Source organism: Argopecten irradians, chromosome 2, assembly GCF_041381155.1.
Source record: "Argopecten irradians isolate NY chromosome 2, Ai_NY, whole genome shotgun sequence".
Classification (NCBI taxonomy): domain Eukaryota; kingdom Metazoa; phylum Mollusca; class Bivalvia; order Pectinida; family Pectinidae; genus Argopecten; species Argopecten irradians.
Genome location: NC_091135.1, coordinates 69,519,636 through 69,591,724, shown reverse-complemented (window position 1 = coordinate 69,591,724; position 72,089 = coordinate 69,519,636). Strand labels below are relative to the sequence as shown.

Here is a 72,089-nt window from a genome sequence, read left to right as displayed (position 1 = left end):
TAGAAAGGATTTAAAAAGACATACTATTGAAAATAAATATGTATTTAACCTAGTCAAACATTTAAGTACTACTGTGAAGAAGTAAATCTGCTGAGTAAAATTTTGTATAATGCAACTTCTGTGAGAAAATCATAATGTTGTCCATTCTCCACTGTACTCATGTAGTGTCCTATAGGTATACAGATATATTAGTATTAGTATATTATTAAATTATATGTGCAAATGAGTTGGTAAAGCGTTCATGTAATACAATAATAGAATTTGAATGTAAGTAATTCATGTGAAATCAAGTACTCTAATGTTAAGTCCTACAGGAGTTCCGGGAATCAATTGAAATATTTGAACACCTCGATCTATTATAGAAGTATTAACCATGTAATGATTTCAACATGTTATACGACTTTGTTTTAAACACTGCCACGTGCTGCGATTTTATATTGCTAGCCAATAGAAACAAATTGATTGATTGCATTATGCATTATGCATTATATTATGTTTATAATCAATATCTTCAGAGTGAAGTAACATTAACCAAACGGCCACAGCATCACATCGACTTGGTGTTACAAGATTAAATGGTAAATCTGGTGGAGATATGCTAATTGTTACCTGGTAGTACTAAAATATACCTCTACCCTCTCCGAAAACAAACAACTGACTTGTCTTTGATTGTGACATTAACGTTTTTGAAAGGTTGTACATGATGCGATAAGGGGTAAGGTATTTTGGGTTGCACAACCATCATATCTCATTTATCCAACAAGTGTGATAAGGGTAAAAGTGTGCTCTGAATGTACACATGTTTTGTGTGTGTGTAGTCACGTCCGGATCAGACGTGTCAGGTCATAGAAGGATCAAATCACCCACGGAATTAACACATTCATAAATGCGTTGCGCTTGTTTTTCATGATAATAGCGCAATTTAGGCAGAAAAACATGCGTTATTAGTCAGAATCCAAGCGGACGGAAATATATTTATCATAAAGAATATAGCAGTACATCTTAAATGGTGTTTGGTGTACTTTGATTAAGTTATTTGATCAAACATATAATGATATGCATTAATACATTCACGATTCCATCGTTATTAACATGATAAAGGTCAAAAGTTCAGACAAAATTGATGAAATGGTAATTTTTATTTATGGACAGCTGTTACCATAGCATTAACTTGACTATCTTGACTATATTTTTAGTACCAATCCAATCACTTTTCTATATATTGATTTGTAACTAACCAGACATTTGAGTGTGTCTAATGTAATAAAATATTAGAAAGGATTTAAAAAGACATACTATTGAAAATAAATATGTATTTAACCTAGTCAAACATTTAAGTACTACTGTGAAGAAGTAAATCTGCTGAGTAAAATTTTGTATAATGCAACTTCTGTGAGAAAATCATAATGTTGTCCATTCTCCACTGTACTCATGTAGTGTCCTATAGGTATACAGATATATTAGTATTAGTATATTATTAAATTATATGTGCAAATGAGTTGGTAAAGCGTTCATGTAATACAATAATAGAATTTGAATGTAAGTAATTCATGTGAAATCAAGTACTCTAATGTTAAGTCCTACAGGAGTTCCGGGAATCAATTGAAATATTTGAACACCTCGATCTATTATAGAAGTATTAACCATGTAATGATTTCAACATGTTATACGACTTTGTTTTAAACACTGCCACGTGCTGCGATTTTATATTGCTAGCCAATAGAAACAAATTGATTGCAATTGCATTATGCATTATATTATGTTTATAATCAATATCTTCAGAGTGAAGTAACATTAACCAAACGGCCACAGCATCACATCGACTTGGTGTTACAAGATTAAATGGTAAATCTGGTGGAGATATGCTAATTGTTACCTGGTAGTACTAAAATATACCTCTACCCTCTCCGAAAACAAACAACTGACTTGTCTTTGATTGTGACATTAACGTTTTTGAAAGGTTGTACATGATGCGATAAGGGGTAAGGTATTTTGGGTTGCACAACCATCATATCTCATTTATCCAACAAGTGTGATAAGGGTAAAAGTGTGCTCTGAATGTACACATGTTTTGTGTGTGTGTAGTCACGTCCGGATCAGACGTGTCAGGTCATAGAAGGATCAAATCACCCACGGAATTAACACATTCATAAATGCGTTGCGCTTGTTTTTCATGATAATAGCGCAATTTAGGCAGAAAAACATGCGTTATTAGTCAGAATCCAAGCGGACGGAAATATATTTATCATAAAGAATATAGCAGTACATCTTAAATGGTGTTTGGTGCTTTTGATTAAGTTATTTGATCAAACATATAATGATATGCATTAATACATTCACGATTCCATCGTTATTAACATGATAAAGGTCAAAAGTTCAGACAAAATTGATGAAATGGTAATTTTTATTTATGGACAGCTGTTACCATAGCATTATAATTTGATCCATGAATAAATTATACCATTATTGTCATTAAGTAATTTTTTTCTTGTTTTATCAAACGCAGAGCGAGTTATCGGTACATCTACAATCTCCTGTACATTGAATTTGAACATTTTGTGCTTTGTATATAATAATTCTTATATATGTATATGCCAGCTTATTTTATATGCCTGGGCATACATTAGCTTCATTTCAAATATTCCGTTATACCTATATGTGTGACTGTCGCACTACATTTTCGACGTATGTGAGGATTTTTTCTTTTTATTTCATTTGATCAGTGTACATGTATATTCTATACTAAGTCTCCTAATTCAATCTAGTACGATGTGTATACTATCACCTCCATCCAACCACATCGCACTAGTTATCGAAACTTCACACATAAATATCCAAAGGTTGTGAAAGAGTATCATTACATTAACAAACTTTTGAACCCGACGAAAATAAGTAGAAAAGAATAAGAAAATATTACTGTTCAAATTCACCTTTGAAATTGGATGCTCGAATTTACTTCGATGGCCTTTAAAAGCTCCTATTAATTGATATCAGTACATAGCTAGGTGACTAACGCCTTTATATGCATAGTGCATTATACATATATAGCTAGCTACATATTCTACCTTCTCTCACTATTATTCTATTATGGCCCTCTCCAGAGGGAACTGTTCTCCTATAGTGTTGTCAGGCGTGGAAAGTCCATGAGTCAAAGACGAGGAGACTATACCTCGCCAGACAACACTATAGGAGAACTGTTCCCGAGGGAAAAGGCAATAATAGATTTAGTACGTCAGATGACATTCATTATGACGTCATATATTTGGTCGCGTGCTCATTCCCGCGGGAATATACTTTGCTATATTTCCCGTAGTCAGGTTTAATCTCCCGTAGTAAAGAAGGACAGGGAACTATCACAAAATAAACCATGGCTGTTATCCAATCGCATTCCTAGTAATTATCATGTGATGTACTAAATACCTCTTATACATTTACCTTCTATAAGATTACTAAATAACTAATATAGATTTTATCTTCTATCCGATTACTAAATAATCAATATACATTTCACCTTTTATCCGATTACTAGATAACTAAAATACATTTTACCTTTTATAAGATTACTAAATAACTAATATACATTTTACCTTCTGTAAGATTACTAGATAAATAATATACATTTTACCTTTTATAAGATTACTAAATAACTAATATACATTTTACCTTCTATGAGATTACTAAATAACTAATATACATTTCACCTTCTATAAGATTATAAATAACTAATATACATTTTACCTTCTGTAAGATTACTAAATAATTAATACACATTTTACCTTCTATAAGATTATTAAATAATTAATATACATTTTACCTTCTATAAGACCACTAAATGACTAATATACATTTTAACCTCTATAAGATTACTAAATCAGTAATATACATTTGACCTTTTATCAGATTACTAAATAACTGATATACATTTTGCTTTTTATAGTTTATTTTCCCTAAGGCAAACGTTGAAACACACTCAATGGTTATGGCCAGTACAAAATCCAGCTAAGTTCAATGCATCACGAAAATAATAAATGCATAATTCTCATTCGCCCAACGGCCAGGGATTCATATAATTATATTGTTTTCGGGGTTTTTTAAACTTGGAATTGGGAAGGGAAAGCAATAAGAAATTGAACTGAAATCATTAGGATATCACTAACTGAACCTTTTCGATTTGTCTTGACTATCTTGACTATATTTTTAGTACCAATCCAATCACTTTTCTATATATTGATTTGTAACTAACCAGACATTTGAGTGTGTCTAATGTACTAAAATATTAGATAGGATTTATAAAGACATACTATTGAAAATAAATATGTATTTAACCTAGTCAAACATTTAAGTACTACTGTGAAGAAGTAAATCTGCTGAGTAAAATTTTGTATAATGCAACTTCTGTGAGAAAATCATAATGTTGTCCATTCTCCACTGCACTCATGTAGTGTCCTATAGGTATACAGATATATTAGTATATAATTCAATTATAACTAATATACTTTTACCTTCTGTAAGATTACTAAATAACTAATATGCATTTTACCTTCTATAAGATTATTAAATAATTAATATACATTTTACCTTCTATAAGACTACTAAATAATTGATATACATTTTACATTTTATCAGATTACTAAATAATTGATATACATTTCATCTTCTATAAGATTACTAAATAACTAATATACATTTTAACTTCTATAAGATTACTAAATCAGTAATATGCATTTGACCTTTTATCAGATTACTAAATAACTTATTTTCCCTAAGGCAAACGTTGAAACACACTCAATGGTTATGGCCAGTACAAAAAGGTCAGGTTCGGGTTAGAATGTTGGTTGGAAACTTTCAATTTGATATACACCGATTACAGTGGCTGATAATGAAATGACCAGAGATCGTTTACACTAATCTCGATCAGGAGCGTCTGCACCTTCGCTAGCCCAGGGTATTCAGTACGATACTCTGCTTGAAAACTAAATACCCTTGGTAAGCGAAGTTGGCGCGTCTGATAATGAGCTAACTCTGTTAAAGTGAATGATGGCGAATAGGGGAGGGTTTGGCTATGACAAAACACCAGGTTAAATGTTTCAAAGACGAGCATAGTTCAAGCAATGTATTGTCTATAGGAAATATGACAATGAGGAAAAGACCTCTTTCACGAACAACGGATATTTGCCCACGAACCAATTTTATTCAAACTAAAAGTTTTATGTAGCAGCAGTAATGCAAACCCTTGAAATATATTTAAAAAGATTCAAAAGGTCTCAGGGGCCTGTACTATGGCCAAATTAAAGTATCCCTGTAGAGGTATATGACAGGCCTAGGGTTCCCTTTTTGATTCAAAACGGTTTCAAAATCATGTTCAGTGGCGTAGGAAGATGAAACGTAATGGGGGGCAAAGGTCCTTAATATTTTGTAACACCCCCCGCCCCGCACCTACAGGAGGAGATTAATTCAACACACAACTAAATATACTTTATATACTTTTTTTTCATATATCATTAAATTCAATCCTTGTACACATTTATAGACAGTGGGGTCGCTAAAAGGAAATTAACGAATACGCAAATTGGCCAAATTAGCGTGTGAGCGCCGAAGGCACGAGATTTTGATGTTTTAGGGGTCTGAGGGTGACCCCGGGAAAAAAATATTGTAATTTAGAATGGCTGAGATGAGTTTTACAATGTATTTTGATGATTTTGCGAGCGCCAGAAAGCGCGAGATTTTGGTGTTTGAGGGGTTCGGTGGTTCTCCCCCGGAAAAATTTTACGATTTAGAATAGCTAAGATGAGTTTTACGATGCATTTGGATAAATTTGCGAGCGCCCAAAGGCGCGAGAATTTGTTGTTAGGGGGGTCTGGGGGTCTCCCCCGGGAAAAAAATACGATTTAGAATTGCTGAGATGAGTTTTACGATGTATTTTAATGATTATAAAGCGTTCTTAATATGGTAATTTTTCGATTTAAAGCTACCTGCATTTAGAAATGATAATTGTAAGAACATTATGCAACCCTACTCGATCTGAATATACCGGCCTCACACCATCGGCACATTGTTGTGTAACATAAAAAACTGAATTAATTGTCTCACTAAGACATATAAACAAATTGATCTTTTAAGATAATTTTTTTTAAATAGTACATAGAATCCCTTGATGGACATTTTAAGTCTAGTTCGTGTGTATTTAATTTTTACTATTTAAGGTTTGACATTATGTGCTTGAACGTTTTAGGAAATGTGTCGCGCAGCGGAAAATTTTCTAGAATGAATTACGAAAAATGTGTAGGAAGACCCTTTTTTCTTTCAAATAAGCATTTTTAGAAAATATCAGTCAGCGAAAATGGGTGGGGGGGCAAAAAGACATGTTTGCCCCCCCCCCCGTCCTGGGAAACGGGGGGGGCAATTGCCCCCCCCCCCCCCCCCCCCCCCCTTCCTCTACGCCCCTGATGTTTATGTCCTCAAACTGTATTATTTTCTCATGACCGAAAATAGCACCCAAAATGTCGATTTTTTTCTGTCTTAAAATGTAGCCCAAATATTATATGTTACATTTTGCTTACATATTTGTGATCATGATATGTTATTATTTATTATCTTGAGAAAATAATACTGTTTGAGGACATAAAACATGATTTTGATACCGTTTTGGATCAAAAAGGCAACCCTGTCATACTCCTCTACTGGGCAACTTTAATTTAGCCATAACACAGGCCACCCTGCGACATTTTGAAACCTTTCAATGCATTTCAAGGGTTTGCATTAATGCTACTACATAAATCATTCAGTTTTTATAAAATTTGTCAGTGGACAAATTTCCATTGTTCGTTAAAAAGGTCCTTTTCAAGTCAGTCCTCGAGAATATATCTCTAAACGCATTCTGGTCTGTGGGTAGTCTGTCAAAGTTTTATGTCAGGGCCATTAATACTTGGGACAGAAATAAAATTGTCATCACCTGTGTCGAAATAATCATTATTATGATGGGGTCCGTCAATTGCAAACTGTAAGAGTGATGTTCTTGTATTTGAATTCTTATGTGAAATTCTCACCACCATTTATATATAGGAGCACTTCATCCAAAGGATAGCTCGGGTGTGCAAAGGCGTGAGCGATGAATTGACCGACTGTGTACTTTACACGTGTATTGTATATATACATGATTGTTTGATGGGCAGGTAGTAGTAAAGTAATTTATTAGGGTTAATGTTATTTTGATTTACACATGAAAGATACCAGAGGCAAACCTTAAGAGTTCCATGATGGTAAGTGGCATTTTGTCAACCAAGACCAGTTCTTGTTTTTGGTAAATAGCTCTGGTCTATAATGAGGAAAAACGGTATAAAGCTAGTATATTAATAATCCGAAATAAAAGGCCAAAATAAATTCAAAGTAAAATAAAAATCATTTCTATGGAATAAATATTCAGCCACTATAGGGCCTTCTTCAGTCCGAAATAACACTAACACAACGTGTTCGTCTACATGTTTGTTTAGCTCTGGTCTAAATGGAGTGTTTTAGAACATTTGATAATCAGTAATATTATAAGAGACATCAAAACGCACCTTTAATCTCGTTTATATATTGTGTGGTTGAATCGCCATTGTATGGTCCCAGACATTCATATCCATGTTCCTAATTCATAGGTGTCATTAGATGTAGGTTAGAAAGTGTAACAGTATAACCACCAGCCAGGAGTCGAATTATGTAGGTGTTGGGGTGTCGCTCATGTTTAGAAGGCCATTCATCTGACCTTTTTTAACATCCTATGTTGGTTACAATTACAACGACTCACTATGTCTATTCAGTGCAACTGATTTCTGAATGTATTTAGGAATCATATTATGACAACAGAAATACACATTTTAGTGTTCAGGCTAAACTCACCGCTCGTTCAGTCCACGACAGGACCACAGTATGTTCGATACATAAAGAGTTTAGATCTTTAGAATTACAGCGGCCCTCACAGATCTACAGCATCCGGTCGGGAGGTACAATGTGATTGTGTTGTGTCCGACTGACTTTTATCGTTTAAAGCTTGAGCAGGAATTTATTGACCAGCCCTCAATGTCAACATGACCTCCAAAGTGTGTTACTAATAATATGCAATGTCAGATTTCAAATTGATCTCTTTATATACATAATTGGTACACTGTGTATTGGTACAGTACTTACCAATTATTAACAATCTATATCTATATAACTACATGTACCACGTAATGGTATTGGCTATAGATTTTTTTTCTTTTAATTAATTTTATCCAATTTTAGATATAATCACCTTGTCCGGTATATCGTTGTCCTTGAAGATTTTGAACTTTAAGAATTTGATATTGACAGACCCTCTGTCTGCCTTTTTGTATACTCGCAATAACAAGTTATATATGACTAAATCGCATCAATAGGAAGTGAATTACGATCAGTGAAGTGCCATTTAAATTCCGTGTCAAAGTACATAACAGGACCAAGAAGCACTATTCACTCCATTTCCAATTAAAGTGGTATAAACACAAAGCCAAATTACCTGGAGGTCTATGGATTTCAGATATAAATGATGGCCATGATTTATGTAATTCTTTCTGGCGGTTTTCTAGAGGTCTGTTATACGTTTTCTGTGTATTTTGATTCTTAATTAAACTATACTTTATTTTCATGATTTTTGTGAAATGTTTGTGAAAATTCTTTGACATGTTTGTGTATGGCAATCCTTTAGTATTTTCATGAAATTACTGCAGCAATTAAATCAACAAAGCATTGCAGAATTCACATAAAGGCGTAAACTGGTATGTAAAAGTTGCATGTCATAAATAGGTAAATAGATAACTGTGAGAGTGGTGCTTCTCCACATATATAACATATGATGGTGTCGTTTGTCAATAAGAGGACAAACAGACGAGTGTCTCTGTCAATAAACCCCCATTTAGTCTAAAATGGAAACGTAAACACAATAAGTTGAAAAGACAGCAGGTACGATTTATATGACTTTCTATGGCATAACCGCCGAGTGATTTTACATCATAATGATTATTTTGGAAACTTGGTTCAAGGTAACCGCAAACATGTATTAAGGTAAACTGACTCTCGTCTTAATAGATGTACAGAGCTAAGGTTGCTTGTTAATCAATATGTGGAATTCAATAATTACTTACATAATATATACTAATAATAATAAAAATACTGTTAGAGGTATCTTCATGACTCCAACTGTTCCGAAATCAGAATGATTTTTTAGTGTTCCAGCAAAATTAATGTATTTTATTTTTCTTACTTTTTGAGAAAATCAACTTTTTATGTCCCTGTTCCCCCGATGCAAAAATTCACTTGGAAGGTCTTTATCACTACGGTGTTGATTCCGGTTGAAAACAAGCGTTCTGACGCCCTTCGAATTTGCGAATTCAAACTCAACAAAAGTAGCGGAACAATATCAATAAACCAGATATTTTCAGCACTAATATCGAGATTAATCAGGCATTGAACTCGATACCAGGTAATAAGAATTTCCTGTAACAGTTGCGATATGAAAATATTGCGATGTGAGTAAATAAATGATTAATTTCTTTATTCTGATTACCATTTCTTAATTTGACGGTTTGATCCCGAACATTCCAATGACGTCACTTTTTAGTGCTCTATGAGCCCGGGTGATTCGACCTTGCAAGCTGGCGTTTTGAAGGATTGAAAAAGTATTCATTTGTGGTATTATGGTGGCAATTTGCACTCATATACAGCTTAACATAGTTTAAAATAATAGTGTTACTTTATCTTGAAACATTTCATTATTCAAACGTCACTTGACAAAAAGAAACAGTAGGCCTACGTAGGCTACAATGTAAATCTTACAGCGTTTGTGGATACAATGCTTTGTTAAGTAGGTGAAATTCATGAAATATTGCACAAAAAACATCATTAACATGCTTCTGAAACATATAATTAATGATTTGAATTGAATATGTTTGACATTGTGTGTAAAAAATCTATTTTGGTCTTTCGCCGTCGAAAACCGATGAAACCGCGGTACCACTGGGTTGCGAGTAGCTATCGTGATTTTTTCGTGTTTTTTTTCCCTTATTCATTATAAAAGCGATCTTTGAAGATTTCATACTATCTCTAGTCCAAAAGGTTTCGGCAATAGCATTCTTTTTTTAGATATATATTTGAGTTGAATGCATCAAATCGGATCTGTTCCCAACATCGACTGTGCATTGTATAACGTTATAGGCCATGGGCTAGGAGGGTCCCACATGCACCCCCCCTCCAAACCTCCGAACCAATATTTTTCTGAACCCTTATGACCCACTGATCACAAATCAAAATGTTAACATTGCTTAAGTTGGGATGAACTTCCGGTTATGACGTCATCAAGATGGCGGCCATCTCGAATTTGACTAAAAATTGAAAAATAGTCATAACATTGACATTTTTCAACCGAAGTAGACAAATGAGGTATCAAAATGACCACAATTGATCAACAAATACATATCAGGACCAAAAAATCCAATATATGTAGTGAATTCTACGCAGGAAATGAAAAAATCTTATATTAAGCTCAAAAATGGTGATTTTTTAGCAAATTTTTTCATATTTGGCTTGACGCAGCAAAAATGTTTCCCAACAGCAAACTATTATTTCTAATAAGTTTTTTTACCACTTATCAATCAGTTTTAGCAACAAAAACAATAAAAACCAATGTTAACATCGTATAAATTCCGGTTATGACGTCATCAATATGGCCACCATCTCGAATTTCACTGAAAAATGCAAAATAGTCATAACACTGATATTTTTCAACTGAAGTAGACAAATGAGGTATCAAAATGACCACAATAGAAAAACAAATACATATCAGTGCCAAATTATCAATATATGTATTTTGTTATTAGGAAACATTTTACTGCGTCAAGCCAAGTATGAAAAATTTGCTGAAAAATCACCATTTTTGAGCTTAAAATCTTATTTTTTTTTTAATTTCTTGCGTACAAATCACTACATATATTGATTATTTGGCACTGATATGTATTTGTTTTTCTATTGTGGTCATTTTGATACCTCATTTGTCTACTTCAGTCGAAAAATGTCAATGTTATGACTATTTTTCATTTTTCAGTGAAATTCGAGATGGTGGCCATTTTGATGACGTCATAACCGGATTTTATACGATGTTAACATTGGTTTTTGTTATTTTTGTTGCTAAAACTGATTGATAAGTGGTCAAAAAACTTATTAGAAATAATAGTTTGCTGTTGGGAAACATTTTTGCTGCGTCAAGCCAAATATGAAAAAATTTGCTGAAAAATCACCATTTTTGAACTTAATATAAGATTTTTTCATTTCCTGCGTAGAAATCACTACATATATTGGATTTTTTGTGGTCCTGATATGTATTTGTTGATCAATTGTGGTCATTTTGATACCTCATTTGTCTACTTCGGTTGAAAAATGTCAATGTTATGACAATTTTTCAATTTTTAGTCAAATTCGAGATGGCCACCATCTTGATGACGTCATAACCGGAAGTTCATCCCAACTTTTGCGATGTTAACATTTTGATTTGTGATCAGTGGGTCATAAGGGTTCAGAAAAATATTGGTTCGGAGGTTTGGGGGGGGGGGGGGTGCATGTGGGACCCTCCTAGCCCATGGCCTTTAGGCCTACCTGTACCTGCAGTTATCGTGATTTTTCATGCAACTTTGTAGAATTTAACGATGCATACGCAGTAGAAAGATATAATCTAAAAAAAGATTGTATTGTACAATTTCTTATTGCATATAACTTTGATATTCCATGGTATAAAATAAAAACGTAACACGAGCCTGTGCTTCGTCTAGGCGAAATCTAACTCATTCCTCTCAGGGGGTGTCTTCACCGACGTTCGAGCATATCAGAAAAAAAAATCAATAAAATAACAAAGATTATCGTATACTAGGTATATTAAAGAACAACAAAAACTTTGTAATTTGTGATCAATGTGTTATTATCATTTTTTCACTTTTCTTCATGCTGAAACAACAGCTACATGCACATTACATTTACAAATTTTTATTTTTCCTATTAGGAAATACTCAATCATACATCATCAAAAAAAATAACAATGTTATCTGCTTCTTATAAAAAAACCACGGTTTATAAAAAGCAGAAATCTGGCTTAGCGTTAACGTGCAGATCTTCTGATCTTTCGATTCTCACCACCGGCGGCAATTTTTTTTCGTTTTTTTAATATATCATGAAAACATGCCTATTCAAACTATTCACAATATCTGGCGAGGGCTACATGTACATGTAGCTCTATTACTACAGAGTAAATCATTATATATCTGAGGATTTACATCGGATATATACACGGTCAGTATCTTACAGTAGCTAGGCCAAGTACGTGTCCTTGAATAGGCCTGTTTGTTTTATTTTGGTGTTGACACGGAAAGACGAGATGACTCCTGTCTCCTGGACATTGAAACAAATCATTTATTTCATCTAGGCAAATAATAACTTGAAAATTCCATATACCGCCTGCAAGGAGACGTCCTAGGCCTATCGCTACCCACAATACACTCGATCATGGTCTTATACATATGTATTATGTAACTTTTCATCGATAATTTGATCCGGTGTAACGTTGAAAATGGACCTCCGTTGAAAATTGACCTCGGGTCAGTTTTCAACGTTGAAAACGGAGCCCGAATGCCGTTGAAAATTGAACATGCCGTTGAAAATTGACAGTGTCTAGGGTCAATTCTCAACGGCAGTTCTGTTGAAAAATTGACCGTTGAAAAATGACCTTGGCAAACTATCAACGGATGGTCTGTTGAAAAATGACCCTAGTACATTCACATATATATCTGTTGCACAAACATAATTCTCGAATTCTGTTATCGCCATTGTATTAAATTACGTAATCTCCTCGATTTGAATTGAAATTTGGTATCGTTATCATCGTAACAAATACCCCATTTAAATATTTTAGGTGCTTGTATGTTTATTATGAAGAATACGGCACTACAAAACTTTCATTTTTTCTACAGCCATTTTGTTCGTCCGTGTAGATAATGTTAATTTAATTGTTCTCAAACTGAGGAATTGTTATATAACACTGAGGTAACGTAATAAATAACAAGAGCTGTTGGAGAACAGCAAAGCTCGCCTATTCAGAAGAATTTGATGTTCAAGTATTTACTATTTAAACATGGAAATATGACAAATTAACAGACTCAAAAACTCCCTAAAGGGCCCCAAATTGGTTGTATTATCACGTTCAGCATCCATACACATTAGGAAAATAAAATCAGAAACATTTATGATGACTAAGCTTAAACAATAGACAAAATAGAAACTTGCTCAAAAACTTTAATATGGAAATATGACAAATTAACAGACTCAAAAATCCCCTAAAGGGCCCCAAATTGGTTGTATTATCACGTTCAGCATCCATACACATTAGGAAAATAAAATCATAAACATTTATGATGACTTAAGCTTAAACAATAGACAAAATAGAAACTTGCTCAAAAATTTTAACATGGAAATTGGACGCTAACGCTGACGCCGACGCCGACGCCGGGGTAACAACATTAGCTCTCCCTATTCTTCGAATAGGCGAGCTAAAAAGGAATTGTTGTTATCAACTGCATGCAAAGTTTGTACTGTGTGGTGTTCACTTCCGAGTACCAGTGGATAGTGTTACAAAACTATAATTATGGGATATTATTAATTTGTTTCTTAATGATTTTTATAATAACATTTTCGACGATTTAACGTTTGTCAGATATTCAGTGATTATTAATATTTATTTATTCCCTGCAATACAAGAATACATGTATTACATATCTGCGTATGTATCAGTTATGTTGTGGTATGCGTATGGTTGTGATGTGTTGTTGTTGTTTTGTGGTTGTGTGTTTTTGTGTTGTGTGTTGCTTGTTGTGTGGTGTTTTTGTTTTTTGTTTTTTTTTGGTGTTGTTTTGTTGTTGTGTTTTTATGTTGTGTGGTGTTGTGTGTTGTGTTGTGTATTTATGTGTGGTTATGTCATGTTATTGTGTTGTGTGTCATTGGTATGTTGTTGTGTTGTGTGTTGTTGTGTGCTGTGTGGCTGTGTTTTGTGTTATGTTGTGTTGTTGTGTGTTGTGTTGTTGTTCCGTGTTTGTGTAATGTGTTGTTACGTGATGTTTTTGTGATGTGTTGTTGCGTTATGTTGTGTGATATTGTGTTGTTGTCGGGTGTTGTGTTGTTAGGTGGTGTTGTATTGTTGTTGTGTTGTGGTGTGGTTTTGTTGTGTGTTGTTATGTTGTGTTGTTATGTGATGTTTTGTTGTGTGATTTTGTGTTGTGTTACGTTGTGTGATGTTGTCGTGTGTTGTGTCGTTGTATGTTATTGTGTTGTTTTTGGGAGGCGTTCTATTGTTGTTGCGTGGATGTGTGTTGTGTGTTGTGTTATGTGTTGTTGTGTGATGTTCTGTTGTTATATTGTGTTGTGTTGTGAGGTGTGTTGTGTTTCTGTGGTGTCGTGTGTTGTTGTTAGGTGGTGTTGTATTGTTGTTGCGTGTTTGTGTGATGTGTTTATTTGTGTTATGCTGTGCGATGTGCTGTTGTGTTGTGTGATGTTGTGTTGTGTAATGTTGTTGAGTGTTGTTGTGTTGTTGTTGGATGCTGTTGTATTGTTGTTGCGTGGTTGTGTGTTGTTGTGTTGTGTGATGTTTTGTTGTGATGCTGTGTCGCATTGTTTTGTTATGTTGTCTTGTGTTGTGTGGTTTGTGATGTTGTGTTTAGTGTGATGCGTTGTTGTGTTGGGTGATGTTATTTTGTGTTATGTTGTGTTGTGTGATGTTATGTTATTTTGTTGTGTTTTGTTGTGTTGTGTGATGTGTTGTTATGTGGTGTTGTGCGGTGTAGTGTTGTTGTGTTGTTGGTGTGTTGGTGTGTTGCTGTGCTGTGTGATGCTGTGTGGTTTCGTGGTGCTGTGGTGTCGTGTTGTGTTATTGTGTAAAAACGAGTTCTTTTGGGGTCACTTTTCAACGGGGTCAATTTTCAACAGGTCGGTGTAAAAAGTCCGCTTGAAGTTCAGTTTTCAACGGGGGTCCATTTTCAACGTTACACCGGATATATCTGTCTTCGACAGTTATATTTAGAATGTACAAGATAAAAACAACCCACCTCAACTGCTATTCCGGGACCGTGAAATGTAATATTGGTCACCTCAGCCCAAGCACAGGGGCACGCAAATTATTTATCATGTAAAATAATTCCTATGTACGTCATGTCCACATGACTGAAAATTGCGAAAAATGAATTATATATTATGTAAATATCGGTTAGCTTGTAATAATAATAATACACAGAATAAGGTAAATCAACTAATATAAAAATGAATGCATTAGCACATTTACGAAGGCTACTGCGACTTCAGGATTTTAAGACTTGTAACCGAATACTTATCAATAATTCTACATGTATAGGACATAACTAGACATCATAGCAAGGTCTACAACTTATCAATATCTCAAAATATTGAAAACCCTGCAATCACAAAAACTTCAATTACGACGAATGAGTTAGAAACACATGCAACTGACAAATATCATTTTCAGAAAATAGCCTAGCTACAGTGCATATGTGCATACACTATTCGATACAAATACAAAACGAAATAAAAGATATTACAGTTACTAAAATGTTCATCGTTTTGTATATTTTATTGGGTCATAGGTTTTGGTTTAAGACGGGAAACTGTTACCTGGCAGATCATATACAAAATGCTATCGATTAGAAGGATGCTCTGGCGGTTATTTTAATTACATTCAAACTCCAGGTGTGACCATCAGGTTAGTACTGTACGGGTTTAGAGTCACCTGTGACACTCGGAAACAGTCAGATGTGAATAAATTAGCCATGGTCGTACAACAAATGTAAATTTTGACTGAGGAATGTGTTGTCACCTAATAAAACACTAAAACATCCTGCCTTTATAAATGATGTGAACATAGCTGATACATCGACCGGATCACTATCACGCAACAAACACCACTCGACGTTAACGTATCACACAGATTAATAAAAATGATTTCTGGGATGATGTAGATTAGACAGAAGGGAGAAACAGGTCAGGCCATGTTTTGTTGTATGGGTCTATTAGATAAGAATGTTTATGAGTAGATATGTAGGTTTAAGGACACGACGAAGTGATTGACCGAGCTAGGGGATGGGTCAGTCTTTTGTTTGTGGCAATTGTTTATTTACGTAATTGACAGTTCAGGACAATGTATGATAATACCTGTCTGGCACAAACAAATACACCATGCAGGGTTATCAAAACTAGTGTTGTCATAATGCATATATGTGTTCTAAAATAAACCATGAGGAAATCATACTTAGTACATAATGTAAGCATGGTATTAAAATGATCGACTTTAATGCCTTGATCAAAAGCATTTTGATTTCATGTTGCAATATTTTAAATAGCTTATATGTGTACATGATTAAGACATTGATTACTTCGATAGTGCATTTTACATTATTATCTAGAGAGAAGGCCGCCCAAAAACTATGCATATAATTAGAATATTTATGTTATTTTTCATTAACATATATGGGCAAGACAATGTGAAGTATGATGATTGTTACTCCTATTAACAGGCAGGTCCATAGCAACATTGCCATGAGGCCAGAACCTGACACTGCACCGCGGACATTCCTAAACTGTATCATTAAGGCTAAGATATACCCATCATTGAATTCTTGGTTATACCTAAAATTCATTCGATATGATATATATACACAAATATTTCATTTTCCAACATCATAGTGTAACGAAATGGACTCCTTCTTCTACTGAGAAAGCCATTCAACGGAATGAAATTCAATGCAAATTATGGTATCTATGCAAACTTTGTAAAGCAATTACACTAAACCATTTTAACGGGTTTTTTTATGTAAGCCTGAAAGGTTATTGTTACATAATATTCCTTAGTCCGGGCAATGATTGTAGGAAGATTAAAGATGGGTTTGATTTTCTTAGTACGTTAAATATATATGTGTAATCACATTGATTCGCCAATCGTTATAATTTCTTAAAAACCCATGCATTAAATTACGCTTTCAAATATTTGAATCTGCCAGCCGACCAAACACAGCTCACTGTCTATAATGGGGAAATATGAATGGCCGCTACACACATGCAAGGTCACAGTGGAAAAGTACCAGCACACGGCGGGAGGGACTGAAGCGCCTTCCGGCCTCCCATTACTGACTAAGAATAGGTCACTTGCCACACAGCACGTGCGCTACATACAGGTAGGTTGCTCTTATTTCTTTCTTTTGGTGCTTATTCATCATTAGATTAAAATGAACATCTTTAACTATACCTTAGAGTTTTACTGTAATTAGATATTATCAATTTGTTTAATATCAGGAGTTTCTTGTTTCTTTATCAGCATTAAGAATATAGTTAACGGTTATTGAGTTTGACAAGTGAACCATCTTGAACCATTCAATTAAAGGCACACACTCTCTCCATCTTCGAAATTTACACGTGAATAGACAAAAGCGAGTGAGCTCGTTGCATTAAAATATATTGTAGTAAAACTAAATAAAAGCATAGAAACAAATAACCGAAACCTTTACATTGAATGCAATATTCTTCGTAGTTTTTATATTATGTTTAGTAATAACTTATAGGACATTTAAGTGATTTGCTGTAATATCATAAAGATAATTCTGGAAGTTCATTTTTTGTTCCCAATTTTATATGTATAATGCAAGTGTATGTCAATAGCTATTAACAAATATTTCCTCTTCATGTATTAACTTATTGATGTTCACTTTTAATCTGATTTAGATATTTTAGAAACAAAACAATTAAGGTGTTACAAGTTATGCTTGTTATACTAATGAGAGTTAAAAGTACAATAAGGGGCGGTATTCATGTCTGGTAAATTGGCATTAATGCATAGAGCAATATTAATCCAGCAAAATACCATATTAAATGTTATCTTATAAATTATTGTAAATTACAGAATCTATATTACTTACCGAATGAATTATAATTAGCTTAACATATGCAGCACGGCTACAACCTGACTTTGAATACATCAAGTTTATTGCATGGCACTACGACATGTGATATTAAATAATGCTAGCCGAAATATGCGAAGGAGGAATATCGAATATATGTACATGTATATTTACCAAATTGGTGTTCTACACACTTTTGTAACATTCATGGACGCAAACAATCATTTAAATTAATGACACAATATGACCTTAGCGATGTCCTGAATTTATCATGTGAAGTAGCCGAGTTCTTGAGACAGCAACCACTTACACACACAAACGGACTATCCTGTGGTCAGGGCACGAGTGCGGACCACTGACCGGGTCAAATACATCTTCCTTTAGAAACAGGTGTAGTATTGCGCCTTGACACATTATCCTAAACGTAAAATGCACACATATCTTTGAATGAAAACAACATGCAAAAGTTGGTGGTGTGCTTAATTTGATTAGTCTAGAACAAAGTCATTACTTCATATAAAATAAGATATTAATGAACGTACAGTTGTAATGGGATTTTATGAAAACGAGTCTTCAAAGGTTATTATTTTGCAAAGACAGTTTTGTTCATTTTTATCACTTAAATGGAATTCGACTATCTTGCTTAAATATTTGTTATTTATTTCTTATTTACCTGGTAAATAATCTAGTTCGCATGACTACTAACCGCTAAATATTAACCAAGCAATTTTATAGCTAAAGTTTGATGAAAAACAAATGTGTCGATAGAAGAACGATGACAAATAAAGTCAATCGGAAAAAGACATTAAAACATATTAAGTGCTTTACTTACTATCGCGGACATGGCGTGAAGGAGATAGCGTTAAGTTGCTTACAAACTATGATGGATCGGAAATGACTTTACAGAATACCTCGACAAGAGAATGATAAACTAAACAATGAATTAAAACGAACATTGTAAGGATACATCTCCATTATTTGGAATATATTTCTCTGAGAAAATCCGTAAGTATCTAAAACAAAATAAACCTTATTAATATATTAATCATATAAATAATTATATAAGTATTACAAGCACAATTCGGTCATAAAGATAACCGTTTGTTAACGTTTGTCTGACATCAGCCGACCTCAGGTCCACACAATCTACTCATTCCTATTTTCTAAGCATTTTTATGGGTAAAACTGTGTTTACTTGTGTCTATTTCTAGCCTTAGGACAGGAAAAGGCACATACCAATATAACTGAAAAGTCATTTATAAATCAAGCATTATGAACATTCTTAAAATAGAAGCCGCACCAGTTCAGATAATTAATCTCTGACAGAAAGTAGATGAAATCTCATTTGTGTCTGCGAACGTAGGACCTGCAAATTCTTCAAATAGAAAAATGCATTTTGAACAACAAACGTAAAAAATAAACCAAGTCCGGTTTAGTATATAGACACGTTTGTATTGAGTACATATGTTGTTGATATGTGATACGGGGTGATTTAATTCATGTATGTCATGTGTTCTTTGCATTGTGACAATGGTTGCAAACATACTAGACGGAATTTCTTATGAAATGTTTTAAATAGATAAAACGCGACATATAATTGAATTACACTACAATGGAACGGTGGAGTTGCATAATTCGCCAACGCCACTTATGTCTTTGAAATTTAAATTAAACATCTAGGTGCAATACTAGCTTTTACGTGTGTTTGTCATCTCTTTTGTCGTTCTTGAAAATGCATAAAAGACCTTAAATCATGTTTACTAACAATACTCTGGTTGTGTCGCAAGGAGACTCCCCTGTGTCCACATTTTGAATATATTTCATATGCTGATGAAAAAGGCTTCATTGTTTATGTTATATCTATTCAAAACGATATTTACTAAATCGTTTGACAACTAATTGATTCTTCAAGCAAACAAATTTCAATAGATTTTAAAGGATAAAAGTTATAGATTTTGGTTTGCTCCAAAATCATTAAATCATTTAAAACATACCACAGTACCCTTTAGCACATATTTTTTTCAAGACATTGAAATTCAGGTAAATATATATCAAAGGCTACAATAGGCTACTTTTGATCAATCTAAGTGACCTACTAAAATAACATGAAGTGATTGAGCTTTTTTTTTTTAATAAAATGCAATACATACTATAAAATTAGTGAATATATATTCTTGCATTTTCCCTAACAGTACAAAACATTAAGAATAAAATATACTCTTGAATGAAACAAATATATATATTTGTATTAGCAACTCAATCTCAATGGTCACCCATTTTGTTACCGTAGCAGCCAATCTTTTTTTTTATTATACCATATTATGGTATACCTCAGCATACCTCAAAGCCCCGTTAAACCAATTTTCACTAAAATCTAACATTATCTAAATTTCAGCCAATCGGTTGTCTCCATTTTGTTACATATGTACCATGCCAACAATATTTTTGAAAGTATTAGCTTCCAAGATTACACTAATTTCCGCTTAAATCAAACTCTACAATCGTATAATGTAAATGTATAGTTAATGTGTATTAACAAAAATGTGCTCAGTTGCTACCTGCACTCCCCTCAAAGTCGCCCAAAGACTGTTTTCACGGCATTAAATTTTGAAATTAATTTACATTTTTGAATTTTTGAATATTGAAAATATCTTAAGACTATTTAAAGTAAAATCGTGAAATACACCTTTGGACAGAGTGAAATGAGATGACGAAGAACATTGTTTAGTTTCAGTTATTTTCCCCAAAAGTAAAATATGTAAAAAAATAATTTTTCAAACAAAACTTTCAGTTCAGAATGTAAAAGACATAGCTCTGATATAAAGTATTAGATCTTCTTAAATGATTTTGACGAACAAATGCAGAATATTTAGCAAATGACGTCCCATCTCAGCACCTCTGTGCTGGTGGTTATAATGAAAAGGAACAAAAATTTGAGGACCTATAGGAAGGATTAAACAAACCCTCCAAATGTAAGCATTTCTAACGATTATATACCTGCTGTACTTTTTTGTGATAACCTTTACTTTGTGTGTTATAATGTGACAGCAGTGTTATAAATTAAATGGCTGTGTTCCATATTTAGTTCGTCTATCCAATCAATACTGTGCAACATGAGTTGAAATTAACATCTTTGAAATCATAGGCGACTTACGAAATGTATTTCATATTCACGAAACTACTTATTATCGATTTTCGAAATGAAATACGTCATTTATGACCTTAACCTTCACGTGTTTGTGTCATGGAATGTTCCAGTTTGTAGGACTTTGCCGTAGACAGGGAATACTTTTGTAACACAATCAGTTGAAATCGACACGTTCTGATAGCCTTATTTGGTTCGATTGGAACACCATATAAACAACAACACTGTACACACTATAACAAGGTCTACACACAGTGACAGGTCGGTATTACATCACAGAGGAGGCCGAGTACTAACCATTAAAACTGCGGGGTATCCTTAAGTGGTATCAGGTGCATCTTAATGATAATTGCTTATAGCCAACTGCCCTATTATTGTTGTAGATCTTTGACTCTGTCAAATTGAACGTATGCCGAACGCCGACTTACATTTGACACGTAGAACATAACTATCTTTGCACAGTTTCAGATAGGGTTGAAACAATAAGGCGAAATGGAAGACAAGAACCAGATGTCGATGTGTGAGAGGGACGATGAGACTAGCGATGTCAGTAGCGATGACAGCAGTAGTAAGGACGAGGGACGGGAAAGAGACGTGTGGTCGAGGAAAATAGAATACATCCTATCATTGGTGGGTTATTCTGTCGGCCTCGGCAATCTCTGGAGATTTCCTTATCTGTGCATTAGGAACGGTGGAGGTAGGTACTGTTCATTTGTGTTTGCAATTTCATCTTAGAAGAAACAATAGATGGTAAAATTTCAAAAATACTGAAACAGATATAAGGAAATCTAAACAGAATAACAATGAAATATAGTTATTAAACACACATATCGCCCAAAACTTTAAGTTAAAAGGTCACTTTCATAAGTGATAATTTATCTTATTTACAACTAATCATAATTACTGCAACAACATAAATGTCTGTCTAAACAAAAGAGAGAAAATAATCATATATAATATTTAATGCTATGCTGAAATTGTCATTTGAAATTGAGATTTGAACCTATTATATTAAAGTGAATAGTCGGGCAAAGAAAACCAGTCTAAATGCGTTCATTGGCCTTCCAAAAGTTCTCACATATTAATACGACGGTCAAGTTCTGCTTAGTTTCCCAGTTCTGACCATTTAAGTAAAGGAAAGTTGAAAGCATTGAAAGCGAGGCTGTGTGGAAATGTAACCACGGACATAGTGAGCCGGGAGGACGTTTTAGAATTCCCATACTTTAAATTAATTTCTTCGTACGCAGACAGACTTTGGCGTGAGATTTTTTATTTTTCCATTTCATAAGAAATTAAACTGGATACATTCACACCATTTTTACCGACTTTAGCCATCCTTGCCCGACTGTTCGCTTTAAGACTACTGTTTATTTAATTCGTCTTTTCGTCATTACTTATTCGTTCATTAATATTTCAAGAACGTGTTTTTTCCTACGACATTTACCTTGCTCTAATGATACAATAAGCTTCCGAGTGGTAATGTCAGATCTCTTGAATGTTTTGTCAAATGACAACAACACCAGTCGCAATGAATGTATCATAATATACAAGATAATGCATGAAAAGAAGATCTTTCGGTAATATTGTACAATACACCCATGTTGTCTGGGTATGTAGCTACCCATGCAATACAGCCTCGTGAAGTCACTGCATTCACAAAAATGCTGTTATCTTCGTCAAAGATTGACGTCATTTTAAGAAACGTTGGTGATTTTACTGTAAAACAACGCATCGTCGATGTGACATATCAAAAGCTCTGATTTGGATGTGTAATCCTAAACCCATTAGCCGCTATGAAAGGAATTTGGGAATACTTGTCCTTAGCTATAGTAGCCTACTACTCGCATTCTTCAGGGATTCCTTTGTGTTGTATAGTAATGTGATTTCTTTTACTATCTACATGAAACCCGATTCTGACCATATCACCACTACAGATCTTTAAATAAAATGGATGTATACAGTACAGGTACACAAGGTACAAAACTATTCCATAAAGACATTGATTCTGCATACAGCCTACTTTCATATTGTAAGTAGGTCTTTTTAAATGCCAAAATATTCCATCAAATAAAACGTTTATTTGTCCTTAACATGCACTCCCTGCACAGACCAATTTCGCTGGGTTTTTTTTATCAAAGAATAAGATCAGGGGTATTTGGCGATAGGCTAGTACTTGGTAAACATATTAAGTAGCGGACATGTGAAATTGTGTTTCATAACAATATCTTGTAAATTAAATGAGCTTGATGTCAAACAGGCAGTGACACGTGATCGACTTGTTTAATCATCTTTATTTAAAATGAATTAACAGGTATAAGTATTTGGTCGTAAACACGCAAACGAACATGTACATTAGTAGATAGAATGTCACTTATTTAATACGAATGATGTTCACTTCCTTATAAGTTTACATGCAAACAAATACACACTATTATGTTCGCATTAAATATCCTAAATTATAAATAAAATAGTCAATATTCTGATGTCGTGTCAGATGTCAGTTTCTCATAAACAGCTGTTCAGGAATTTGCTGTTGTTTTTTGTCATTCGATTCGCTGTTTGTAAAGTGATATATACATACAGACATCTTGTTTCTTCATTTGCAAATTTTGAAATTTTGGTTATCATTTGATACATAAAGTCCGGTCACAGAAGGTGCCTCAAATACTAACTGTACGGAACATTACATTGATGCTGCTTTACATTGTTTGGTTCGCTATAACATGCGTAGAGAAAGTAAAACAGCATCGCTTTCATACACCTTTCACGTGATCGCCTCCTGACTCCCCATGCCAGCTGATGGTTCATGCGCTGCACATTACATTGCGTTTTATCGTGCGATTTAACATTTTGGTCTTATCACATTTTTACTCATTAGCTAATGTCTTTTTTTAGATAAACTCTATATGCTAACAACACTAACATCAGGACGTCAATTCATAAATTGAAGATCAGCCATCTGTTTAAAGTAGTTGAGCATTAGTTGATGGGAGTAAGGAGGGAATTAGTTCCATCAACCTGATAGACTTCTATAAGTGAGAAGGACTACTAATGATTTAAACCATTACAATAGAACAGTATTCATATTATATTTTTGAGATTACCCTTGAAATGAGACTCGGGCTAAAACTTTATATATGAATTGAAGAGGAATAAGATTATGTTTCCTTCTCCAATATGTTTCTATAAAAGATATATCAGTATTGAAATAACTCTGTGTAAACTATTTTAAACAATAAGTCACTAAACGAGTTATGTTTAAGTGGTATCAAATATTTGATTTTATACCAAAATATGTTATATGTATTGAAAATTTCTGCAAGCTTTATGACACAATAACAGTTTATTTTAGATAGATTCTCACGTGTTCGTGTCCGCACCAGAAGCTGGAATCTATTAAACCCGAACTGTCAGTTTAACCTAAAAAAGATGATAAGGTTAGTGGTATGTAACAGCGGGCTATAAATCATGACTCGGTCGGACCCGTGTCTGGTCGGATTCTGTTATATAATTGTGTTATCTTTATACAAAAAAAAATAACAGGCTCTCATCATATAATCGAGGAATTTATACAATTAACAAATTTTTAGCTAAATTTTAGCGCAATAAGGGTGTTGAATCGATTATCGTAGTGATGATGTCACACATAGGCATACATTGCTAAATTATTGGCACACCGAAATTGCAATAACCACAAATATATTTTAGTGCAGGTTTTTCATCGCGAAAAAAATAGTACTGGAAAACAATTTTAACAGTAATTCCACCTGAAATTCTATTATATGTATGCAAGCTTTAGAGATATTAATGAAAACCTATCATCAATGGTGCATGAGAACATAAATAAGCCTATAAGGTTATTTCAAAATGTAACACAGCCGTACGTTATTAATGTTAGCATTTAACGTGATGACGGAGCAATCCGATCTGTACCCTACACAGACCCAAGTTTTATTTTCGTCTGTGTAATTGTTAGTTTACAGTCAGATCTTCCGCGTTCTGGTAAGGCCACCACCCCAGCGATATGTATCGGTGTATACTCATTGGATGTCAGAATACACTAGAGGGGGAACTGCCAGATATGATTATGAATGCTGCTAGGTGCATAAGCCAACTCTAGTTACCTATCAATCATGGGTCACTATGCTTTGGCAAGAGGCAAGGTCTAGCAACCTTAGTCTCACATTTTACAACGTCGTTAACCTACCAGAAACAACTGAAGTAAAATACAGGCTTCTGTAACTTGATAACATGTATCGAAAGTAAAGCAAGATAATGGGTCTTTATCATTTTCTCCTTAAGATGTTCACCGTGTTCCTATGTTGCTCTATATATAGAACGGAACGTGCGAACATGCTTCACATGAACAATTCCATTAGTCTACATGGCATTCCCCCGTTATATGCAGACACTACATTGTTACTTCTCCGTTAAAGTAAAATTTAGTCCAATAATTATAATGTAATGCGATATTGCAAATACTATTAGAATATGAACACGACTAAAAATTAATAACTCTTATCTATTCAGAGTAAAACACTATTGTAGCTATGTCGCGTAGAACGAAGTAACCAATCAAAGATCAATAAACAAACGAACTAGTAAATGAGTGAACTACAATATCTATCAATTGTTTCTTTCCACAAGTTGATAGCACCTTATTGTGAGATGCACGCTTGGTTTGGAAGCATTTTACTGTGGATTATGTAGCTTCATTACGCAGCGCATTTTGTTTCCTGGTTTAGGCAACCAATATTTGTTTTGAAAAAAAACGTACGAATTATTATCTGATGAGTTATCCTATCCTTTACAGGTGCCTTCCTGATCCCGTTTTTCTTCTTCCTGTTTCTCTGTGGTGTGCCATTATATTTCATGGAAATCTGTCTTGGACAGTATTCAGGAAAAAGTGCTCTAGTCGTCTGGAGTTCCATCGCCCCGCTATTTAAAGGTAAATTTACCTGCATAAGATACATTAATCTGCACGATTTTCCGAAATGAAATACATTTTTATTTGCTTTCCAAGATACAATATACGTATATCACAGAATGATCGATGCATGGGACAATAAACAATAATTCACTTTCAATTGAAAACAATATTTTTCCACTTACTTCATCTTCATTAGATTGTTTATGATTTTACAGGTATTGGTTTTTTGATGATAATCATATCTGGTATTGTGTCGTGGTACTACAACCTCGTGATCACGTGGGTGATATACTATCTTATCCACGCCTTCTTCCCAAATATCCCATGGGCCAGCTGTGACAAAAGCTGGAATACTGACAAGTGTATTGTGAGCAGGGCTGACCGCCTATTGATGACCAACACAACATCTACGGCCAACTTGACCGGTATCATTGATGGGGATGTCAGTAGCTACAATAGTACAGGCAACCTGACAGCTGACCTTACCTATAACACAGCGGCCTTCGAGTTTTGGCAGTACGTATCCATTGTTTCCGGTCATGTATAATACAACTGATAAAAATGGAATGTTTTATTAGAAATAATACATATGAAAGGTAGATTTTTGGCTTCACGGTTAGGATTACAAACTGATTCTATAGTTATACATTTCTTCGACTAAAATAAGCTATTGTTAAGATAAGGTATTGTCTGTAGGTCGGTAATTTTTTCCATGTACTCCGCCTTTCCCAACCTCCAGAATCTTAAACGTCCTTAAATAACCCTTTCAGAGAACTTAAAATCCCGTTAGGCGCGAACGTATTGAAATAAATCGATGGCGTTAGCAATATTTTCTATGAATGTATGATTGATACACCAATTGTATGTAATATGAGAGTATATTTAATCGGGATAGCATATCAACTACAGGAAATTACAGCTCTTTAGTCGTAAACATATGATTGGAATTTAATTTCAATTAAATATGATAATCTATCTCGCAGACATTCATATCCAGGCATGTGACTGATATATAGAATCAGGAAATTAGTGATCTTCACACAATTTCCCGAGACATTCAATGAGTGCCTTTACCTTATACGTGTGAGTATGCGAGGGTGTGATATTGTTATGTTTGTGCTGTCAAGGAATAATGGGGCCATGTAAAATAGTAATGATAAAAGGCGACGGAATAGAAATCCTTTTATCCTCAAAGAGTGACCTTAAATTCTTTTCAATTGTAATCTGTCAATAAGCCATTTGTAGTATGGGTTCATTTATTTCAATGCATGACAAGCCTCGTCATAAGTGTTCGCTGTTGCTAATGAGAAATCGTAAAGTTAATATCTCATATGAACAGTGTTATGCTATATTATAATGCAGAATATCTAACAGTGTGACATATATCTTGTTTAAATACTGGAAACGAAATCATATCAAGATTAGGCTATAGCCCACAAATGGTGTTGTTTCTGACCTTGGATGATTCTGCTAGTATGATACCTCCGTCATGTCATTAAAGCAATGCATTCTATACCAGGTTCAATGTCTTGAAGAAGTCCAGTGGGATAGAGGAACTAGGGGAGATTCAGTGGCACCTCGTCCTCTGTCTGTTTGGAGCATGGCTTCTGACATTTCTGTGTCTGATCAAGGGCATATACTCAGTCGGAAAGGTACTTTATAACCAAATGATGACATGTTTTTTGAAACGACTGTAAATGGTTCCACGATGAACCTCTTTTGCGAAAAAGCAAATTTGAAACAAATACATTTTTAGTAATAGATCTTCTCCTAAGATATGATATGCATTAAACAGTCATGAAATTATGTACTCAATAATATATAGTGATATACGTTTCTAACGAATCTATAGGGACCAACGCAATCGCTTCATTATACATTTTTGAAAGCACAGTTCGTTACAGACATATTTTAGGAACATTGAAGGGGAATGAAAATTACTATGTTATAACCATGGATTCGTTGCATGTGTATTCGTTATAAACATGTGTTATTGTAGAGTACCCGTTTTTGTCAGTCGAGGTTGTTTGGACAAGTTTTTAAAAGACCTTTAGTTGTGTTAGAAAGACTCAATATTATTGTAGACTTGCTTTGATCAAACTTAAGTATTGGTATATTTTAGGTTGTCTATGTGACTGTACTGTTGCCGTATGTGCTGTTGACAATATTCCTGATAAGGGGTCTAACATTAGACGGTGCTGCAGAGGGCATACTCTTCTACCTCAGAGCAGACTTTTCCCGTCTGCTACATTTCCAGGTAGAGTTTCCATCACTAAATAAATTGAACTATTCACCTTCTACAGAGAACATCAACTATAGGTTTTTACCATCTTATTCTAGAGCTGTTGGTCTTTTCTCAAAATAGGTATATATAAAATTATATATATCATTGGTTCAGGTTTGAAGCATCATAAATCTAATCTGACCAAATTCTAGTCGTGGCATTTACCTTGTAATTTGTTCATTTTATTGATGATGCTACACTGTATATGTATCACCCCCAGGATATGTGAACAATTAAAATGAAACATTTGTTTTTACTTTATTTTTTTATGTCTTTAGTTTTCAAATATTCATTTTACCAAAAACATGTTGGGTAGCTCTAAATCGCCACAACATTAAGCCATTAAACAATATACATTTGTATATCATTCCATACATCATTACTGGAACTACTTTTGACGTTTCAATTTTGTATGTACCGTATTATACAACTGTCCTTACAGGTATGGCTTGAGGCAGCTGTACAGGTGTTCTTTTCGCTCGGTCCAGCCTGGGGCTCACTCATCACCATGTCCAGCTACAGCAAATTCAAAAACAATTGTCTTAAGTAAGTTAGATATAATTGAGACGCATGGACTTTAAAAACGCCGTGCCGTATATATTATTCATATAGGGATTGATGTCAATTGAAACTTTAATGTGCATTGATAACAATAAAACGAACATTTCATTAAGAAGGTTACAGTTAAAATAATTGTAATTTTATGTTCTATCAAAGGAGTAGAATGTAATTGATATATTTCAATTAGGGATCATTGTTGCAAGGATTCCACGGGGCGATCTCTGAAAGCAATCTCGATATGAATAAGATATACACATGCGTCCTTTGTTGTTTGGTTGTGCAAATCCAGCTACAAACATGTAAACCAGTCATCCACGAAAATATCCTGGAACTTTAATACATAATAGGAAATCATACTGCTGATACAAACTGTTTTCTAATCTCGCATTTATTGGGATAGACAACAAAATTCCAAAACCGTTTGGGAGATATTTTGGTTTAATAAACTGGTTTCTGTGTATATTCAGCAATCCCTGGGATATGTTTACACAGATAAATCACATAAGTACTCAAATATGATGAACTATCTGTACACTGAAATTATCGCACAAGCTATCAAAAATACACAATTTGAAGAACGAGTTGTTTATAATTACAGATAAGTTCCATTCATGTACTTTGCATTATAAAAGTTGCAGAATATAAAACAAATGGTGATATATAGAATTTTGAAATGAAACATATCTGAAATTATGTTAATAATTATATAGTAAAATATTATCAAACTTATTTTCTAACACAGATCCAGTTTTTATTGTCTTCAAATTGTGTATTTCGATACCCTGGGTTGCAAATGAGATCGAAGTATTTGCCTGAGTTTCAAACTCAGTACAAATGTTTCTTGAAGATTTTGGTGTTGGGTGATATTTAAACAATAAAAACCTCACAACAGTGTTACAAATAGTGCTACATAATGCATGTATAATGATGCATAAACGGTTGATATAGTCACTAGTACAAATAGGGCACTGAAACTCATTAACAATTTGACAATATTGAATCGGCTTTCGACAGAGTTGTGAGGTTTTATTTTTACTTAATTATCAAGCTATTAATTAAAATTTTATTTAGGTAAATAATCATGGTAATGTATTTTTAATTCTTTTTATTTGTTTATCATATATGATATCTAATTAGCTATTTAAATAGTATTGCATTTTGTATTGACCAATATCTGTATACATTAAGGTTGTGATATTACCCCATTTCAGTTGAAGTAGTTTATAACGTCGGTACACCTAACGAAAGGTAAGGTTTTAGATGTGTAAAAAATGGATTTATTAGTTATAGTATGTTAACTGATGTGTGTGAGTGTTTGGAAATCATCTCAAACATGTTGGAACTGGCCTTGATCAATTTACAGCGTAATTATTATGTGCGTTATCATGCCTATTCTAAATGAACCATATTTTATCCTGTTAGTTAAAACATGTCTATGATCAATTGGTCTGTGATTGCGATAATTTGCGATGTTTGATATGTAATTTGCTGGTTTTTTTTTAATTCTCTACTTCATCTTTTGATAGATGAAAATCAAATCCCACCTCTCTATGATGTAAATAAATAATATGTATAACATATAACCAATAATGTTTTAACTTATCAATCAGATTTTAATACCAAATTAAATATAACAAAATTATCATAATATGGCTCATGCGTTCGGAAGTATTATTTTTTTTCCATGTGTGCATTTTTGATTTTATTAAATGTGACATCATGATGGATTATATTGTTAAAAATGTTAAGAACAATTAAAACAGTATATAAATCACAACTTTTAGAGAGTCTGCTATAAGTTAGAATTGCATAAAGTACAATTAGTAAACCTAAGACGTAATATGGTTACCAAATTTCCAATTATTGAGTTTTGGCTTACCAAGAACTTGTGTAAACAAAAACGAAAACCTTTCATCTCTCGGTCTTATCAAAATAATCTCATTTTTCTCACTTATTCTGAAATTAAAAAAAAATATTCTTAATAACTATGAAAGAGAAAATGAATTATAGATTTGGTTTTATGCATACGTATATTCTCTTTTTTTTGTTTAAACACTGTATATGTATTGGTTTTTATTAGATTTGTTAATTAAGTTTTAATTAGGTTTATTTCTTTCTATTGATTGCATTGTAATGTATGATAATCCAATTTTGATGCAGGGGTTTGTTCGCCAAGATGTCGAGCTGTGAACAGATCCGTTGTGACCTTGTCCTTCCTCTTAGATATGGTACTCGTAACGTTAGAAATGTATCCTCAAGTAATTACATATATATGTCCAACACAAATGTTCCCAAAGCACGGGTACCTGTTTAACTGGTATCCAAATTCCAGTGTGCACAAATCTATTTTGAAATTACCGTATTTTATCTGTACAAATGTTCAAATTTATCAGTAGTTTTATCAAGTAACTATAAAAAATTCAAACTATTTTATACTAGATTCATTGTATTCCTGTTTTATTTGCAAAAAATATTCCTGTGAATTAATGTAGTTTACGACAAAACATTTGGTAATGATTTGAAATTTCTGATTTTCTCAATGCTTTTATAAAAGATGCTATGAAATTCTCAGCATGCTCTTTTCTCTACAATATGCGCTTACATTTACTCAAATATGTCGTTAAAACATGTTATTTACTGAATGTTGAACATAATAGAAGTCTAATTAATCTTGCTAATCCGAAATTATTTGCATTTTTACCAAGTAAATAATATATCCGAAATAATGAAAATTCCGGATTAATGTTATAAATCGCACACTATTTTAACAGTATACGATTTCATGAACCCGGAAAGTGAATTAAACGGATTATCGGGTTAGCTAGAATATACCTTGAATACAATGAACCTAAATTAACTTGATTCTAATTGAATTTAAATGGCTATATATTTGACTGATAGAATACGGTAAAATCACTAACGTTTGCTTACATATTTTGCCACGTTATATTAATTTTAAAATTCCATTTAAATCTTCTTAAAAAATTGCATCAGAGTTTCCCAAACCTTGCCCCCCTTCTTATCTCTGTGGCAAACATTCTTTCAGAATGCAATACAATTCATATTTCTCTTCAACAAAATCAAATTCCGCGTGTAAGAATTCAAATATTTTTCACTTTAATGTTTAAATTTCAAGCCCTATATTTTTCATTAACATAATAGTTTCAGAAAATACATTGCACGTTTACCTTTATTATTGAAAATTAAATAATATGTATTTTAATTACAGTTCAATTTAGTATTTTGTGTATATGGTTTTCTGAACCATTCTCCATTTTCTCCTTTCTATACCTGCTGACAGTACGTTTACTGTTGTAGGGATGCTATGTATGGGACACTGGCTGATGGCCTGAGCAGCTTCTACGCTGGCTTTGTCGTATTCTCGATCCTAGGATTCATGGCGCACGACGCCGGCCTTACCATGGAGGAGGTTTCTGAAGCTGGTAAGATAATTTTATGCGACTGAATAATAGTATTCACTATTAAAAAAAATGTATACGGATTGTAATGCAACCTGATGGACAATATCGTTAGCGGAATATTGGAATCTTGTATCATGTTTAAAACCTATCAATCTATATTGTATATAATATTGGACGCATGATTATATGTATATTAAGGCCTTATGATTGGATGTGAATAAATTAAAGTAAATATAACGAAATTGATTTGAATGATGTTTTCACGATCATGATAATGCACGTATTGATAAATACATAAAATGTAGGAATTCAACAGGTTACTATCATTTCATTATGTCACAATGGATAGATAGTTTGGAGACCAATTCTCATTATAAATGACAATAAAACAATCACGCGTTCTTAGATCTATACTTGCTGTTGGTATTTTGCAGGCCCTGGTCTGGTGTTTGTAGCCTACCCGGAGGCCATTATGAAGTTGCCGTTACCCCACCTCTGGGGAGTTTTATTCTTTGTGATGTTACTTACTGTAGGCATCGACAGTCAGGTAAGATAAACGATCCACACGACGTTAGAACTTACTGTAGGCATCGACAGTCAGGTAAGATAAACGACCCACACGAAGTTAGTACTTACTGCAGGCATCGACAGCCAGGTAAGATAAACGACCCACACGAAGTTAGTACATACTGTAGGCATCGACAGTCAGGTAAGATAAACGATCCACACGAAGTTAGAACTTACTATAGGCATCGACAGTCAGGTAAGATGAACGACCCACACGAAGTTAGTACTTACTGCAGGCATCGACAGTCAGGTAAGATAAACGACCCACACGAAGTTAGTACTTACTGCAGGCATCGACAGTCAGGTAAGATAAACGACCCACACGAAGTTAGCACTTACTGCAAGCATCGACAGTCAGGTAAGATGAACGACCCACACGAAGTTAGTACTTACTGCAGGCATCGACAGTCAGGTAAGATGAACGATCCACACGAAGTTAGTACATACTGTAGGCATCGACAGTCAGGTAAGATAAACGATCCATAGGAAGTTAGAACTTACTGTAGGCATCGACAGTCAGGTAAGATAAACGATCCACACGAAGTTAGTACTTACTGCAGGCATCGACAGTCAGGTAAGATAAACGATCCACACGAAGTTAGTACTTACTGCAGGCATCGACAGTCAGGTAAGATAAACGACCCACACGAAGTTAGTACCTACTATAGGCATCGACAGTCAGGTAAGATAAACTATCCACACGAAGTTAGTACTAACTGTAGGCATCGACAGTCAGGTAAGATAAACGATCCACACGAAGTTAGTACTTACTGCAGGCATCGACAGTCAGGTAAGATAGACGATCCACACGAAGTTAGAACTTACTGTAGGCATCGACAGTCAGGTAAGATGAACGATCCACACGAAGTTAGTACTTACTACAGGCATCGACAGCCAGGTAAGATAAACGACCCACACGAAGTTTGTACCTACTGCAGGCATCGACAGTCAGGTAAGATAAACGATCCACACGAAGTTAGTACTTACTGCAGGCATCGACAGTCAGGTAAGATAAACGACCCACACGAAGTTAGTACCTACTGTAGGCATCGACAGTCAGGTAAGATAGACGATCCACACGAAGTTAGTACTTACTGTAGGCATCGACAGTCAGGTAAGATAGACGATCCACACGCAGTTAGTACTTACTGCAGGCATCGACAGTCAGGTAAGATAGACGATCCACACGAAGTTAGTACCTACTGTAGGCATCGACAGTCAGGTAAGATAGACGATCCACACGAAGTTAGTACCTACTGCAGGCATCGACAGTCAGGTAAGATAGACGATCCACACGAAGTTAGAACTTACTGTAGGCATCGACAGTCAGGTAAGATAAACGATCCACACGAAGTTAGTACATACTGTAGGCATCGACAGTCAGGTAAGATAAACGATCCATAGGAAATTAGAACTTACTCACAAACGCTTGAGACAAATGTTGTTAATGGATGATATATGGATATGGTGTAAAGTCACGTCTATGATATACTTGTAAACCAATTGATCAGAAGTAAAACTATAATATGAATATCTTTTATGAATCATTACATCCATATTTGTATTGTAACACAATAATATCTTTTATTTATATGTTGGTATAAACTATATAATAAGCTTGCTCGCTTTAAAAACTAATTTCAGTTCGGCATGTTTGAGACTGTTTCCAGTGGACTAGTTGATTCTTTCCCGTCCCTTCTAAAGACAAAGAAGATCCAGCTAACAGCCGCCTTAAGTGTCATCCTCTTTATTCTAGGCCTACCATTTGCAACACAGGTATGATATGTGTAATCAACTCTGGGTTGAGATAACTGAAATAAACATTGCTATTTAGAATACATTTTCCAAAATTAAAACAAAAACCGTTTTAAATGTTATTACATCTAAATAAAAGCGCTTGAGATGTGATTTTCCTAAAAGCTTTCTCTAGTTTCCTTTCAATGGAATGGATTGGAATACTAAAAAATTATATTCGATTAAGTCAAAATTATGTATATATTGTAAACATTATTCTTACTAAATGTTTTAACGTATCAAACATAATAAATGAATATATATCCTACAAATATATACATACTGTACATTTTATGCGCTGGTTTTGTTTTTTAGCCCACCATCATCAGATGGTGGGCTATTCAAATCGCCTTTCGTCCGTGGTCCGTCGTCCGTCCGTCCGTCCTTCCGTCTGTCCTTCTGTCCTTCCGTCCGTCCGTCCGTTAACAATTCTTGTTACCGCTATTTCTCAGAAAGTACTGAAGGGATCTTTCTCAAATTTCATATGTCTGTTTCCTTAGGACCCTCGTTGTGCATATTGCATTTTGGGACCGATCGGCCAACAAGATGGCCGACAGGCGGCCATCTTTGATTTTGATAGTTAAAGTTTGTTACCGCTATTTCTCAAAAAGTGCTGAAGGGATCTTTCTCAAATTTCATATACAGGTTCCCCTAGGACCCTAGTTGTGCATATTACATTTTGGGACCGATCGATGAACAAGATGGCGGAGAGGCGGCCATCTTGGATTTTGATAGTTAAAGTTTGTTACCGCTATTTCTCAAAAAGTATTGAAGGGATCTTTCTCAAATTTCATATATAGGTTCCCCTAGGGCCCTAGTTGTGCATGTTGCATTTTGGGACCGATCGGTGAACAAGATGGCCGCCAGGCAGCCATCTTGGATTTTGATAGTTAAAGTTTGTTACCGCTATTTCTCAAAAAGTACTGAAGGGATCTTTCTCAAATTTCATATACAGGTTCCCCTAGGACCCTAATTGTGCATATTGCATTTTGGTACCGATCGGTGAACAAGATGGCCGACAGGCGGTCATCTTGGATTTTGATAGTTAAATTTTGTTACTGCTATTTCTCAAAAAGTACTGAAGGGATCTTTCTCAAATTTCATATGTCGGTTCCCCTAGGACCTTAGTTGTGCATATTGCATTTTGGGACCGACTGGTCAACAAGATGGTCGACAGGCGGCCATCTTGGATTTTAATGGTTAAAGTTTGTTACCACTATTTCTCAAAAAGTGCTAAAGGGATCTTTCTCAAATTTCATATACAGGTTCCCCTAGGACCCTAATTGTGCATATTGCATTTTGGGACCGATCGGAAACAAGATGACCGACTGACGGCCATCTTGGATTTTGATAGTTAAAGTTTGTTATCAATATTTCTCAAAAAGTACTGAAGGGATCTTTCTCAAATTCCATGCATAGTTTCCCCTTGTACCCTAGTTGTGCATAGTACATTTAAGGACTGATCCATAATGCCTTTCGGCACTGATTGGTAAACAAGATGGCAAACCGGCCGCCATCTTAGATTTCATTGTTGAAGTTTGTTACCACTATGTCTTAGAAAGTACTATAGCGATCTGTTTCAAATTTATTTTATATGTAGTGTGTTTGAACAAGTTTGAAAAGCAGGGAAAAGATCCCTCTTTCCATTGTCATACATAGATCATTCTTTGGTGGGCGCCAAGATCCCTCTGGGATCTCTTGTTTAATTCTAGTACAGTTATTAAATTTCAATTGGTTTATCTATCCGTTATTTATAAATAGATTATGAAAGATTGAGATAAAGTGTTGTTTTTTGTTTTTGTTTTTGTTTTTTTATAAATATCTATGTTTATGGAATGAATGTGATGAATCGTTTATTACATGTATATAAGTGGTGTGGTGAATTAGAGCCCTCCTGAGTGGGAACATTTGTTTATAGTTTTGAAGGCTGACCCAAAGGCCCCAACCTCGGCAACCTTCAGATGTATAACATGTCTTGGATATTAACTGGGGCTTTTTTTGTGAAAAAAAATGTATATTATTCTTGCCGAAACAAAACAAAACAACAAAAAGGATGTGATTTGCTTGTAATTACAACTTTATAAGGAAATCATAGGATCCATGTGATATAATAATTATATGATAAGGCAACACCAAATTAATGTGTGGTTCTTCGGGAATTGAAAAAATTGAGGATTTTTAGGAGCGAAGGGTTTCAAAGACGAGCGAGCGAACCATGGAACTAAATATTAATAACGAAACCGCTGATAAACCTGTTTACTGGGTTTTTTTTTAAATCATCCTGCATAATTCTGTTTATATATGTTATCATGCATAAACAAAAACAAAATTGTAATTTAAACAATAAAATATAATTTTTAATCAAAAATTAAAAAAAAACCACAACATCAAAGTTGCTTATCCAATCACTTATGTCACCTTTCAGCTTCTGGTGTCCAGTTAATTTATTGTTGTTTGGATCAGGTTTACTAGGTAGGGATTTTTTTTTACTAGCTGACTTCATCAACAGTGAGAACACATTATTGTTACTTGTCGATTTAATAACATTTACCGATTCCTTCTGGCGTAGAATTAATTCAACAAACCTACACTGCAGCTCATTTGTTATAGACTACTTTATACTATTTTGTGAGATTTCAACTGAGTCATGTCTTGACCGGTTTGTGGATATCTTGATCACTTGAATGACATCTAATCTCATGTTCGATGCAGCATTATTGATTAAATTAACGTCAACAAGACGACTAAAAAGATCAACAAAGTTTCATCATTATCGCCACGATAGCCGTGTTTGATATAGCACTATAAAAAGGGCAACTGTTCCACTATACAAGAAGACACGACATGAATTTACTGCAGTCTCCCAAAACACGCACCTAGCGCAACATACACGCAACATACATGGGAGGCCGTCCTTACATGACCATAGCTGTTAATAGGACGTTAATTAATCAAACAAACCCGCGCCAAACGGTAACAATCAAGTACACCCATTCTCGTAAACAAAGTTAATTCATCTATACCAGACAAAACCTTTACTGTCCGGGTTCCGCAATGCAATTCAAGCGTCTCCAAGCGCCGGTAAAGCACTAAATGAGTCGGATGACCGAAAAATAAATCCGATTTTTTTTTTCCTGGGGTTGCATTTATTTTTAATGTTTTTTTCTCGAACCCGAAAATGTACGTGTAGTGCTCCCGACTGACTTCAAATTAATTTGGTGTGGCCTCAGTTATAGAATATTTATGAAAGGCATAAACTGTTAATTTACAGGGCGGTATTTACATATTCCAATTGATCGACTGGTATGCGTCATCGTTGTGTATCGTGCTGGGATCATTCCTCGAGTGTATCGTTATAAGTTGGATATATGGTAAGTGACAATATTTAAGTTATCTCCCTTAGCTAATACAGGCGTAAAATATATTGATTTTTATCGTGTAATATCGGTACATGGAACCGCCACGAACTGTAATTAGCGCACAGACAAGGTCAGAAGCTGGTGATGGAGAAAAGTAATTTCGTTGTAATAGTATTGTTTGTGTTCAGTAAGAGCTACGTTTTAAATCATTATTACAGGTGCGGAGAGATTTAGTCAAAATATACTGATAATGACTGGTCGACCAGCACCAATGGTGATGAGGATATGTTGGTGTGTTCTTACCCCTCTCATCCTATTGGTGAGTTAACATCAAAATGAGTTTGTTACCACAGGAATGGACAATTACAATCTGTGATTATTATCTCTATCAAGGTCAATATGGTTCAGTTTATGATAATGCAAACCAGCCTTTTCATAATATAAAACTAGTGTATTGTGTCAAATATCAATATCCTATTCATTAAATGGAATAAGATTGTTATTCGAAGTAGCACGTTTTCAAAAACATAAAATATCTTTCTATGATTTTGGAGATAGACTTAAACTAAGGTTCCTTTCTCACACGAACACTAAAACCAGCTCAACAGCAAAATAACGATTCATAACCAGATATTCCAATGATATATGTATTAGAGATTTAGATTAAATCATCATTAAATATTTACACATTTGACTAAAAACATCACTGACTGGTATTAAACGCAACAGCAATATATATTGATGCAACTGTTTGCACATTCCATTTCCCTTAAATATAAAACTTTCATCAGTGATAGATACCGAACACAGATTCGCATATATTGCTGTTTATTTCCAGGTGGTGTTCTTCGGTAACGTGACACAGTACGGCCCCCCAAACACAGCCCTCTATACGTACCCGGACTATGCAGCTGTGATCGGCAACATCTTTGCTATCCTGCCTATCCTGCCCATCCCTATCTTTGCTGTGGTCGGTCTGTTGAAAGGAAACGGGCCATTTGTTCAAGTATGAAACATCTTTAATCTAATAATGCCATTTTTTGTCCTGTCTTGTTATTTCTATTTTATTGGAGATGACAATATATTTTTTTACATTATTTCACTGAAGACCAAATTTTTATTGCGCAGAGTTTCTATATATAACGATCAGAATTAGGTATAGTATCGTAAACTATATCATGTTATCGCAGTTTATTTTCGTTTATACAGTACTTCACGTCTTCGTTATTTCCACTGACATCTTGCTCTATAACTTCTATACATAATACAATTATTCGCGTGAAATGTGATTCATGTTCGAGCTATATCGCGAAATTGCACGAAAACAAAATGAAATCAGTATACCAACTCTAATTGACATGTCGCGAGATTACACGAAAACAAAGGGAAATCAGTATACCAACTCTAATAGACATGTCGCGAGATTACACGAAAACAAAGGGAAATCAATATACCGACTCTAATAGACATGTCGCGAGATTACACGAAAGCAAAGTAAAATCAGTATACCGACTCTAATAGACATGTCTTGAGATTACACGAAAACAAAGTAAAATCAGTATACCGACTCTAATAGACATGTCGCGAGATTACACGAAAACAAAGTAAAATCAGTATACCGACTCTAATAGACATGTCGCGAGATTACACGAAAACAAAGTAAAATCAGTATACCGACTCTAATAGACATGTCGCGAGATTACACGAAAACAAAGTAAAATCAGTATACCGACTCTAATAGACATGTCGCGAGATTACACGAAAACAAAGTAAAATCAGTATACCGACTCTAATAGACATGTCGCGAGATTACACGAAAACAAAGTAAAATCAGTATACCGACTCTAATAGACATGTCGCGAGATTTAACGAAAACAAAGGGAAATCAATATACCGACTCTTCTAGATATGTCGCAAAATTACACTGAAACAAAGTGATATCAGTATACCGACTCTAAAAGACATGTCGCAAAATTACACGAAAACAAAGGGAAATCACTCTACCGATTGTTCTAAAACAAAGTAATATCAAAATACCAACTCTGATATATATGTCGCGAAATGAAATCGTGAAGCATGAATCTATCTTTAAATGTAGTCAATAATATGCACTTGTCAGGGAAATATATTGTCCAGACGATATTTGATCTGAAGTATCATAAGTGTACTTCCTATACGTTGTTTCTTCAATACATTAGTCTTAGTTAGTGTGAACAAGAACGGAGGCAACAGATGCCGAAACAAAACAATGATACTGGGTTAATAAGCGTGATCAGTATTGTTGAGTATATCGTTAAATTGTTGATAGGTGAATGACTTGATTTATTTGTGTCATTGCAGAGAATTAAGAAATCGAGTGAACCTGATGAGGATTGGGGTCCAGTGGAAGGAAGACAGTTCCATAAAGACTACCAATATGAAGGAAATGTGCAGAAGAACATGCTAATCAATTTAGTAGGTGATAGAAATGTATAAATCTGTCGACAGACGACTGACGGAAAGCATAGGCAACTCTGAAGGGGCCGTTTAATACGTCACTCCATACTTAAGGAGTTGGACTTTTTGAAACAACGAAAATTTTATACTTGAAAGATGTTTATATTTTTTAGCATATTGTAACGCCCTAATGCGTTACCACAGCGGTCTAAGCATATACATACTTAAGGAAAAACATCATGTTGAAGGGAATTTACAATGGACAAGATATATAGATAAAGGACAGTTACGAGAGGATCAAAGATTATGTCAATATCTGAATGGATTATCACTACAGGTAGAACATCATCACTGCTACTTACTGATCTTACTTATCAATGGTGTCACCGTGTAACATCATTTTTAACAGCGATACAGGGGTATAATATTTCACTAACTCGACAAAACATGTTATTTTGATGTCGTCTAAAACAAAATATAACTATGTACGTGTGATAATATATACCATTGATATTTTATTTTAAATAGAGTGTTGCATTCAAGTTAGACTTAAAGTCCTTTAGCTCTCATTTTCATTTGGCTCTAAAAATCTTGGACAATGTCGCCTTATTTGGTTTGGGCAGTTGTTATTCAATACAAATGTATCATCATACATGTAACAACTACTGAATGTTCAATGTTATCAGGTAACGTTTATAATGACGCTAAGTTATCGCGAGTGGAAACTCTCTTTTAACAAATATAGAAATGAAATAGAAATAGGATAAAAAATGTTTTTGTACGCATAACAATGTTGTTAGTGTCAAGAGACATCCATGTGTGTTATAGATTTGTGATATTTTTTAATACTCTTAGTAGAATCATATATGCTTAGTTAGGCATTACCTACCAAATGGGAGACTTTTTTATATTCTCATCCTGATTTCCACTAATTTGCAATATTTCTACAGCAAAAATATGATATAAATTGATATAAATTGCTACAGATATGACTGACTTGGTGTAAAATCCAAAAGTTAATAAGCGAATAAAGAAATAAAAAAGCCACATAAGACTTAAACAAGACACCTGACACCATGATTGGTTGGATCCTTGCCTTCAGCAGATCACAGGTAGTAAAACTATGCGTCCGTTAGTTGGTTGGTTGGTTCGCTGTCTTCAGCAGATCACAGGTAGTAAAACTATGCGTCCGTTAGTTGGTTGGTTGGTTCCTTGCCTTCACCAGATCACAGGTAGTAAAACTATGCGTCTGTTAGTTGGTTGGTTGGTTCCTTGTCTTCAGCAGATCACAGGTAGTAAAACTATGCGTCCGTTAGTTGGTTGGTTGGTTCGCTGTCTTCAGCAGATCACAGGTAGTAAAACTATGCGTCCGTTAGTTTGTTGGTTGGTTCCTTGCCTTCACCAGATCACAGGTAGTAAAACTATGCGTCCGTTAGTTGGTTTGTTGGTTCCTTGCCTTCAGCAGATCATAGGTAATAAAACTATGCGTCCGTTAGTTGGTTTGTTCGCTGTCTTCAGCAGATCACAGGTAGTAAAACTATGCGTCCGTTAGTTGGTTGGTTGGTTCCTTGCCTTCACCTGATCACAGGTAGTAAAATTATGCGTCTGTTAGTTGGTTTGTTGGTTCCTTGCCTTCAGCAGATCACAGGTAGTAAAACTATGCGTCCGTTAGTTGGTTGGTTGGTTCCTTGCCTTCAGCAGATCACAGGTAGTAAAACTATGCGTCCGTTAGTTGGTTGGTTGGTTCCTTGGCTTCAGCAGATCACAGGTAGTCAAACTATACGTCCGTTAGTTGGTTGGTTGGTTCCTTGCCTTCAGCAGATCACAGGTAGTAAAACTATACGTCCGTTAGTTGGTTGGTTGGTTCCTTGCCTTCACCAGATCACAGGTAGTAAAACTATGCGTCCGTTAGTTGGTTGGTTGGTTCCTTGCCTTCAGCAGATCACAGGTAGTAAAACTATACGTCCGTTAGTTGGTTAGTTGGTTCCTTGCCTTCAGCAGATCACAGGTAGTAAAACTATTCGTCCGTTAGTTGGTTGGTTGGTCCCTTGCCTTCAGCAGATCACAGGTAGTAACACTATACGTCCGTTAGTTGGTTGGTTGGTTCCTTGCCTTCAGCAGATCACAGGTAGTAACACTATACGTCCGTTAGTTGGTTGGTTGGTTCCTTGCCTTCAGCAGATCACAGGTAGTAAAACTATGCGTCCGTTAGTTGGTTGGTTGGTTCCTTGCCTTCAGCAGATCACAGGTAGTAAAACTATACGTCCGTTTGTTGGTTGGTTGGTTCTTTGCCTTCAGCAGATCACAGGTAGTCAAACTATACGTCCGTTAGTTTGTTGGTTGGTTCTTTGCCTTCAGCAGATGACAGGTAGTCAAACTATACGTCCGTTAGTTGGTTGGTTGGTTCCTTGCCTTCAGCAGATCACAGGTAGTAACACTATACGTCCGTTAGTTGGTTGGTTGGTTCCTTGCCTTCAGCAGATCACAGGTAGTCAAACTATACGTCCGTTAGTTTGTTGGTTGGTTCTTTGCCTTCAGCAGATCACAGGTAGTAAAACTATACGTCCGTTAGTTGGTTGGTTGGTTCCTTGCCTTCAGCAGATCACAGGTAGTAACACTATACGTCCGTTAGTTGGTTGGTTGGTTCTTTGCCTTCAGCAGATCACAGGTAGTCAAACTATACGTCCGTTAGTTGGGTTGGTTGGTTCCTTGCCTTCAGCAGATCACAGGTAGTAACACTATACGTCCGTTAGTTGGTTGGTTGGTTCCTTGCCTTCAGCAGATCACAGGTAGTCAAACTATGCGTCCGTTAGTTGGTTGGTTGGTTCCTTGCCTTCAGCAGATCACAGGTAGTAAAACTATGCGTCCGTTAGTTTGTTGGTTGGTTCCTTGCCTTCACCAGATCACAGGTAGTAAAACTATGCGTCCGTTAGTTGGTTTGTTGGTTCCTTGCCTTCAGCAGATCATAGGTAATAAAACTATGCGTCCGTTAGTTGGTTTGTTCGCTGTCTTCAGCAGATCACAGGTAGTAAAACTATGCGTCCGTTAGTTGGTTGGTTGGTTCCTTGCCTTCACCTGATCACAGGTAGTAAAATTATGCGTCTGTTAGTTGGTTTGTTGGTTCCTTGCCTTCAGCAGATCACAGGTAGTAAAACTATGCGTCCGTTAGTTGGTTGGTTGGTTCCTTGCCTTCAGCAGATCACAGGTAGTAAAACTATGCGTCCGTTAGTTGGTTGGTTGGTTCCTTGGCTTCAGCAGATCACAGGTAGTCAAACTATACGTCCGTTAGTTGGTTGGTTGGTTCCTTGCCTTCAGCAGATCACAGGTAGTAAAACTATACGTCCGTTAGTTGGTTGGTTGGTTCCTTGCCTTCACCAGATCACAGGTAGTAAAACTATGCGTCCGTTAGTTGGTTGGTTGGTTCCTTGCCTTCAGCAGATCACAGGTAGTAAAACTATACGTCCGTTAGTTGGTTAGTTGGTTCCTTGCCTTCAGCAGATCACAGGTAGTAAAACTATTCGTCCGTTAGTTGGTTGGTTGGTCCCTTGCCTTCAGCAGATCACAGGTAGTAACACTATACGTCCGTTAGTTGGTTGGTTGGTTCCTTGCCTTCAGCAGATCACAGGTAGTAACACTATACGTCCGTTAGTTGGTTGGTTGGTTCCTTGCCTTCAGCAGATCACAGGTAGTAAAACTATGCGTCCGTTAGTTGGTTGGTTGGTTCCTTGCCTTCAGCAGATCACAGGTAGTAAAACTATACGTCCGTTTGTTGGTTGGTTGGTTGGTTCTTTGCCTTCAGCAGATCACAGGTAGTCAAACTATACGTCCGTTAGTTTGTTGGTTGGTTCTTTGCCTTCAGCAGATGACAGGTAGTCAAACTATACGTCCGTTAGTTGGTTGGTTGGTTCCTTGCCTTCAGCAGATCACAGGTAGTAACACTATACGTCCGTTAGTTGGTTGGTTGGTTCCTTGCCTTCAGCAGATCACAGGTAGTCAAACTATACGTCCGTTAGTTTGTTGGTTGGTTCTTTGCCTTCAGCAGATCACAGGTAGTAAAACTATACGTCCGTTAGTTGGTTGGTTGGTTCCTTGCCTTCAGCAGATCACAGGTAGTAACACTATACGTCCGTTAGTTGGTTGGTTGGTTCTTTGCCTTCAGCAGATCACAGGTAGTCAAACTATACGTCCGTTAGTTGGTTGGTTGGTTCCTTGCCTTCAGCAGATCACAGGTAGTAACACTATACGTCCGTTAGTTGGTTGGTTGGTTCCTTGCCTTCAGCAGATCACAGGTAGTCAAACTATGCGTCCGTTAGTTGGTTGGTTGGTTCCTTGCCTTCAGCAGATCACAGGTAGTAAAACTATACGTCCGTTAGTTGGTTGGTTGGTTCCTTGCCTTCAGCAGATCACAGGTAGTCAAACTATACGTCCGTTAGTTGGTTGGTTGGTTCCTTGGCTTCAGCAGATCACAGGTAGTAAAACTATACGTCCGTTAGTTAATTGGTTCCTTGCCTTCAGCAGATCACAGGTAGTAAAACTATACGTCCGTTAGTTGGTTGGTTGGTTCGCTGTCTTCAGCAGATCACAGGTACACTAAACGTCCGTTAGTTGGTTGGTTGGTTCCTTGCCTTCAGCAGATCACAGGTAGTAAAACTATATGTCCGTTAGTTGGTTGGTTGGTTCCTTGCCTTCAGCAGATCACAGATCGTAAAACTATACGTCCGTTAGTTGCAAGATCAATTTGACTATATTCTACTTGAAATAGCGTTGTTTTGTATTCACAATATATTTGTTTCGTGTAAGTCTGACCGTTGTAAGAAGAAGAAAGAGCATTTGATGTTATTAATTGTTTCTCGTTTGCTTTTATCTGACCTCATGTTGCAGTAATTATAATTACGGATACTTTCCTTGCATTTTATTCTGTGTTGATTAACGAAGAATCTTTGTGTTTAAGACATGAACTACGTGCAAATTGCGTGTAAATAAATATTAAAAGACTATGTTAATCCAATAGACGTTATTCGATTCAAGCTGGATATTAACACATTTTTATATGATTCAATAAAATCTCATGTATAACTATAAATAATGGATGTCACTGAAGCTTATTTTTGTATATTTCTTTTCGTCAACTGTGCAAGCACCTTATTACAATGGTAATGGATAATACATTATTTAGACAGATTTGATATTATTATAATATACATGTGATATTTGAGTGTTTTCTGTCAACATATGTTTTTGTTATTATATATAAATGTGCATGTTTGTTGCGATTGACCGATCGCCAGCTAGAATGTAGCAATACCTCGTGCTCAAAAATGCATGTGTATCCATTCAATGTCGGAGCAAACATTGTAACATATACAATACAAAATGTAAAGTCTCCTCCGGTTTGACTGACAGCTGGCGATCCGTCAATAGTTCTTCTTTAAGAACTACTCCTATTTATCATAAACAATAGTATTGCATTTTCATTGTAGGTTTCATTGACACATTCAGGTATGAAAAGAAACAAATGTTCGCTCTCCACCATCTCAGAATTATTTACAGCATATAAGTTATTTGTACGGACCATTTTTGGCGTTATTAATTTCTATCCACGCATCCTTGATAACAGAATTTCGTAAAATTGATTCATTAAAATGCGTTCGTTATCAATTTAATATCATGGTCCTGTGCTTTCGGGTTCCTTTATAACCTTGAAAAAGAAAGCCAGTTTTTTACGCTTCATTGCTTTATTCATTGTTCCATAAAGTAAACCAATGCTATGTGATAACGTTTCAATTAATGTCATCGTGTATAAATCAGATACATGTTTATATTATTGAAATGTAATGTTAGATTTTCAATTAAACAAGGTCTAAAATACTGAAATTAAAACAAATTGATGATGGTTTATTTGTTTATTTTTCTTTGTCGGGTCAGGTGGTACTCCTGATACTCCGGCTTTCCTCCAACAAACCTGGTACGTCCTTAAATGACCCTGGCTGTTAATAGGCCTGGTACGTCCTTAAATGACCCTGGCTGTTAATAGGCCTGGTATGTCCTTAAATGACTCTGGCTGTTAATAGGCCTGGTACGTCCTTAAATGACCCTGGCTGTTAATAGGCCTGGTCCTTCCTTAAATGACCCTGGCTGTTAATAGTCCGGGTACGTCCTTAAATGACCCTGGCTGTTAATAGGCCTGGTACGTCCTTAAATGACCCTGGCTGTTAATAGTCCGGGTACGTCCTTAAATGACCCTGGCTGTTAATAGGCCTGGTACGTCCTCAAATGACCCTGGTTGTTAATAGGCCTGGTCCTTCCTTAAATGACCCTGGCTGATAATAGGCATGGTACGTCCTTAAATGACCGTAGCTGTTAATAGGCCTGGTCCTTCCTTAAATGACCCTGGCTGTTAATAGGCCCGGTACGTCCTTAAATTACCCTGACTGTTAATATGCTTGGTACGTCCTTATGTGACCCTGGCTATTTATAGGCCTGGTACGTTCTTAAATGACCCTGGCTGTTAATATGCCTGGTACGTCCTTAAATTACCCTGACTGTTAATAGGCTTGGTACGTCCTTATATGACCATGGCTGTTAAAAGGACGTAAAACTAATACAATCCACTTTAAGGTGATACACACATTCCAGTTCTCATCGTAGTCATACCATTCTTTGTATAACAAGCCAGTTGACCGATACAGGTCCCCTGGTCCTCCTGTTACGGCTGTTTTATGGCGATGGTCTGATAGTGTAAATTTGGTAGTATTCAGCAATAAACAAGAGTATCTGAGTCTAAACATTATAACGTGAACGTCAGAGGTATATGACTGGGGATTGGAAATCCGACAATCTCATGGAAAGATTTTACAGACATTATTAGGAGTCAGGAAAGGATGGAGTAGAGATAAGGGTTAATTATATATACAGTGTATGCATTGACATGTCGTAATGATGTCTACGCGATAATCAATCTAACCATTGTCTTCTCCTAACATCGTGGGTATACATTTTGACGAACTTTTCTTATGTAGATAAGAGATTTGAATTGCAGGTAAGGAAAATGATGGCACTGTCCTGTTACATCATATCATTAGAGGTAGATATACCAGTACAAAAAATAATAAAGTAATATCCATAAATCTGCTATGGAAATTACATCCTAATACATCCGATACAATTTAGCAGTACACACAACAAAATGAAGAGTAAACGTGGCACTTGCTTCTATCGTATCATATATAGATTTAAATATTAGATATGCAACTTGCACATCAGTAGCGAGCAGGGCAAGACAATTCGACCTTGATGATGGAAATAATAAATGCATAACGTGATGTAAATATTAAACGTATCATATACTCCATATAATCTGTGGAAAGACGCTGGTTGTTTCACGTATGACTGCTTCGGCGTACAACCAAGCCAAACACAAGACACAGGGGGCAGTCATATGGAAGCACGCCCATTATTAACATGGAAGCTGAAAGTTTTTGTAACAACCGTGAGGAGATAGAGCTGGGAAATGGGGAGAAAAATGACTCTAAGGAAGCTACGTTCAAGATAGAAAGAGATGTATGGGCCAACAAATTTGAATATATCTTATCCTTAATAGGATACACCGTCGGACTCGGGAGTGTGTGGCGATTCCCATATCTGTGCATGAAAAATGGAGGCGGTGAGTTGTACAATTGCATTAAAAGAAATTAACAAACATAAATACAGTTAAATGAAAAGTAAGGGATAGTGGGAAGAGATTTTGCGCTATTGTTATTTTTTCTATCGATATCATACTGATTTATAGTACAATTCTGAAACTAAAACCATGAATATCGGAGTACGCACTATTAGCGATTAATATTGCTTACTATTATTAAAACAATACCAAAAAGACCAGTAAGAACTATGTTCAATGAGTAGCGTTGCGATTTTTTTTTACACATTTTAAGGACACAATGGATGCGTGCATATCATGACGCTTCCATAACAAATGACGGGAGACGTACGACCTGTATATATAAGAAATAAAAACAATAACGACTGACTAGTGAAACAGTCTGAAGAGCTCCTTTGAATGGGGCGAAAGCGCTCACTAGTCAGTCGTTATTGTTTTTATTTCTTATAGCTTTCGTCCGTAAGGATTTTTCTTTAAATTTATCATATATATTATATATATATAAGTAAAAAAGATCCATGTCCATGTGATGGTTTCCATATACATAAAAAGAAAATATAGCTATAAAACAGTTTTTCCGCCCTAGCGCTTTCTCGGAGAAAGCGCTAGGGCGGAAAAAACTGTTTTATAGTTGTGTTTTCCTTTTATGTATATATATATATATATATATATTTATATATATCTGTTTATATATTTTGTACTCTCTTTCAATTGAGATGAATATTAATGCGTATTTTGTTCAGAAAAAAAATCTTGACGAAATTGCAATTTTTATTAGATACTACCGTAGAATTCAGGCATTTTTTAACGTATATGTGTTACATGCAAGTAAAGCAGCGAGACAAGAACAGCTATTAGCACAACTTCGGTCGTCAGCATCGGGAGTGATCACAAATGCATACACTTCAATAACTTAAGTAATTATATACATTTATTAAAATAAACTCTCTCTCTCTCTCTCTCTCTCTCTCTCTCTCTCTCTCTCTCTCTAAAATCTTTTTTATAAAATTTTTTATATTCTTTGTTATATAATTAATTATAATTCTGTAGGGAGAGGGCTTCATATAAGTTGGAAAACTTGTGCCCAATCCCATTGTATATAAAATTTCACAATAAAATATGTTTAAATAAAAATGCAACGTGCCTGGACATGCACCATGACTCTCGTGTACACACTTACCTCAAAATTTGTTGTGCTTTGATCCCCTATACAATAAAAACATTGTTTTGTAATCATTTTCACATTATAGCTGACTTTACTACATCTCTCCGCATATAGATAACATGAAGAATATCAAAAAATCCTAACATTGATGAAATACAAGTAATTAAATCCGGGCTATTTTTGTTTGTGTAAATTATATGGTTTTGGTTGCTTTTCCTTTACCACATTCATTTTTACTTAATGGAATATATTTTCTGTTTTAATATTTCATCTTTACTTTACGGTGCAAATGACCATGTTCTATCCTGACCACCTTTTTCCGGCCTATGATAATACCATACTTTAGCTTTTAGCTGACCTGAGACAAAATGATTGTTATATTCCTTAGGAGCGTTCCTCGTGCCTTTTTTCCTGTTCACCATTCTCTGTGGCTACCCGCTATATATGATTGAGATGACTGTCGGTCAGTTCTCTGGAAAGAGTGCTATGGTGGCTTGGGGATTGTGCCCACTACTGGAAGGTACGAATGACATCTTTTGTTCATTCATAATTTGTAATTGTAAATTATTTCCTACGATGACCGAATGTGACCGGACCCATTAAAATGAATTTTATCGCGTTACACTTTGGAATGGTACTTCATCAAGAATTATTTTTACTGATGTCTGCATAACGTTATACTCTGGAATGGTACTTCATCAAGCATTAATTTTACGGATGTCTGCAAAACGTTACACTTTTGAATGGTACTTTATCAAGCATTAATTTTACTGATGTCTGCAAAACGTTACACTTTGGAATGGTACATAATTAAGCATTAGTTTTACTGCGGTCTGTAACATCGTACACTTTTGTGGTTGCACACTACAGCCGATACTGGCCATTGTAACATCTCCTACGCGCGATCTATATTTGTGGTACATAAGGTAATAATACCTCTGTAATATGGTATGGTACTTTGAAAACCAATGGCTGAGAGAAGCGATAACGCCACAAGGAAATGGGCAAACAATGTACAGAGTAGATAAAATTTAGTTCACCAACTTTATCAGTTACTTTGATATCGCATTTTAAAAATATACTTGAGTTTTCCTCGCGTACCCTGACATGAGAAAGATGAAACGTGATAGCGAATTCCTAAGCATCGAGTTATTCTGGTTTAATAGTCATGATGTGTCATTCGATATCAACGGCCGTTCTCGGTCACACAGTATCGTGGTATAAAAACTACAACGTGTTTGGTTTGTGTACCGCATATAGGTGTACCATGGTACAAAAACGGGTAAAAACCAATCGGTGTTCTTAGGTGTATCGTGGTACAGAAAGGAGTAAAATACTATATTTGCGTACCTTACAAAAGTGTATCGTTGTACAAGGACACAATTTGTTGCGCAAGCCTGAGCTTATTTTATTATGCACGGTAACTACTATACTACGACCATCTCTTTCTTGTTTTGTCAGTTTAATCAGGGAACATTATTTCCCATAAAATCTAAAATAACAAAATTCAAAACTACGTCTTTAATATTCGTTGCTCGCATCTTACTTTTCCCGAACTTGTCAACGCCAATTTGAAATGTATTTTAAATGATCGCCTCACGCAACAAGTAAGTAAAAACTTATTATCATATTCACACGTTTTTGTGAAATCTGGAAACATCAAAACCTTCCCCTGCGAGATGGTATTCATAACTTCATGAATATTTATGAATGATTCATGAACTTTCAAGAATATTAGCAGATTGTGGTTCATGAAAAAAAAGTTCATGAATTATCATCAAATGACTTTCATGAACTATTCATGAAGTTTTATGAATCCATGAAACATTCAAGATTGTTCATGATCAATGTGTCAAGAATTATCCATGAAGTTTTATGCATGACTTACATTCATTAAAATTCTTCAAAATGAATTAAAATGTTTCATTCATTTTTAAGAATTTTAAAGAATATTAGTTATGCATAAAGCTTCATGAATGATTCTTGAAATGCTATTTCATTCATTTTGATGAATTTTAAGGAATATCCACTGAAGTCATCTGACTTGTCACATGACCACATGAGTCACGACTTCTGTTTATATATTTCCCACCAAAACAGTCACAATCCAAAATGGCTGCTGTATCTGCTGGCATGTGGAAAGGGATTGAAACATTATTCATCTTAAAATGGAAGTTTTGGCACATTAATGAACGGATTATTCCATTCCTGGATTTCTTTAGGCACAGATGAACACTTTCAGTAAGTTTTGATTTATCTGCAGTTCTTTTCCTACATGAAATTGTTGCACACTGATATTGCCATAGTGATTATGCATAGATATTTATTTGTGAAATTTTGTGAAATTCAGTGAAAACAGATTTTGTTAGCACTTATCTTTGGCAGTAAGAAAATATAATGAACACAGTAAACTGTTGGTGATCTTCTGATGTTATATATTATTATATGGATTATACCTATTGTCGTAAGATTTTGTTTCATCAAATATTGAATTGATTCCAATAAAATTGTCATTGGTTTGATAGAAATTTTCAATTCTGGAACCCCAGTAGAGTTCATGAAATTTAGATGCCGCTGTCTCCATATTGCGTTCATTAAACTTCATAAACACGACTCAAGTTCATGAATATTCATGCATTGTTCTAGTTCATGAAGTTTCATGAATATTCATGAATTATTTTTGTCAGTTGTAGTTCATGAATAACTCATGAATTATCAAGAATAAACATTCATGATCATTCATGATGGTTTAAAGTTCATGAATATTCTTTAAATATTCATGAAGTTTTTATTAATGTTCATGAATGGATTGTTCATAAATGTTCATGATTTCATGAATAAAAGAGTTTCTTGAATTTTCATGAATTCATGAATGATAGGATTCATTAATGTTCATGCAATATCTTTTTCCTAAATTATTCATGAAGTTTTAAGTTCACATGAATTGAATGAAAATATTCAGGAATAATTGAAGACTATTCATGAATTTTATTCATGAATAATTCATGAATTATTCATGAATGTTCATGAATTATTCATTAACGTGTCGGAAGGGCGTCACCAACAACACTATTTTTTAATATAATAAGTTGTTTGTCTTTCAAGGTATTGGCTACGCTATGATTATCCTGGGTACTATTGTCACCTGGTATTATGGCCTCATTGTTGCCTGGGTACTGTTGTATCTGGGGTACTCATTCTACCCGACACACCCCTGGTCAACATGTGACAACGAGTGGAATACTGACCAGTGTGTCGTACTAAGGACAGGACACAATCCACTGACCAACACTTCCAGCCTGTATAATCTGTCTATCACTGATTCCAACACTAGTTTAACTACGCTCCAGAAAGGATTTTATCCAACCGCTGCCACCGAATTTTGGCGGTACGTACTATTATAAGACGCTTTTAAATGTGAATATGAATGATAGGTGTATTATATCCGAGGGTCACAACATGCCATAAACCCGAGCGAAAGATTTACATTTTACGATCCCGAGCCTTCATATCTGCGCATTAAAGAGTATTTTTCTCCCATAACTTTTAATTACAGCAATTAATATGCTGTTGGCTTCAAAGCAATGGGCAAAACAAATGCCAGGAAGACAATAGCTTGTTTGTAAGTTGTACATGACAATGTGTAATTGAATTTGGTTGAAATTACGGTTATTATTTTGTTCTGTAGTCTACAATGACAATGATTATATTCTCGAAAACATACCAACAGAAGTGTTGGTTATATAATCAGGACTTATGCATGTAAACAGCATCAAAAATGAAATTGCGTAGTACTTACACATCTAAAATAATATGAAATAGTTTAGTACATATTACACATCTAAAATTATATGAAATAGTTTAGAACATATTACACATCTGAAATAATATGAAATAGTGTTGCACATATTTTACATCTAAAATAATATGTACAGGATATAAGTTTGTGATGTATAATAACTATAAATTGTGTAAGTGAAATACAGTTCAATAAAGAATGGAACTCATCTCCAATTTTATTTATATTACATATGTTACAAATTCGTTGCTCACTTGGTATATATATTATTCCATCTGTCATATTCAATCAGTAGTTTTACATGTTTACAATACAGATACAAGATACTGAACGAGTCATCTGGGATAGAGGAGTGGGGCTCCATACAGTGGCATCTCGCTCTAGCCTTGTTCTTCTCCTTCACCTCCACCTTCCTCTGTATCATCAAGGGGGTCAAATCTGTCGGCAAGGTACTTTACCTACAATCAACATTAAGTACTAATCCTAAAACAAATCAAAAATTCACAAAAGTAGAGGAAATTCACATTTTTCCCTTGGAAAGGCTTGAATTATTGTATTGATCTATATGTGAACGATCTTTCTTCAAAAATGGTCAGTTTGTTCATTTTTCTATATAGTTAGTTGTGATTTTGTTAGGCATTTTCTTGAAAACTTTTCATTACCATTATCGAATTCTTACTTCTTTAATCCAATTGATAATTTTGATAATTTAATAATTTGACAATTACTAATTCCATTGTTATTCCTGTAAAGACACTTGTGTTTGGGCTATGTTTCAGGTTGTCTATGATTCCATTAAAGACACTTGTGTTTGGGCTATGTTTTAGGTTGTATATGACTCCATTAAAGAAACTTGTGTTTGGGCTATGTTTAGGCTGTCAATGACTCCATTAAAGACACTTGTGTTTGGGCTATGTTTCAGGTTGTCTATGATTCCATTAAAGAACTTGTGTTTGAGCTATGTTTAGGCTGTCTATGACTCCATTAAAGACACTTGTGTTTGGGCTATGTTTCAGGTTGTCTATGATTCCATTAAAGACACTTGTGTTTGGGCTATGTTATAGGTTGTCTATGATTCCATTAAAGACACTTGTGTTTGGGCTATGTTTTAGGTTGTATATGACTCCATTAAAGACACTCGTGTTTGGGCTATGTTATAGGTTGTCTATGATTCCATTAAAGATACATGTGTTACGGCTTTGTTTCAGGTTGTCTATGATTCCAGTAAAGGCACTTGTGTTTGGGCTATGTTTCAGGTTGTCTATGATTCCATTAAAGACACTTGTGTTTGGGCTATGTTATAGGTTGTCTATGATTCCATTAAAGACACTTGTGTTTGGGCTATGTTTCAGGTTGTCTATGATTCCATTAAAGACACTTGTGTTTGGGCTATGTTTCAGGTTGTCTATGATTCCATTAAAGACACTTGTATTTGGGCTATGTTTCAGGTTGTCTATGATTCCATTAAAGACACTTGTGTTTGGGCTATGTTTCAGGTTGTCTATGACTCCATTAAAGACACTTGTGTTTTGGCTATGTTTCAGGTTGTCTATGACTCCATTAAAGGCACTTGTGTTTGGGCTATGTTTTAGGTTGTATATGACTCCATTAAAGACACTTGTGTTTGGGCTATGTTATAGGTTGTCTATGACTCCATTAAAGACACTTGTGTTTGGGCTATGTTTCAGGTTGTCTATGACTCCATTAAAGGCACTTGTGTTTGGGCTATGTTTTAGGTTGTATATGACTCCATTAAAGACACTTGTGTTTGGGCTATGTTATAGGTTGTCTATGACTCCATTAAAGACACTTGTGTTTTGGCTATGTTTCAGGTTGTCTATGATTCCATTAAAGACACTTGTGTTTGGGCTATGTTATAGGTTGTCTATGATTCCATTAAAGACACTTGTGTTTGGGCTATGTTTCAGGTTGTCTATGATTCCATTAAAGACACTTGTGTTTGAGCTATGTTTAGGCTGTCTATGACTCCATTAAAGACACTTGTGTTTGGGCTATGTTATAGGTTGTCTATGATTCCATTAAAGACACTCGTGTTTGGGCTATGTTTCAGGTTGTCTATGATTCCATTAAAGACACTCGTGTTTGGGCTATGTTTTAGGTTGTATATGACTCCATTAAAGACACTTGTGTTTGGGCTATGTTTCAGGTTGTCTATAATTCCATTAAAGGCACTTGTGTTTGGGCTATGCTATAGGTTGTCTATGATTCCATTAAAGAAACTTGTGTTTTGGCTATGTTTCAGGTTGTCTATGATTCCATTAAAGACACTTGTGTTTTGGCTATGTTTCAGGTTGTCTATGTGACTGTTGTTGGCCCGTTCATCCTTCTGATCGTTGTTTTAATCAGAAGTCTGTGCCTCGATGGATCTTTTGATGGTGTTACCATGTACCTCAAACCGGACTTTTCTAGACTGGCACACTTTCAGGTAATAAACAATGAAGGAAAGTGTTTTCGCGTTTCCCTACTTTAGTAGCTACTTTCTACTGCCATGGGTAGTTTATTTCTTCTATAAACAGAGCAACATGTGTTAATGTAACATGAATCAAATTGCAATACTAAATTATATCCAATATTCTGTAAGAATAGACAATTACTCTATTTTCAGGTTTGGCTGGAAGCAGCGTTACAGGTGTTCTACTCGTTAGGACCAATATGGGGAGGCGTGGTCACCATGGCTAGTTATCAGAAGTTCAAAGGCGATCTAATCAGGTAACAAAGAACTCAAGTCCTTCTTTGGTCATCATTTATTTCTATCTAAAAGTTCTGCAATGTACATATTCTAGTGGTAATAATTTAGCGCTTTTCGAGACAAAGTTACGGTGCTAAAATATTGTAATTGTATCTTTTTTCTGTATATTGTAAATATAGACATTCTTGCAACTGCATGCTCAAATTTACCATTGCATTGACCTGTTTAAGACCAGTTTGCCCTCGACTACGCTACAATGAGTACAATATTCTATATTCATCACACCGACGAAAGGCAACCTTTGAAAGAAAATAGCATTATTTAAATCATACACCGCGGCAATCTCGGTCCGTGTGTAGCTTTCAGTTTCTCTTTGTATCCGTTGACATTATATTTTATATCTGGGGATATTGTATTCGGTTACATTATATTTTATATCTGGGGATATTGTATTCGGTTACATTATATTTCATATCTGGGGATATTGTATTCGGTTACATTATATTTCATATCTGGGGACATTGTATTCGGTTACATTATATTTTTAATCTGGGGATATTGCATTCTGTTGCATTATATTTTTAATCTAGGGATATTGTATTCGGTTACATTATATTTTGTATCTGGGGATATTGTATTCGGTTACATTATATTTTATATCTGGTGATGTTGTATTCTGTTGCATTATATTTTTAATCTGGGGGTATTGCATTCGGTTACATTATATAAATACTATCTGCATTAGAGGGTGACAGTGCCTAGTGTCACCCCGAGGATATCACTGTCACCCGAGGCGAAACCGAGGGTGACCGTGATATTCCGAGGGGTGACACTAGGCACTGTCACCCTCTAATGCAGGTAGTATTTATTTTATTATAAAGTAAAAGTCTAGAAACAAAACTAGTTTTTGAAGTATTTGCAATCTATTGAAACATTTTACTGATTTCAGCAGAAGTCGAACAGTCACCGTCGGCAGTAGAATAGCATATCAGCTTCTTCTCAGTGGCGCAAACTATCATTGCATTATAAAAAAGAATACTCACAATAAGCATTTAGTGAAAAGTTCTTGTTGTCTTGTCTTCTGCGTTTGTTAAATTCTTAACGTTTCTGTAAATCTCAATGAATTTTGGTTTCGTCCCGTCGTCTGTTTACAACATTAGCAACGTCACGAAGACGCTTGAAATCGCATGTCTTCCGTTCACCTAATCACCGACGGGTTCATAAAAACCAACATATAGCGCTTTGACGGTAAGCGAAAAGTCGTGAACGGGAAGCTCCGTCCTTAATATGAAAAAAATATTGATAAACAGACTAATTTGGCAAAACTATTACTAAATAGCTCCAGATAAATTTTGAGGCGTCGCTTCAAAAAACAAAGATGGCGTCGAAAAAAGAAACGAGTGCGCATCTTTTTCGGGCGGTTAATATTTTGCACTGATATTGTATTCTGTTACATTATATTTCATAAAGGCTATATATTTGCAGAAGCACGATGATCATTGTAGCTGTCGATACCTTCAGTAACTTTCTGTGTGGACTTGTAGTGTTCTCCATTATCGGAGTACTAGCTCACGAAGCCGGTCTCTCCATTGAAGAGGTCGCAGAATCAGGTTAGATACTTTTACCCATTATCTTTAAAATATATTCAAAACTTCCTCGACATTTGTAATCATAAAAATAGTAAATACCATGTTAACATAACGTCACACATGGTCATATGTTATTACATAGAAATTGTATACATACGACTCAATTGATTGAATATGGACCATGCAGATTCAGATGTTTTTTGGTTCGATAGTGTCATATGTCTGGCAGATGTACTTTCATGTTGGAGTCATAGAAAAGACACTTCAACCGCTTATTTGTCCTTTTAAACAATGAAGGATGTATCATCTTTGTATTTGATAATACTTTTACGTATGGTGCGAAATAATTATACTTTAATTTAAAGAGATAATAGGTTATGTATCAACTACATTTGACATAGTATTGACTGTAACGTCGTAAACAATTGAGTGTTTATTTAAGCATTGAACGTCTTTCAGTTGGCATTCATAGCCAATATGAATGCCAACTGGACAGAGGCAAATTCCATGAAGCGCTAGCGCTTCATGTTGGATTTGCCTCTGTTCAGTTGGCATTCATTTTGGCTACGAAAGCCAACTGAAAGACGTTCAATGCTTATATTTACATTTGGTTATAATTCTTTTTTGAAATAAGAAGGGATTTTGCATATATAGTGAATTAATCATTCGCTATAGTCAAGGATGAAACAGCTATTTCAACAGCCGTTTTCCATGATCGTTGCACGACAATTATGACGTCACAATAGGCGATTGAAGGTCATAGTCTATATGACTGTCAACTGCGCTTGGTAGGGTTATATATTGGGACTACAGTGAAAATGTAAATATACTGTATTGTAACAGGACCCGGACTAGTGTTTTTAGTGTACCCCGAGGTCCTAGCTCGCATGCCACTACCTCAGGTTTGGGCCGTCATTTTCTTCTTCCTTCTATTTACCATTGGTCTAGATAGCCAGGTAAGTCTTTTTCATATAGCTAGAATTATTTTTGAGTTATTTAGTTTATAAAATTATTAAGTGTCATAAGACATCATTCTAAGGGTTATGTATCAATCACTGCCATGTAAAAGATATTGGTACTGTACATTAACTATAGGAAGAAGAAACAATTAAAGTGCTAGCTCATATCGATGTTTTCGATACGTAGATGCAAAGCCTAAATAATGGTATTTTATGTACACCAGATGTTTAATATCTAACATAATATATAATTTTTCCATCTCATTAATATGAAACGATCATCATAACACTAAAAGATCCAATCAGACTGGCCAGGTCAAGTTTTTATTTCAAAATGTTGTTGTTATTTCCCATTGCCGAAAATTTCAATGTCATTTTCCGTTTTTAGTTCGGTGTCCTTGAAGCGACCATAAGCGGCTTTGCGGATCTTTACCCAAGAGCTCTCGGCAGGAAAAAGACCTACATTATGGCTGTTTTCTATGTTTTATTTCTGGTCACTGGTTTGATTTTTGCTACACAGGTAAGAACACTAGTTTCAGTACACGTGTATTCCATGTACTGAATCTAAACCAAAAGCAGGCTGCAATGATTTACACCCATATCTAATTCAATCGATGATTGATCAATTTAGTCACTCTGTGTGACATTCCCATAATTTCTCGAATATGGTATTCACAATTTATTTGTATCAAACGATATTTAGAGTATCAAATTTGAGAAATGCCTACGATATGTTCTTAAATACTATCTTTTTATTTTTACAATATATATCTTAGCTTGGAACAAATATTGGACTTTAAATATTTTTTTAGATATTCTATTTCATCAATCTTAAATTCTGAATTTTACAACAATGCTTTGTCCTAATAGTATGTTATCCAGATACTATCTCCATGTTCTAGCAATTGTGTAATAAAGGAACAGCATAAAGTTTGAAGCCATTTTCTGTCAAAATTAATCAGGTTTATTAATAACTTGTTGAGATGATCAGCCCATTTTTTGTTACCTGGTAGGGTTACACAAAGGTATTTGTAGTGACATCTGATATAAGTGCAATTTTATTTATAGGTAGGGAAGATGAATCGATTCCAGTTCACTGAACCGGAGTATAAAACAGTGTGTTTTATTTTAGGGCGGAGTGTATCTATTCCAGTTCATTGACTGGTACCTATCAGCGTTTTGTATCTTTTTCTTGTCCTTTCTGGAATGTCTAGTGGCAGGCTGGCTGTACGGTAAAAACAAACATTTTATAAGGATAATAACATGTAATTGTATGTGAATATTTAGAAATGTTCCTGTATTGGCCATGTAGTCCATGGCAGCTACCCAGGCTTATCCTCCACTGTACAGACAATCAGGCCAGTATATCTCATTCTGGTATTGGTGTTACAGCCCCTAAAACTGATCATCTACCCGAAATACAGTAAAAACATTCAATTTCGCTGGACATTTAAATTCGTTTATTTCGTGGGTACATAAAAACGACGAAAATAAAACACAAACGAAAATTTAACCAGAACTAAATCTGAATTATCTTAAATAGAAGAACAACGACATTTTATCCCAACGAAATTAAATGTTTTTACGCCATATGATGGAACATAAAGCATTTTTTCTTTCGCAATGTTCTAGTAAATAGGATTACTTTTCAAAGTTCGTAATTTTTTATGCTAAAAATGTCAGCTCTTTTCTCACAATATTTGCATTTTTAAAGCGTAATTGTTTCTCTTGCTCTGGAGACAGCTACTTGAATTAATGAGACAACGTTTTGGTTATTATTACATATTTAACAGGGGTTTATATTTTAATAAAATGAACTAATTCATACATATTTCCCAGGTGCGGAACGGTTCAGTCGAGACATCGAGTTAATGACAGGACGGTCAGTTCCGGCCCTTACCAGGATATCATGGTGTATTCTCACACCCGCGGTCATGTTGGTAAGAAAGCGTTAATAAATATATATTCAATGTCATTAACATCTCAAGCTCTATTTCATACAAATACAAGTATTCAGATTACGCCAAACTTCAATTATAGACCATACATATAGATCTCATAATTTCAATAATAAGAGTTATTCAATATATATTAACAGTTTTAACTGACAAACTTTGTCATTTGTTTATGCTTCAGACATTATGTGACACACATAGTAAATAACATTACCTGTGTTTCATTGGTCATTATCATGTTCCAGACTTCCCCTGTATAAATCCAGGTAGCGGTGAGAGAAATTAGAAGTAGACATTCCATTTAATTTCGTTTGTTCTGTAGATGGCGTTCGTAGTGGTGGCGGTAAAGTTTGAACCCCCGATATATAAAGGGTACAAATATCCCGATTATCTGGGAGTTGTTGGTATTTTCATTGCTATACTCAGTATGCTTCCTGTTCCGATCGTCGCCATCAAGAGACTTCTACAGACATCTGGCACATTCAGCGAGGTCAGTGGATTCCAATGTTTTTGATAAATAGTGTAGTTTAAGGCGGAGTGATAGTGCTTCGCATTATCTCTTTCATTTGCGGATATTATATTATGTAATATAACTTAAGAAATAATATGCGTACATACACTGTATATGTCGTCAAAACCAGTTACAGAACCATTCATCCCATTCAAAACATGAGTATGTGATGACCAATGTTTTCGACTCTGACAGACTATAGTTAACAAGTAACGGAATCCTATCTATTTAGTCTCCACTTTTGTCATTTTAGCTTGCTTATAGAGAAAAAATTGTAAATGATACAATACTTAATTTGTCGGTTGAATGAAAAATAAAATTTTCACAATATATCACATATACATCTACTGCGAATGGAAAGATGAAACAAAATAAATGGCAGACACTTTTTGTATTCTACGACAATATTAGGGTCTGCCTCCTCAGATTTACATAGGCTTCAAAAGAGCATTAAATACGTTATATTACATGTGGATGTAAGCATATCATTCCTGTAAAGCTGTATTTTTTTCAATTAGTCACATTGCTCATAAATTTCATTGTTGAAACCCTATAATCATTATTCTGGTCACTAAGATGTCTTTGAAATACTTTATCAAAAGAGATGAAAACATTCTGATGCATTAAAGTAGGGTTGTCAAATCGTTCGGAATTCACTAACAGGTTACTCGCACAATCTTCCGACCGAGTAACCGGTTAATAGGTAAACTTAAGTGAACAGTTGGGCAAGGATGGCTAAAGTCGGTAAAAATGGTGTGAATGTATTCAATATAATTTCTTATGAAATAGAAAAATAAAATCTCTCGCCAAAATCTGTCTGCGTACAAAGAAATTAATTTAAAGTATGGAAATTCTAAAACGTCCTCCCGGCTCACTATGTCCGTGGTTACATTTCCACGCAGCCTCGCTTTCAATGCTTTCAACTTTTCTTTCTTTCAATGGTCAGAACTGGGAAACGTAAGCAGAACTTGGCCGTCGTATTAATATATGAGAACTTTTGGAAGGCCAATGAACGCATTTAGACTGGTATTCTTTGCCCGACTATTCACTTTACAATTACAACATAAACTAGATTTGATCGCGATCAAAACACGGGATTTCCATCCAGCAAATAATCATGTTATCGATCAGATGATCATTTTGATAATTTTCTCTTTGCATAAAATCGAACTATCTTTAATGAGCGAACAAACGGTCGAAAGAACGAACAAACGCACACCCGAGTGAAAGAAAGAAAACAATAACTATCGAACGAAAATAACAAACGAACAAAAAAAGAAAGAAAGAACGAATATAATAATTACATACACAATGTATCTGGTTGAACACGGGTATCAACGTGTCCTTCATTCCATCCGTCTTTTAATCGGACTGTGTACACTTCCGGTTACAGACATATGCCACGAACATACTTCCATATTTGATTTTATTAACTCAGACAAACAAACACACGAACACATGAATTAATGGACAGACAGATTGGACAATCACGATACGGTGATCACAATTTGCACACATGGACGAACAAACAGCGCTGAAAAAGTTGAAAGTTAGAACGCATTACGATGAAATAAATATACACATAAATAACACATACATGAAGTGGCATATTTTTTGCCTGCTGTAAAGATACACAGTAAAATCTCAATTAGTCGAAGATGAAGGGACTACCTTAAAAAGTTCTTCATCTAGACTTCGACGCATAAACTGTCTAGACAATGCACCAAGTTGTTGTTAGTTGATGTTATCACTTAAAAAGTTTTTAAGTTTTGAAATTTTGTTTTCAAATTACAATTTTATGGGACTCACGCAATAAAATCAACTGAATGGATCACTGCCTGTAGTGTGAAACATACGTGTGTATTGAACGAATCACTACCTATGATGGGATATTAAAGATATATACTATATTTTTAAATGAAATCTCATTTTGTGTGATGTATGTGAAAGGAAGCCGCCATATTTTAACAACCAATTTTATGTGATTATTAACACGCAACACTGCGCGGGTGTCAGTTCGCTAAACCTGCCTATATTATTAGGCTTTTAAAATGTGTTTTTGCCTAATATATAGTTAGCTCGCGATACCTCTTAAACGTGAAATCGGAGGAAAGATTTGGCCTACGCTACGTCAGCGGCATATTTCTAATGCATCGTCCATACCCCGCTGCCCCCATGGTATATCTCATTTGTGAAATTAAACAACTCTGCACAATGAAATACTTCTGAGACCCTTCTATTTCACACATTTGTTATGGCCGCCGACTACACATTTAGTTGAGTAAACGGCAGCAAATCACCATCGTTTCCGGTTTTATATTTAAAAAGCCACGTGTAGTTGAGAGGTAAACAAAATGCCAGCCATGTGTAGGCCTGTAGTGAGCTACATGTAGATGCGGTACCGCCGCCGTGTTCAATTTAAATGCTTGACAACATGTCGTGTATGTCGACCGTGATTCCACTATAACAAATCTAAGTGGTTGGTATTTTGTTTCGTCTCAATAGACAGTCTATTAATCTGTCTGCTCGTACGAAATGACAGGACACACACTGCGTACAGCACGCACATACTTTGAGATATATTTCATTAAGTCAGATAGACAAACAAAACAAACCCACGAACAAACGAATGGACAGACAGACGGACTGAATAGGCCATGGGCTAGGAGGGTCCCACATGCACCCCCCCCCCCCCCCAAACCTCCGAACCAATATTTTTCTGAACCCTTATGACCCACTGATCACAAATCCAAATGTTAACATTGCATAAGTTGGGATGAACTTCCGGTTATGACGTCATCAAGATGGCCGCCATCTCGAATTTCACTAAAAATTGAAAAATAGTCATAACATTAACATTTTTCAACCGAAGTAGACAAATGAGGTACCAAAATGACCACAATTGAACAACAAATACATATCAGGAACAAAAAATCCAATATATGTAGTGATTTCTACGCATGAAATGAAAAAATCGGATTTATAGCTCAAAAATGGTGATTTTTCAGCAAATTTTTCATATTTTGTTTGACGCAGCAAAAATGTTTCCCAACAGCAATCTATTATTTCTAAGAAGTTTTTTGACCACTTGTCAATCAGTTTAAGCAACAAAAACAACAAAAACCAATGTAAACATCGTATAAGTTCCGGTTATGACGTCATCAAGATGGCCACCATCTCGAATTTCACTGAAAAATGCAAAAATAGTCATAACATTGGCATTTTTCAACTGAAGTAGACAAATGAGGTATCAAAATGACCACAATAGAACAACAAATACATGTCGTGACCAAATAAGCCAATATATGTAGTGATTTGAACGCAGAAAATGAAAAAAATAATATTTTAAGCTCAAAAATGGTAATTTTTCAGCATTTTTTCATATTTGGCTTGACGCAGCAAAATTGTTTCCCAACAACAAATTGTTATTCACAATCAGTTATTTGACCTCTTATCAATCTGTTAAAACAACAACATCAAAAATATATAGAAATGCAAAAAAAGAATTATTGTTATACCCTCAATTTTATAGATTAGCAGCGTCTCAAAAATAACACAACACCTACTGATAGCGTAACAAATGTAACCTAAGCTAAGCCTGTGTTTCCGTTAATATCATTAACAGTTCCCAAAGCGTTTGTGTCTTTGAAAATGAGCACATTCATTGTTTATTTCCTATGCATAGCATAAGCAAAATGTCATATGGTTACTACAATGTCACTAATATGTCTTTCACTGGTTCTCAATGATAACCATTATCATTGTGCATGCTTTCTCGCCTCACTGACCTATCCACTGAAGAGACTCGGCATATCTGGTAGCTGGTACATGCAGTCGGAATCAGAGTACTCGAGATATCAGTATCCAATTCGTCGAAAGCCAGATCGACGTCTTCGATGTCGATGAGCTCATGTGACACTGCATTACCAGTGTTGTTCTAGCCTTTTATGACCCATCCATGACTAGAGTTCATATCAGGAACAACAGGTTCAGGGATGTGGGATCTCTTTCAGATTCTAACATATCGTACGTATATGCTGTTTCAGACTTCTCCGGCATAATGGAAATTACACCAGATGCACATTCTTCCAATGGTGGAATTGGTTCTCTTAAGCACATAACTCCATAATTCGTATGAAGTACTATTCATCAATCTTGTGGACCCTCGTGCAACCATAAATGGCACTGGTGATATCATTGAGGTCATTAATGAGGGCATAAATGTTAAATGTTTTTCATTGGTCTGACTTTTCCCACTCCCTTGAAGGTGCTGGTTTTGTCACATCTGGTGTATGCGCAAAGAGACCATTGAAGACTCTCCAGTAAAAAGTTCTCTAAAGTGCTTTCCAGACTTGGCAAAGAGTGAACTGCAGACCTCATTTATGACCTCAAAGAATCCACCTGTGCCACCTATGGTCACTGAGGTTCAAAAGAATTAGGAATTGTGCTTCATACGAACTAAGGAGAACCAACTCAACCCTCCGCAGAATGTTGATCTGGTGTCTTTTCCATCATGCCGGGGAGTCTGGAACATCATATACGATATGTGAATCTAGGTGAAACTAAGTTGGAAACAGGAAGAGCTCCCACATCCCTGAAGCCGATGTTTCTGATCTTAACTCTGACCATTGACAGTTGACAAGTTAGAACCACGATGGTAACCCGGTAATGTAATGTCACATCAGGTCACCGAGGTCGAAGACGACACTCTGGCGAGAAAGCACGCACAACGAAAATGATTAGCATTAAGAACTAGTGAAAGAAATATGTGACACTGTAGTAATCATCTTATATCTTGCGTTATACACAGGAAATAAACAATGGATGTGCTCATTCTAAAAGACACAATATGTTTCGAAAAGTGTCATGGTATTTACGTAACTTTGATTTGATACCCTATAGCTATTAGTTAGCGTTTTGCTGTAATAATTCATTTTGAGAGGTTACTAGTCTACAAAATTTCGAGCATGAAAATGGATTATTTTGAAGTCCCACTTAGATATTCAGCCAACTTTAAATTCAAATTTGTTAAGATATAAATCGTCAATAGTCAATGTTATATTCAGGAAATTCCAAGACACCAGGAAACTGTAGTGTTAGCGGTTTGGAAAAAATAACAATCATATGCCGCATCCGGTGATGTTTTGTAAACCAAAAGATGGTATAACAAATCACTGTTGCATTTCTATATATTTTTGTTGTTGTTGTTTTAACAGATTGATAATAGGTCAAATAACTGATTGTGAATAACAATTTGTTGTTGGGAAACAATTTTGCTGCGTCAAGCCAAATATGAAAAAATGCTGAAAAATTACCATTTTTGAGCTTAAAATATTATTTTTTTCATTTCCTGCGTTCAAATCACTACATATATTGGCTTATTTGGTCACGACATGTATTTGTTGTTCTATTGTGGTCATTTTGATACCTCATTTGTCTACTTCAGTTGAAAAATGCTAATGTTATGACTATTTTTCATTTTTCAGTGAAATTCGAGATGGTGGCCATCTTGATGACGTCATAACCGGAACTTATACGATGTTAACATTGGTTTTGGTTGTTTTTGTTGCTTAAACTGATTGACAAGTGGCCAAAAAACTTCTTAGAAATAATAGATTGCTGTTGGGAAACATTTTTGCTGCGTCAAACAAAATATGAAAAATTTGCTGAAAAATCACCATTTTTGAGCTTTAAATCCGATTTTTTCATTTTATGCGTAGAAATCACTACATATATTGGATTTTTTGGTCCTGATATGTATTTGTTGTTCTATTGTGGTCATTTTGATACCTCATTTGTCTACTTCGGTTGAAAAATGTTAATGTAATGACTATTTTTCAATTTTTAGTGAAATTCGAGATGGCGGCCATCTTGATGACGTCATAACCGGAAGTTCATCCCAACTTATGCAATGTTAACATTTGGATTTGTGATCAGTGGGTCATAAGGGTTCAGAAAAATATTGGTTCGGAGGTTTGGGGGGGGGGGGGGGGGGGGGCATGTGGAACCCTCCTAGCCCATGGCCTAGAATGATGGATGGAGGGATGGACAGGCAGACACGCACGATATACGATTTCAATTTGCACACAAGGACGAACGAACAGTGCTGAGCCAATCAGCGGGACTCTGGTGAGAAAAACAAATTCCCAATTTTAATGGGATTTGAATTGCCATATTTGGAGGGCTATATTTCCGCCATTTTCGAATTCATGATTTCGAAATTATAACCCTGTAGAGACAATAGGCCAGAGTCTCAATTTACAAAAAATCAACACCCTACATTAAATAATAAAGGCGCTACGAGGCCACAGATTACGGAATAAAAGAAGGAAATGGAACAAATTGCCATATTTGGAGAGCTATATTTCCGCCATTTTTCTATATAACCCATTGGAATTCATAATGTTTGAAGACAAAAGTTCATGCAACATAGGTAGGAAAAATTAACTATGTATATACAGGTTTAAAGCCGCTGAAACAACTGTCACAAGGACAAAAAAAATAGAAATTTCGATTTTTGATGTCCTATATCTCGACCATTTTGAATAATATAACCATGAAATTAGTCATTATATGTGTCTGAGAGCATGTTTTTTAACATCCAATTCAAAACATTTTTAATGTCCAATATCTCCGCCATTTTGAATCATATGACCTTGAAATTGGTCATTTTATGTGCTTGAGAGCATATTCTTTCATATGCGCCTTTCAAAACATTTCTATGGTAAAGCTCATTTTTGATCTTTGTTTGACCTCATTTGACCCTCTAGCGAACTCTTGACCTAGACATAATCTCTGATAACAAATAATAAGAAAAAAACGTTCGATATCGCGATCTACATAAATAACGAAATGCACACGTTGAACAGCGTACGGTTATGAAGCTATGAACGTTTAAAGTTTGGTCGAAAAAAGTTGTTTTTTACGTCTGTGACCTTGACCTTGAACATTGTTGTAAAAAATCGAACGCACATTTCAAGATCTTATGTACGTTCATAACGTGTCCAAAGTTGAGCGTCGTACATTAGTCCGTTAGTGAGATATCCTGCTAACAAGATTTGTGGAAATAAGAAAAAAAAAGAAAAATAATAAGAAAAAACATAACAATAACAATAGGGATTTCCATCCGTAAATGGAAATCCCTAATAACAGGTTACATCACAATGGTATCAATTTAACGTATTTAACAGGTTCAACTTATGACAATACGACCACCTTAAAATTAAAGACACTCTCGCTAACACACATTATTTCAAAAGAAGTCTGTATTACACCACTTTTTACAGTATATAAATAGCCTCGCGTTGATTAACCTAGCGCAGCGAGTGGTGAACAGCTTATGACAGCAAATTAAGCAACATCAAATCCTACAAAGGTTTTGTTTACTACTTATTGTTCAGAATGTGTGTTATATAATCAATATGAAACCGTTATCTCAAGAGATAGACTATATGGTATATAAGTTACCATAAAACACAAATTATCGGATTATTTAGCTAGGCTGAAAAGAGCATTTATCGATATTTTGTTTATTAATCAGTATAATAAAAATTCTACCAATCATACACTATTGAAACGCATACTAGCACGTCTGTTACAGGATTAAATCATTTAGTCTACATCAAGGACCCGGACAGATTTTCCTATGCAAATACATGTCGATTTTACGGCACTGCAGCTTAACATACAGGATTATTTTCCTTGTTTTTAAATGAGTACAAAAGACATTGTATGTTTATAAAACAACATTGATCGAGCAAGCCTGCTGTTTATATTACAATAGCGGTGATCTTAGGTGTTCATATGCAACCGTCTTGGATATCGTTTCAATTGATATACTGTTGATTGATTGTTTATCAAACTTTTAGCCCTATGTCTTTTTAGGTCATCTAACCGAAGGTCAGGATGACCTATTGTCATCGTGTTTTGTCCGTCGTCGTGCGCCGTCCGCCGTGCGCCGTGCGCCGTGCGTCGTGCGTAAGACTATTTATACAAAAGCCTACTCCTCCTTAACCCTTGAGCGGATTACATCCATATTTGGTGTGAAACATCATTGGGGGAGGACAATCATATTTTATATAAATGAGCCTGGTCCAACCCCTAGGGGCTGAGGGGTGGGGCCCCAAAAGTGCAAATTTTCTTAATTTAAGCTTTAAAATCCTACTCCTCTTTCATCCTTGGATGGATTTCATCCATATTTGGTGTGAAACATCATTGGGGAAGGACAATCATATTTTATATAAATGAGCCTGGTCCGATCCCTAGGGGCTGAGGGGTGGGGCCCCAAAAGTGCAAATTTTCTTAATTTAAGCTTTAAAATCCTACTCCTCTTTCACCCTTGGATGGATTTCATCTATATTTGGTGTAAAATATCATTTGGGAAGGACAATCATATTTTATACAAATGAGCCTGGTCCGACCCCTAGGGGCTGAGGGGTGGGGCCCCAAATGGGGAAATTTTCTTAATTTTAGCTTTAAAATCCTACTCCTCCTTCATCCTTGAATGGATTTCATCCATATTTGGTGTGAAACATCCTTGGGGATGGACAATCATATTTTATATCAATGAGATAGGTCCGACCCCTAGAGCCAGAGGGGCAGGGTCCCAAAAGGGGAAATTTTCTTAATTTAAGCTTTTAAATCCTACTCCTCCTTCATCCTTGGATGAATTTCATCCATATTTGGTGTGAAACATCATTGGGGAAGGACAATCATATTTTATATCAATGAGATAGGTCCGACCCCTAGAGGCAGAGGGGCGGGCCCCAAAAGGGGAAATTTTCTTAATTTAAGCTTTTAAATCCTACTCCTCCTTCATCCTTGGATGAATTTCATCCATATTTGGTGTGAAACATCATTGGGGAAGGACAATCATATTTTATATAAATGAGTCTGGTCCGACCCCTAGGGGCTGAGGGGTGGGGCCCCAAAAGGGCAAATTTTCTTAATTTTAGCTGGCCCACTTCCTGTTTTCAGGTTTCGGTCTCTGTTCTCAATGAAAATTAGTCTATAGGGGTTTAAATTGATGCCGAACAACATGCAAACGTTTTCGTGAAGATTTTAGTATTCCAAGATGGCCGCTGACCCACTTCCTGTTTTCAGGTTTCAGTCTCCGATCTCAAGGAAAATTGGTCTATAGGGGTTTTAATTGATTCAGAAGGGGGAACTTCAGGTGAGGACAATCATATTTTATAAAGGACCGAGCCCTATAGACCAATTTTCCTTGAGATCGGAGACTGAAACCTGAAAACAGGAAGTGGGTCAGCGGTCACCTTGGAATACTAAATCTCCAAGTTTGTTCAACAAATGACATTTACCTATTTCAGAAACTTACATATTCAACTAAGGAGTTCCTCGTATTGTTTATATTAATCTTTAACCAATACTTTATACTGTGACTTTGTTGTTTTGTGCAATGAGTCAGATGACCGTTAAGGCCCATGGGCCTCTTGTTTTATAAGTGCCTGTACATGTATCGAACGTAAAGTAATTGATGAAAATGCTATCATCATTAGCTAAGATAGACATATTATTGATATTATACCATTACTCCGATACACCAATAAAGCATACAATACATAGTGTTCAAATTACTACATGCATATATATTCAGTGTATCGATACAATACACTGTAATACAATACAATAATACAACAACATCTGTCGAACTTGGTTAACGTGGAGTTATACGCTGGGCAATATCTACTCAAACAGACACATTTGTATATACAAGTTCGATTATTCGGTTACCGAATTTTATAACCGGTTAACAGACTTCCGACCGAGTAATCAGTTAACCGGTTAACCGTTAACAACCCTAATTTAAAGCAATAGCGTTTGGTCTAATTTGGGCATTTCTGACATTATCCTGTAACATGTTGTAGAGAATGGTGACACTGTTAACCCCACGTAAACATTGGCTTCCACACGACAACCAAGAACGCTTATCCTACCAACAGTACAGGTATAGAGGCGGTCTAAGGCGGAGAATTCGGACCAATTTGTGTGGAGCGAGCGAGTAAGATGAACAATACAGGATAGAAACATGGTACTGAAATCGAGGAATTCTAAAAAGTATACCCAGAATTTGTGTTGTATCATGTAGATATACATAATGTAATAGATAAATGTGTATCCCAGCAGAAACTACTGAATTCTTATTCATAACAGAACTTAACTTTGCTTAGCAGAATGTGGGTGCCGAAATTGGAACTTCAACTATTGGATTATGTGACCAACATACACTGTACCAATAAGACATTACATTGGACGAAGCCACAATGGCAGTAAAACAACAAGTGGATAGTGTTAAAGTAGCATCTTATCGAGACCGCTTGTCGTAAAAATAGACGTCATCTACCACTCTGAAGTACATGTAGTGTCTATATCTTTCTTTATCATCATCAACGTATGTTCATGTCCACGAATTTTCAAAATGGCTTATGATAAATACGGTCTGAATAAAATGTTTATTTCATGACACGGTTTAGCTTGTGGTTTGCATCCAATCTGCATCATTAATCTTTTTTTAAAATTGGACAAAGTCTGAAAAGTCGGAGAAAACAAGCAGACCTCTGACCATTGACTGGTTACTCCCACAAGGTTTTCTTACAAAACAACTATATAATTCGATTCATTATATTCACCTGATAGCATCTTTAAACAAAAACTCAAAATTTACCAACGCACACTGTGTTGCTTAAAAACCAAAGATGTGATATTACCATATTATGTTTACACTGCCACGTCAACATTACGTGTAGACAACAATATGTATGGAAACAATTGATAAAGTGTCATATCCCTAACATAAACATTTCTAAACTTTAAGGAGTTCCTAAAGGGGTTCTTAGGATGTTCATGAAAGTGAGCCCAGCTCATCTTGTATGTAGATCTTTGTTAAATTACGTACACATCTGAGTGTGACAGAGTAAACACTCTGATCGTGAGACCATGCTATTTATCAGTGTCAACTCTGATCGTGAGACCATGCTATTTATCAGTGTCAACTCTGATCGTGAGACCATGCTATTTATCAGTGTCAACTCTGATCTTGAGACCATGCTATTTTTCAGTATCAACTCTGATCGTGAGACCATACTATTTAACAGTGTCAACTCTGATCGTGAGACAATGCTATTTATCAATGTCAACTTTGATCGTGAGACCATGCTATTTATCAGTGTCAACTCTAATCGTGAGACCTACTTTTTATCAGTGGCAACTCTGATCGTGAGACCATACTATATAGCA

At 35.3% G+C, this 72,089-nt stretch overlaps 2 protein-coding genes across 22 annotated transcripts; both read left to right on the top strand.

Moving 5' to 3' along the window:
• Positions 1-17,112: 17,112 nt before the first annotated feature.
• Positions 17,113-46,381, top strand: LOC138316334 (sodium- and chloride-dependent glycine transporter 1-like). Of its 19 annotated transcripts, none has more exons than XR_011207630.1 (15): positions 17,113-17,270; positions 21,598-21,832; positions 25,949-26,083; positions 26,281-26,581; positions 27,585-27,717; positions 28,188-28,322; positions 28,792-28,895; positions 32,229-32,353; positions 32,767-32,879; positions 34,544-34,675; positions 37,965-38,064; positions 38,271-38,371; positions 38,891-39,058; positions 40,393-42,316; positions 42,557-46,381. XR_011207630.1 is itself a non-coding variant. In XM_069258015.1 (14 exons), exons 2-14 carry the CDS (start codon positions 21,628-21,630, stop codon positions 40,525-40,527), a joined length of 1,887 nt encoding a protein of 628 aa, XP_069114116.1. In that variant the 5' UTR covers positions 17,113-17,270; positions 21,598-21,627; the 3' UTR covers positions 40,528-46,381. The 19 variants fall into 19 exon arrangements, 6 of the variants coding, with proteins under 6 accessions (XP_069114116.1, XP_069114120.1, XP_069114119.1 ...); XR_011207631.1 differs by having other exon boundaries at positions 40,393-42,676; positions 42,857-46,381; XR_011207637.1 differs by having other exon boundaries at positions 40,393-42,976; positions 43,097-46,381.
• A 1,289-nt stretch (positions 46,382-47,670) lies between these two features.
• On the top strand, positions 47,671-71,313 carry LOC138316333 (sodium- and chloride-dependent betaine transporter-like). 3 transcript variants are annotated; one of them, XM_069258011.1, is made up of 13 exons: positions 47,671-48,151; positions 49,702-49,833; positions 52,419-52,701; positions 53,429-53,561; positions 55,424-55,558; positions 55,739-55,842; positions 57,308-57,432; positions 58,255-58,367; positions 58,759-58,890; positions 59,503-59,602; positions 60,210-60,310; positions 60,648-60,815; positions 70,721-71,313. In XM_069258011.1, exons 1-13 carry the CDS (start codon positions 47,950-47,952, stop codon positions 70,856-70,858), a joined length of 1,866 nt encoding a protein of 621 aa, XP_069114112.1. In that variant the 5' UTR covers positions 47,671-47,949; the 3' UTR covers positions 70,859-71,313. The 3 variants fall into 3 exon arrangements, with proteins under 3 accessions (XP_069114112.1, XP_069114113.1, XP_069114115.1); XM_069258012.1 differs by lacking the exon at positions 47,671-48,151 and adding an exon at positions 51,414-51,554 and having other exon boundaries at positions 49,699-49,833; XM_069258014.1 differs by lacking the exons at positions 47,671-48,151; positions 49,702-49,833 and adding exons at positions 50,578-50,733; positions 51,414-51,554.
• Positions 71,314-72,089: the final 776 nt, after the last annotated feature.

What these genes read in the sequence shown, in the direction of transcription:
- LOC138316334 (XM_069258015.1), top strand. Translation starts at nt 21,628, where the DNA reads ATGGAAGACAAGAACCAGATGTCGATGTGTGAGAGGGACGATGAGACT. An exon ending in CTGTAGGCATCGACAGTCAG is followed by an intron (nt 32,880 to 34,543) that starts GTAAGATAAACG and finishes AACTAATTTCAG; the next exon opens with TTCGGCATGTTTGAGACTGT. An exon ending in TTACCCCTCTCATCCTATTG is followed by an intron (nt 38,372 to 38,890) that starts GTGAGTTAACAT and finishes GTTTATTTCCAG; the next exon opens with GTGGTGTTCTTCGGTAACGT.
- LOC138316333 (XM_069258011.1), top strand. Translation starts at nt 47,950, where the DNA reads ATGGAAGCTGAAAGTTTTTGTAACAACCGTGAGGAGATAGAGCTGGGA. An exon ending in CCATTGGTCTAGATAGCCAG is followed by an intron (nt 58,368 to 58,758) that starts GTAAGTCTTTTT and finishes TTCCGTTTTTAG; the next exon opens with TTCGGTGTCCTTGAAGCGAC. An exon ending in GTTTGATTTTTGCTACACAG is followed by an intron (nt 58,891 to 59,502) that starts GTAAGAACACTA and finishes GTTTTATTTTAG; the next exon opens with GGCGGAGTGTATCTATTCCA.